General features: G+C 48.5%; 1 protein-coding gene across 1 annotated transcript; it reads left to right on the forward strand.

The window, feature by feature from the left end:
* Nucleotides 1–4,040: 4,040 nt before the first annotated feature.
* HKDC1 (hexokinase domain containing 1) lies at nt 4,041–43,274 on the forward strand. The gene is made up of 18 exons (XM_036336944.1): nt 4,041–5,477; nt 10,873–11,035; nt 14,522–14,670; nt 14,777–14,896; nt 19,103–19,198; nt 20,179–20,278; nt 22,866–23,049; nt 25,000–25,155; nt 26,477–26,710; nt 27,525–27,829; nt 29,647–29,792; nt 29,886–30,005; nt 32,287–32,382; nt 32,569–32,668; nt 34,173–34,356; nt 36,625–36,780; nt 38,789–39,022; nt 42,402–43,274. Exons 1-18 carry the CDS (start codon nt 5,415–5,417, stop codon nt 42,547–42,549), a joined length of 2,754 nt encoding a protein of 917 aa, XP_036192837.1. The 5' UTR covers nt 4,041–5,414; the 3' UTR covers nt 42,550–43,274.
* Nucleotides 43,275–59,892: the final 16,618 nt, after the last annotated feature.

Genomic DNA, 59,892 nt, shown 5'->3' on the forward strand with positions numbered 1-59,892 from the left:
AGCATCCTGTCAGTCACCGGTGACTGACTATACTTTCCTTCTGGAAGACAAAATAGGCTGGGCGCTTAATGTCTTAACCAAAGATCTTATATGCTTACTAGAGGCCTGGTGCATGGATTCGTGCACCAGTGGGGTCCCTCGGCCTGGCCTGCGGAGATCGGGCTGAATCCATGAACTGGGCCTCTGACATCCCCCGAGGGGTCCTGGATTGTGAAGGGGCACAGGCCAGACCAAGGGACCCCATTGGTGAACGAATCCGTGCACTGGGCCTCTAGTTTATATATAGTACATGTATATAAAAAACATATACATCTCTATATTAAGCTCAACATGAGTGTTTACTGATGTTCTCAACTCTAATCCAGTAATACAGATCATTGTAGCCTTTCGCCTTGCTTGTATATAACTTCCCACTCCAACAGTGAGGAACCGACCTCTCACCATCCACCCTCTGTTTCATCGTTCAGTTCCAGTGTGCGTGTATGGTGCTTGCAGATTCGTAAAGCCATGCCCCTGGGGAAACGGCTTTTCCAAGCAGGGTACAGCGCTACGTGTAGCTCCTTCTGCCTTTAGTCTTGTGCGCTCCCTCCTCTCCAAGATTGTGAGGTCGGCATCTTCCCATCCTCTTCAACGAGGCTTTTCACACATTTACAGTACAGTTCGGTTCTTCTGTCCGTCTGTATTACATCTCCGATCTAAATAACTTTTCTAAAAGTTCACATACATAAAAGTTCATTTTTTTTCTGTAAAGTTCTATGGATTTTTAGACAGGTATTTTTATTGATTTATTGTTTTGACAAAGTATTGTGTCATGTATTCACGGTTACAGCACCATACAGAATAGTTTCACTGCCCTAAAACTTCCCTTTGCTTCGCTTATTCAGCCTCCCTCTCCTCCCAACCCCCTGGCCACCACTGATCTGTTTACCACCTCTGTAATTTTGCCTTTTCCATATCTGAGGCCATTTTGTTTTACAGAGGAAAATGGGTCCCCTAACTCCTCCCAGTGGGTGATGTACACAGATGTCTGCTGGTGGAAACCAGACAGAACAAAGTGGTTTGGGGTCTCATTGTTCAGTTTGAAGGTTTCACTTTGTGGCCCTATTTGCAGTCTTGTGCCTCACTCCACTTCCCACTGTCCCAATGGTCCCAAGTCCAGAGGCTGTTGGGTTCAACCTCCCCAGAGAATAAACACAGCCTCCTGTAGGGGTGGGAGTGGTGGTCACTCGTTGGTCTAGGTTGAGGGGCACGCTTGGGGCCCACCTGCTTTTTTATAGAGACTTTTGGCCAATCTCCTGTTTTCGCTCTGTGTTGCCTCTCGCTTTTCAGCGGTCGCTGGGCCTCCGGCTCCTGAGCCGTTCTAGAGTTACAGATACCGCTGCTCACTCCTCAGCAGGTCACCGTCTGCAGGCACGCGGGCGTCCGTGCTCCTCTGCTGAGCCACTCCTTTCCTGCTGGCTTTCTGTCTTCCAAGATTACGTTCAGATCTCTTAACCCGTTTCATTTCTCTTTGTCTCAGTGGGGTTATGCCATGTTTAACCAGAAGTTTCATTTGCTTTTAGAAATTTGCTATTTTGTGCAATTGTAATTACTCTGAAAAAGGTTAAAAAGCCACATTTCCTGGTATGATTTGTCTTTCCTTGATATGTATTTTGGCAATACAGCTCTTGAGGTACAACAGAGTTGAGATTTTTTAAAAAGTGTGCAATTGATTTCCCCATGAGTAGTCCCTGTCTTTTCATGGGCCAGGAATAAACCTATAAAAAAAATGATCAGGTCCTGACTGGTTTGGCTCAGTGGATAGAGCGTTGGCTTGCGAACTGAAGTGTCCCAGGTTCGATTGCGGTCAAGGGCATGTACCTTGGTTGCGGGCACATCCCCAGTGGGGGGTGTGCAGGAGGCAGCTGATCAATGTTTCTCTCTCATAGATGTTTCTAGCTCTCTATCCCTCTCCCTTCCTCTCTGTAAAAAAATCAATAAAATATATTTTTAAAAAAAATGATAAGTACCATTCTTTTTTTTTTTTTTAAATTAAATCTTTATTGTTCAGATTAGTACCATTCTTTTGAAACTTGCCGAGGTTAACATTTTTGCTTCATACGTGGTTGCTCTTATGGAGACATAACAGTGACTGTCACTGTTGGCAGGATTTGCAAGTTTCTACATTGACATTTATGGAAGTTTGCTTTCTGACAATGTGTTTCTCATTTAAAAAAAAATACTTTTATTGATTTCAGAGAGGAAGAGAGAGGGAGAGAGAGAAATATCAGTGATGAAAAAGAATCATTGATCAGCTGCCTCCTGCACGCCCCCTCCTGGGGACCGAGCCCATAACCTGGGCATGTGCCCTGACGGGGAACTGAACCATGACCTCCTGGTTCATAGGTCAACACTCAACCACTGAGCCACGCCGGCCAGGTTGTGTTTCTCATTCTTTTGCAGCAAGTGGAATACCAGCAGGTCAGACTGACTGCTGGACAACTTAACTTTGGACTTATCCTTAAAAAGAATATGGGGCAGAACCCAAGCTCTATTTTCTTTAGTAAAGGAAAATAATATTGATAAAATTCCTAACTGTTCCTATAATTCCAGTAAATGGAACTGATACCTCTAATGGTTTATGGTTATGTTTTACTGAATGCACTAAACGGCTGCATGCCTTTTCTTATCCTAAAGGACCAAATGGGATGAGAGGAAGGAGCAATTTTAATAAGGGTTCCCTAGCCCACCATGGACCATATGCCTTCCCTTATGTGGTCTCATTTACTCTCATTCTCCCACTGAGGTTGCTGTGCACCCTGTACAGGTATGAACTTGGGCCTTCTACTTCAAGGATGGCAGAGCCAAAGTGGGAGCCCACTGCCTGTGCACTTGCCACTGTGCTGCCAGCTTTGGGCTGGGTGGCCAGCTTAGGTCCCATGGTTCCCTGGCTTTGCATCCAGGTCAGTGAGCGTCAGCAGCATGGTGATTAAGCCAGGACTCTGGAGCCAGACCACCCACATTTAAGTATCTATTCCACCATGTTGGGCTCTGTGCCTTAGTTCCTCCATTTGTGAAATGGAGAGAATGATAGTTGCTGTGGGAATTAATATTAGAAACCACCTAGTAAACACTATCCAAGTGTTTGCTAAATAGGTAAATTCTATTGGACTTTTAGTCCTCTCACCTGCTCAGTGTTTAAAGGAAAGCAAATATTTTCTTTAGGCCTTGCCAAAGGCGGGGCTGCGCGGACACAATCCTGTGTAGAGGTGAGAGCATTTCCGTTCTTACATGGAAGATTTGGGGCAGATGGGTAACACACTTTAACTGAAATGTCACAGTGCCACCCATCTGAATCCAAGATATGCTTACACCCAGATATCCTTGAACAGCTACATAGAGCTTTAATAAGGGTGAGGATAACCAGACAAGAAATGGTAAAATAATTGAATTATTTTTGTCTTTATTCTACAGTGAGGGGGCAGAGCTGGATGACTCCAAATGCATGTGATCATTATAATCACTAAGCGTCCTGATTTAGTAGGCTAACTCGGACCTATATAATGTAGATGCCGAAGATGCCAATCTGCTTAGAAAAAAAGCGGAATGAGGTAACAGATAAAAATCAGCTGTATTGTTTGCCACTAAAATTCCAAAGGCTACCCAAAGGCGCACACAAGCCACCAGGAGATGGCAGATACCTTTGGTTATGGCTCTGTTTCCTTTTGTCCACTGGCCATTGTAACCTGTTGTCCCTGTATTGAATAAATCAATGGCAGTTGGTGCCATACTTTAAAAAAAAAGTATTTATTGATTTTAGAGAGAGAGAGAGAGAAAGAGAGAGAAACATCGATGTGAGAGAGTAACTGATCAGTTGCCTCCTGCATGCACCCCAACTGGGGACCCAACCTGCAACCTGGGCCTGTTTCTTCCCTTCTTTTTTTTTCTTGTAGTTTTTTTTCTTTATTGATTAAGGTATTACATATGTGTCCTTATCCCCCCCATTGCCCCCTCCACCCCCCCCATTCATGCCCTCACCCCCCTGGTGTCTGTATTCATTGGTTAGGCTTCTATGCATGCATACAAGTCCTTTGGTTGATCTTCCCTTCTATTGAGGAGGAGAGGTGAGGTAGGATTGAGGTGGAGGTGCCCAGCTGATCTTCATTAATATCTGGTCAGTTGCTAATTTTAGGAAGTGGTTCATTAGTATTTGGGAAGTATGGTCAAGAATTTCTTCATTCGCCTTTTCCCCCACTGGAAAGACCCTGTTGAAATGACATGCCTGTACTTAGTTTCCCAAGTAGTCAGAATTCTGCTGCTACTAATAGTTATTAGTGGAGCATTTATTGCCAGGAGAAAGAACAGAGGCAATATTACGTATTAGTTAAGAGTTGAGCCCTGGTATCGAACTCCTGGGTTTAAGTCCTCACTGTATCATTTACAAGCTTTGCGAATTTGAGTAAGTCACTTAACCTTTAGGGGCCTCAGTGTTTTCATCTAAAAAATGTGCATAGTGAGTGCTCCATCCATGTTAGCTGCTGTTAACACCATTGTTATTGTTAATGATTTTGTTAGCTGACCAATGACTGGGACCAGTGCAAGGCCCCTTTCTGGGTCTTTCTCAAGTATGATGAGTGAGATGACCAAATAGCTTCATGCTATGAGACGCTTCCCATCTCTAACTTCAGTTTTTCTCTCTGGCAGCAGCTTCCCAGTGAGTACTGATGACTTCAGTTCATTTTTTCTCTTGCATATTTTTTTCTGGGTCACTACCTGTGAAATCAAGGTTTTCTGGCTTAACATTGAGAATAGATAAACCTTAATCGATTATTTTCCATTACCATGGACCATTAGCTAAGAGATCTGATCTATCACAAATGGAAGAATTTGTTCCAACATTCTTGAAATCTCCCTGCCAGGACAATGTTTAATATAAATATTTTATTGTTGGTGAAGACAGTGCTGCAAAGGAGCAGAGAGTCACAGAGTTATACTGCGAGATTGAGGAGAAAAGGGCTGAAGAGGAAAGCCTGAGGTGGGCATTTGCAGAGCAGCTCAGCTGTTGAAAGTTGGTATTAACACCCAACTTCTCAGAAGCTTTTCCTCAGCCGAGGGGGCTTGGTGGGGCACTGGCTTGAGAGTGTTGCTTAGCAATGAGATGTCAGAGTCAAGCAACCCATCCCCTGCTTCGCCTCCACCAGCCCTCAGCTGCCACCCTGAGGCTCCTATTAGACAATCAAGTGTGCTGGGAGGGAGGGACCAGAGAGAGGGGGCAAAGTTTAGTCATTGAACAAAGCAGCCTGGAAGTATTTAATCTGTAGACCCAGTTCCCCAGCGCCTCCAGCCCGAACTGGAAGCGGGCAGCACTCTGGAGACCAGCGAGTCAACTGCACAGAAGTCTCTGACCACCTCAGGAGAAACCACACTTGGGGAAAATGTTTGCGGTGCACTTGATGGCGTTTTACTTCAGCAAGCTGAAGGAGGATCAGATCAAAAAGGTAAGGACTCAGGAGGCTGAGAGCGGTCTCATTCTGCACCGACAACACGGGTCCCTGCCTACACCTGCGGGGATTGAGAGCTTATTAGAAAACGGGGAGCACAGGACCAGTAAAACACTCATGGAAGGGGAAGAGGACATTGCCTTTGCCCGGAGCCTGGATCTCACTCAGAGCTTCCTGGCGGATATCCGATGGGAAGGGGATGAGGAGAGAGTCTTCAGTCCCCGTCTAAGTGGTTTGGGGTAAGGGGTGTATGAGAGGCGAGGGTAAAAGGAAAGGAGAGTCATTCTTAAAGAAACGTTGAGAACTTGTAATTTATGTTACTTTTCATGTGCTTGAAAGAATAGAAGGAAGTCACCAGAGGGATGTGAGGTTTAATGTACAGTCATTGAAATACTTATTTGCATGTGCTGTTTGCCAGTGGTAGGCTACTAACGGCGTGCATTGTTTTGCCACTTTGTCCAAGAAACCTGCCTACAAAATTCATTCCAAGGTGACTGGTTAAAAGTTGCCAAGGCTCACCTGGGGGCCATCAGCATTTTCCCAGCTGGCACGAACTCAGCCTGTCACTCTGGCCACGCCAGCCACCAGCTCAGGGAAGTCCTCCCCGCAGGTGGACTTAGCCAAGGTCACCCAGGTATTTAAGGTGGTGCTGGGGACGAAGCCGAAGGGCTGGCTCCTCCTCCTGCATCCCTTCCCTGGTGCCCCGATGCCTCTGGGCTTTTCCAACAGACTCTCACTACATCCTGCTCATTAGAGAGTTGGGTTCGAGGTTATAGCAAATGTTAGAATATGATAAACTCACCAGGTTTAACCTGTCCTAGTTTTCACTCGTTGCTTAGATTCATGAAGCCCTTTATGGCTTCTGAAGGAGGTGGGATGTGCTAGGCAGCCCTGCTCAGGACTTCACTTTCTGCTCTTACCTGCTCAGTAATGATGAAACGGGCCCCAAGGGGAGTCTTTGGACCTTGAACCTGTGGTTCTGCAAATGAGTTTCCTTTCCTTGGGCCTCTGCGGTGGTTCATCTTTCGTTACAGCCTCAAATCAGGCGGGTCTGATTGTCCACAGCCTCGTGCAGGCTCAGGAGGCCCCTCTGAGTGGAAACGCAGCCTCCACTGGGTGGTTTTTCTGGCTGGAGGGTCAGCCTCTGTCAAGGCCCGGAGCTGACCTTCCCCGCCCTGTGGGAGGCAAGAAAGCTTGCGAGAGTGACTGAGAAGGGACAGCCGGGAACACTCTCTAGCCACCTTAAGCCTGTGACTCCCCAGGTGTCAGGAGTCTATGGGAGGCTGGTTTATGGGTTGCCAGGATGAGTCACAGCTCTGAGAACACAGCTCCATGTGCTGGAAACACACCTGGTCAAAAGGCACAGGCTCTCCCACTCCCGGCAGGTAGCCTGTCCCCTCTTTCATTCCCGTGCTTCCTGCCTCTGGAGCTGCCAAGATCCTGAGCCCCACTTGCTGCTAGGGTTTCTATTCAGACCCTGGAACAATTTTTTAAAAACTCCCTATACCAACATTAAAACAGAAACAAAATACAACCTAATGGATGGAAGAGAAGGAATGAGGGAAGAGAAGGAAGGAGGGAAGGAAGGAAGGAAGGAAGGGGAAGGGAAGGGAAGGAAGGAAGGCTACTCTGATAGCTTCAATATATTGACTTTTTTTTTAGAAATTTTTTTTTTTAAATATATTTTTTATTGACTTCAGAGAGGAAGGGAGAGAGAGGGAGAGATAGAAACATCAATGATGAGAGAGAATCATTGGTTGGCTGCCTCCTGCACGCCCCCTACTGGGAATGGAGCCTGCAACCCAGGCATGTGCCCTTGACTGGAATCGAACCCGGGACCTTCAGTCCGCAGGTTGACACTCTATCCATTGAGCCAAACCAGCTAGGGCTATATTGACATTATTTGACCTACAGATAACATTGGGCTGGGCCTGGTCACTGACCCGTAAATTGCCCACTCAAAGAAAAGGACTGGTTAGATTTTCAAAGTGTTCTTTTTACAGTTTAGAAAGTCAACATTACGAAAAGTGGAAATGTCACCTTTAATCCCACCCCCCTCACAGCTGTATTTGTGTGTGGAAGCCCGAGTAGTCTTTTCTCACAGCAGATGTTCTTACATTTATATTGTACATACAATTCTGGTCGTGTGTCCTTCGCTTACTGTTAGATTGTAACCACTTATGTACATTTCTCCATTTCTTTATGATTATTTTAATATCTAATATTTAATCAAGTTGGCTATGCCATAACTTTCCCCTTTTGTTGGACAGGCTATTTTCAAAAATATATTTTTTTAACAATTAAAAAATGACTGGCTCAGTGACTAATGTCAACCTATGAACCAGGAGGTCATGGTTCAATTCCCAGTCAGGGCACTTGTCCGGGTTGCAGGCTTGATTCCCATAGTGGGTGTGCAGGAGGCAGCCCATCAATGATTCTCTCATCACTGAGATTTCTCTCTCCCTCTCCCTTCCTCTCTGAAATCAATAAAAAATATTTTTAAAAATTGCTATAATAAACATCCGTTTGTATTTAATATTCTCCACCTTTGGGATTATTTCCTAAGGATGGATTCCCAGAAGTGAAATCACTGAGTCAAAGAGTTGAACCTTTTTATGACTTTTTTATTATTGTTAATATATTGTTAATATATTTTTATTGATTTCAGAAAGGAAAGGAGAGGGGGAGAGAGATAGAAATATCAATGATGAGAGAGAATCCTTGATTGGCTGCCTCCTACACGCCCCCTACTGGGGATTGAGCCCGCAACCCTGGCATGTGTCCTTGACTGGAATCGAACATGGGACCCTTCAGTCCGCAGGCTGACGCTCTATCCACTGAGCCAAACCAGCTAGAGCTTTTTATGACTCTTGATTCTTAATGTGGGACCTTTGGACTATGTGGTCACTAAAGTTCCCTGCAGCTCCCCCATCTGTCATTCCCTAAGCTCTGAGCTTACATTTTAAGTTTGCTCTTCCTCCGTGCTGCTTGCTGGCTCTTTCGTTTAGAAGATATCCCACGTCTAGTTTGTGAGTCATTCCAAAGTGGGCCTAGTTACGCCACCTAAGCGCCTCCCTCAGTGCCTGAAACATGTATGCCTGGTCACACAGGCCCAAAGTCTCCTATCTGAGTCTAAAATACAAGGTCTCCCCCCCCCCCCCCCGCCCCATGTACGTTTCATTCTTTCCTTCTGAATAAATTAGAAACTGTTCTTAGTTGACACTCTTTCTGTCCTAACTTTAACTTATAGGAGCAGCAGGAGCAGTAAGTAGCCCAGAGCCCTCGGTGATGATTAAACTGTAGCTTGCAAATGGCCAAACAGCCTCAGAACCATTGCTTACACGGAGGGATGGCCTGGGGTGCCCAGAGAAGTTCTCTGAGGTTGAGCAAAAATGAGCAATAGGCTTAGGGGCACTGTCTGAGGGGCCCTGGGCGATAAAGGGGGCAATGTGGTTCTTGTGCACGTCGCACCCTTCCCAAGCCCCAATTACTCGGGTCACGTCCCTTTTGTTGGTTTCCCATGTGCGTGGCAGTGCCAACCAATTAGTCATGAACAGACTCCGGGCGAACGGAAGTCCTTAATGAAGCGTGACCTGGTTCTGTCCTGTCTTCTCAACACGCTGAAAGCCCGATTGTCCTGTTGTGGTAACGGCCCCTGAGGGTTTTCTGGCCTCTCTTTGGCCCCAAGTCTCTGGAGCCGTGGTTTGTTTCACTGGCTTGGTGTCCGTATTGGCTCCGACTGAGCTGGGATGCCGGCCTCAAGGCCTATCTGATGGTTGGGCACCTGTCCTGCGATGAAGGTTCATGTGGCCCTTGTTTTCTTGATATAATTAGTCTGTTGGGCTTGTGGTCCTGCACGAAGTTGTGAAGCAAAACCAGGCCATGTGGTGAGGACGTGGGGACTGCACTGTAGTCCCAGGGCTGCCACGGACCTGCAGCTGCTCAGGGGCTCTGAGCCTGCGAGGCCTCCTCTCAATAGGGGCTAGGATTCCTGCCTCACCTGGCGCTCAAGGAATGCCATGGAGAGCAGGTGAGGGACATACGTGAAAGCACTTCCTCAAGGGACGCCATGGAGAGCAGGTGAGGGACACACGTGAAGTACTCTGTAGGCTGCAAGCACGTACTTAGCCTTAGATGAAAGTGTGGGAGGGCAATTCGTCCAGAAACCTGCTGGGATCAAGTCTTGTGACCGGGACGGAGAGAGGGGCCGCTCAGTATGCAAAGTAGGGGTGCAAGTGCAGGCGCCTATGCCACTGCCCCTCTTCCTGCCCCGGTCAGTAATCCACCCCAGGGAGCTTGGGGACCCAGGTTGCCCCACCACATGATGCACAGGAGGGAGGAGGCTGTTTTGCCATTCTTGTTTCTTTATAAATATGTTTTTATTGATTTTAGAGAGAGATGAAGAGAGAAGGATAGATAAAAACATCATTGATGGGCTGCCTCCTGCACATCCCCTACTGGGGATCAAGCCTGCCACCCGGGCATGTGTCCTACCTGGGAATCAAACCAGTGACCTCTTGGTTCATGGATTGATGCTCAACCACCGAGCCACACCAGCTGCGCTGTTCTGCCATTCTTGATGGGACACTGTTACCTTCAAGTGGACGGAGCAGAACCAGTGATTTTTATAACTTCCCTCCATTGGGGGATCCTGGTTACCTGAGTGGTATCATGAACAGACTCAGGGCAATTTGAGCTGGCTTTAGAAATTAAACATCTTAATTAGAATAACCTCAGTTAAAAACAATGGGGAGGGGACTGTTCCCACGCCCCCAACATGGGAGTCCGTTTTGTGGGACTCTTCCCCCTCCCTGCGTGGGAGCCTGTACTTGTTCTCCAATAAATTTCCACCTTTGCGATACCAAAAAACACCCCCCAACCCCCTCCCCGCCCAAAAAAAAAAACAACAACCAACAACAATGGAGATGTGAAGGACTAGATTTTAGAGAGTGCATCTGGAAACTGAATTTAGCTCTGAGTTTCCTGGCAGCCGTAAACAAAGGGAAACATGTTTGGATATATAGTGTCATCATTGGCTGAAAGCAAGCTCCCGCGTGTAGGAGTCCCAGGTTCTAGCTATAGCTAGTCTTTTCCAGAGGAGAGACAATGGGACAGTGGTGAGGGCTCGGAACTGGGAATTAGAAACCCTGAATCTTCTTAGTTTTTGTGCCTCCACTGTCCCAATCAGAAAAATGGGGGAATCGGTTCTTCCTCAAAGCTTGCCCTTTGGAGGAATAAATCCCACCTCCCCAGCCTTCCATTCCATTCTGTTCTCCCAGCTCCCTTCCTTGTCTCCAGCTTGAGGATCCGCATCACTAAGCGATCCCCTTGTGACATGGTCATGGGCGTGGGAATGTGCAGCAGCCACCCCTGGCCACCCCTGTCCTTCCAGGTGGACAGGTTCCTGTATCACATGCGGCTCTCCGACGAGACCCTTCTGGACATCATGGCGCGGTTCCAGGCTGAGATGCAGAGGGGCCTGGGGAAGGACACCAACCCCACAGCCTCCGTGAAGATGCTGCCCACCTTTGTCAGGGCCATTCCGGACAGATCAGGTGAGGGGCTGGGGCTGCCAGGGACCTGATCCCCCTGGGTCCTTCCTGGCCGATGGACCTGAAGTTTGCTCCTGTGCCTTGACTTACCTCTTCAGCCCTCTCCACATCATCCCCACCTCCGACGCTCTATGCTTAGTCACACTCAATACCAAAAGATTTGAACCAAGGTTCAAATGTGCCTCCCTTTCTCTCTGCCCCTTAGCTCCACACACTCTGCTCCCTCTCCTGCCGGGACATCTCAGCATTCTTCCCCTGGGGCACCCCAGCTCAGCTTTTCTCTCTCAGTGGGGAGTTCCCTGCCTGCATCTGGGAAGCACCCCCATGCTGGGCTCGGTGCCTGCCACCTGCTGCGTGTGCGAGTCTCCCCAGTGTCCTAGTCCTCGCACAGTGCCTGGTGCATACTGGGCCCCGAAATGTTTGTTGACTGCATATAAATGGCATTTCCTTCCTCGGTATTATTTCACTCCAAAGCATCGAGAGTCTAGGCCAGCCATGGGCAAACTACAGCCCGCGGGCCGGATCTGGCCCGTTTGAAATGAATAAAACTATTGAAAAAAAAGACCGTACCCTTTTATGTAATGGTGTTTACTTTGAATTTATATTAGTTCACACAAACACTCCATCCATGCTTTTGTTCCGGCCCTCCAGCCCAGTTTAAGAACCCATTGTGGCCCTCGAGTCAAAAAGTTTGCCCACCCCTGGTCTAGGCTAATAGTAAATATTAGAAGATGCCATGACGTAGTAGAAAGAATATTAAATGATGATATTCAAGAAACCCGGGTTCTAGGCCCAGCTCTGCCGTTCCTCAGTGACCGTTCACAAAAGGTCTAGTCTCAGTTCTCTGTCTGTAAAATGAGGGAGGTGGCCTCTGTATACATTTTCTGTTGCTGCTGTAATAAGTTACCACACATTTAACAGCTTGAAACAACACAAATTTATTCTCTTTCATCTGTGGAGGTCAGAGGGGGAGTGGGTCGCCAGGGCCATCATCAAGGTGTGGGAAGGGTTGAGTGCCCTCCGGGGCTCAGCGGGGGGGGGGGGGGGGGGGGGGGGGGGGAGCCTGTCCCTTGCCTTCTCAGCTGCAGGAGGCTCCTGCGTTCCCCGCTCCAGCCTCTCTCCACCTCCCAGCCAGCAGCGTAGCACCTTCCAATATGTCTCTGACTCGCCCTTGCGCCTCTTCCCCACGTAAAGACCCTGTGATTTACCTGATGCCCCTCAGATCATCCATGATCTCCCAACCTCGAGCTCAACCGATGAGCAACTCTGATTCTGTCTGCAACCTCAATCCCCTCTTGCCATGCTAATGTATCCACAGGATCCGGGGATTAGGATGTGGGCCTCTCTTTGCTTACCACAGTCTAGAGACCTCTAGAAGGAATTTTGAGGTTCCATACACTCCTCTATTCTCAGCCTCTGGGAAGCCATAGGAGGAAGGAACTGGTGTCTGCCAGGCACCTCCTGTGGTCCTCACTGTCTCACACAGTCCCCACAAGAACCCCGTGGTCAGATGAGATACCGAGGACCAAAGGGGTTCCCCAGTGTCAGGGTCCCAGTGCTCCAACCAAGCTCCAGCGGGGGCTTTGGGCTCTTGAAGAAGCCGGGATTAAAGTTTGGGGGCCTTCAGGGCCTGTGATTGGACTAGCCAGGTTCTGGGCCCCTTTGGGACAATGCCTGGGTCAAAGTCGTTAGGCTCTGCGGGTTGAGGGGCCCTGGGAGCTGTGATGAGAGAGACCTGTTCCCTGGCAGGTGGGTGGGTGCGTAGGGTGGGCAGTGTACCGCCTGGAGGAGCATAAGCTTTGGAGAGAGACTGTTCTGCTTTGAAATCTTGCCCGGTTCCTGGTACTTTTGCTCTGAGAGTGCCGAGGGGACTGTGGTCCTTGACGGGTCACCCAGCTGCTCGGAGAAGCACCTGAGTCATGGGGTGTGTGGGGGGAGGCACCAGGGCAAAGTCCTCCTGGCTTCCTGTGCTGGGCTCCTCCTGCAGAGGTGTGTCCCCAGAGGCATCAGAAAGTGGCCTTGGATGGTCTGGAGCCTGCGGCCGGATGTGCCTTCCAGAAGGTTTGAAAGTGAAACTGACCAAGTTTCAGACACCCCCTCCTCCTCAGGCCAGGAGACACACCTATGCTCTTCCCTGTCTCCTCAATAGCCCTTACCGTGACCCTGCTCCAGGAGGTCCCTGCACCCAGAGGCCTGGGCACGTCCACTGCACTCCTGTCCTCACCAACTTCAGGGTCATTAGGAGCAGATGAGGCAGGGGTGTTTCAAAGTCTCCAGAATGTTGTTCCAGTAACTCTGTGAGCTGGTGGTGGCATTTCATGATTCCTCACCAACAAGCAGAACTCTGCTGATCCCTCAGGCCTGCATTTCAGCAATGTATACAGTTTCCGGAGAAATCCCTCTGAGTTCTCCCACTGCGGGGCCCGCGCCTTTCATCCGAACCCACCCGAGACGGGTGGCCTGTGTGAGCTTTAGTCCCAGTGTATCAGCCAGGGAGCCGCAATGGGCTGTTCTTACAAAAGTGCCTTAAAAGTGGTGTTATTGCAACACGTCAGTTGACTAGCAATTTCCCTCTGTGTCTATTTCACAAGGAGTGAATCTGAATGGCCAGCTGGGGCCAGGGCTACAGTCAGGAGTCAGGTTTTCCCAGGCCGGGGGTCACATGGCACAAACAAGGCCACTTGGGGGCCTGGGTTTCTGGGCATGGCGTTTCACTTACGTGTGCCTTCGGCATACATCATGACACATGCCGGGCACATGCAGCCACTTCTCAGGCGATTTTATAGAGAGGCTTGCTGGTTCAAAGGTTTGCACACCAGAGTTCTCATCCCACACCTGCGGCTGACGCTGAAGACACTGGCAGGGTCCTGGGCAGGACTTCTGTCTGGATCCCAAGGTGAAGTCGCTAAGAGGGGCTGTCATTTCCCCTTTTATTAATTGCATCTGCCTTGCGCTGGGCTGGGTGGTGTTATTTTCTCATTTTGAAGCAACTCTGGCCCCAAATATTGAGCATCCTTGGCCCTTAAGGGCCATCATTTGGCTCCCGTCTCCCTTCCCTCCTGGAGCATTTTGCTTCTGCCCTTGAGACAGAGGCTTGTATGGGGCTGTTTCTCTTCCCTGCACTCCCCCTCCCTTCCCTCCATGCCTTATCTAGAATAGGCCCCGCTCTCAAGGCCCACCTCTCCTACCACCTGCCTGAAGAGTGGGCAGGCCATGAGAGACTTGGGTCACCCCTCCCCCTCCTCCCTCTTCTCCCCCTCCTTCCCCTCTTTGCCTCCTCCCCCTCCTCCCCGCTTTCTGCCCCTTACTGGGAGGGCTCAGGTCAGTGGCTGCACTTCTGCAGCCCCAGTGAGTGTGCAGTGACACCCAGCTCACACCTGGGGTGGTTGTAAGACTCAGTGACATTTCTTACCTGTCCAACTTCTCATGCACATCTTGCCATGTAGCAGACCCTCCATATCTGAAACTTTTTTGTTTGTTTTTTAATAGAAAATGGGGAGTTTCTTTCCCTGGATCTTGGAGGATCTAAGTTTCGAGTGTTGAAGGTGCAAGTCTCTGAAGAGGGGAAACAAAAGGTCCAGATGGAGAGTCAGTTCTACCCAACACCCAATGAAATTATCCGCGGGAACGGCGCGGAGGTGCGGCGCAGGGCTCTGCGGAGTGCGGGGTGGGGGTGGGGGGGGGGGCCTTGTCTGTGAGCGGCTGCGCCGTAGCCCAGGGTCCTGTGCTTTCTCTCCTCTGCAGCTGTTTGAATACGTGGCTGACTGTCTGGCAGATTTCATGAAGACCAAAGGGCTGATGCATAAGAAATTGCCCTTGGGCATGACCTTCTCTTTTCCCTGCTGGCAGACTAAATTGGAAGAGGTAAGGCCTGGCTGGGGAGGGGAGCAGCTGTGCAGGGTTTGGAGTTTGGGGCTGGAGAATGTGTAGGAGTCAGGCTGGGAACAGGGGGCATCAGCAGGAATTCTCTTGCTTGTTATTTTCTTTTTATTCCTGTAAACGATGAAGTGAAAATGTGAGACAGAGCACTGGTTAACGTGCTGCCTTGATTTTACATCCACGTGGGCACAGCACAGGAATGAAGCGGTTTTCACCCGTAGCTCAGTGGTTCTCAGACCTCGGCTGTGTCAGAATCTGCTGGAGGGCTTGTTAAACTCGGGTTCTGGGCCCCAGCGGGGCTTCTTAATCAGTGGGGGCATTTCCAACAGGTTCCCATGTGATCAGGATGCTGCAGGTCTGAGATAAGAGGGGGAAGGCTCAGGGAATCTCTCACCTCTGCACCCTTAGGAGGAGGGTCGAGGTAGGGTCGCCGGGGTGACAATGTTGTGAGCAGACACCTCACCTGAGATGTGGTCTCAGCTGCGCCACTAGCCTGCTGAGGGCTCAGGCAATTCATCTACATGTGCCTCCAATTTTCAATTTAATAGGGAGATGTCAAACCCAATTTTATGTTCATCTGTGAAAATAAGTAAGGTCCATGTAAAAGGAGAATAAACTTTCTGTGGCCAGGGGTCACAGTCAAGAGTCAGGTCTTCCCGGGCCACACCTGTCTGGGGTGGGGGCCCATGATCCCCTGCGGCACGTCCCACAGACCTGGCTTTGAATCATTGTTTGGAAAGTTGTGTTGCCTGGGCCATTCCGTGGCTTATTGAGCCCTTGGTGTTCTCATCTGTAAAACACGGTTCATGGTATTTACCTGCTGGGCCAGGTAAAGCCCAGATAAAACACCTGCAACGCCCAGCACTGTGCCTGGTGCCCAGTGGTTGCTGCAGGTGAGGACGGCTGTCCCTGTGGGACTTTCTCTCCCCGCGTTGTACCTTGTCCCCGTTTCTGCGATGCTTCTGGAGGGCGGCGCTGTTTTGTGTTGTTCTTCCTCTCCGCCCCAGGCTCTGGCTCCGTCCTGGTTTTCACGGCGCCTGATCACTATCTGACAATTGAAAGGTGTCATCAGTCATTTACTTGATTCCATTAAATGAGAAATTGCCATCATCTATCTATACCGGGCGTGGACTGAAGTTTACTTTTTTGTTATTTTATAAAGGAAGGGTGGGGGGAAATAGTATGAAGAAGGGTGCAGGGGATGTTAGAAGAGGCCAGTGGAGCTTTGCTCTGTTTCATCCCTGTCTGGCTAGAAGAGCAGAGGTGCTGGGGTCAGTAGAGGAAGTGGAAGGAGGAGCCAGGAGTCAGGACTGGAGACTGGATTCACCAAACAGTGCAAAACCTCTGATCCAAGCTCAGGAACAGAGACCCCGGGAAGAAGGAAGAGAATTCTCAAGCTCTGTGGGAGGTCATTTGACTTTGAGAACCAAACTTGAATATTTTCTTTTTTAAATTTTCTTTTTATTTTTTTATTTTTAGAGAGGAAGGGAGAGGGAGAGAGAGAGAAACATCAATGTGGAAGTGGAACATCAATCAGCTGCCTCCTGACCAAGCCCACAACCCAGGCATGTGCCCTGACTGGGAATCGAACCAGCAACCTTTTGGTACATGGGATGACACCCAACCAGAGCTTGCCTATTTTCTTGGTAATTAAGGGTGAATGTATGGTTTGTTCATACAGGAACTTTCTTTCTTTTTTAAAATTTTGTTTTATTGCTTAAAGTATTACAAAGAGTAGTACATATGTCTCCTTTCCCCCCCCCTTGACCTTTCCCCCTGCCTCCCCTACCCCCCAGTGTCTTGTGTCCATTGGTTATGCTTATATGCATGCATACAAGTCCTTTGGTTGATCTCTAGGAACTTTCAATAATAATGATAAAAATAATAATAATAATAAACACTGTTCCTCAGATTTTAACACTATATCTTGTACTATGTGAACTCTTTATGTGTATTATTTCATTAAAATAAAAGGCAATCATCTGAGGTAGATATAATTATTTTCACTTTATATTTGAGAAAAACTGCAGCTCAGAGAGGTTAAGAGACTTGTCCAAGGCCACACAGCCAAAGGGGACTCAGCCCAAGCTCAAAACCTTCTTGATCAAATTGCCTTTCCAGAAAGACACAGCTCTAGAGCTTGGTTTGAAATGCCAGGAAAGCATTTCGACACATTTGTGTCATATTCCAATAAGGATTTTTCAAGTGACATTTAAACTAGGGAAGGGTGCTTGATTATATCAAGGAAGTGAGGACTGCTTTTTCTCATTAGAGTTAAGTTGAATTACTTGTATTTTATAAAATGTCCTCCCAACTGCCTCTCAGTGAAGTCGAAGGTCAGGGAGAAAAGCTTTACCCAGGAGATGAATGAACAGTAATAACTGAGCGGGCACAGCTTTGAGCCATGATTCTGCCGCAGCTGTCGGCTTTGTGACACTAAGACACAGGCTCTTGGGGAAGGTGGTCTGAGTGGCCATGTACGTGCAGAGGAGGTGGGCGGGGAAGCCTTCAAGAGGAGGTCTGGCTGAGGGGGCTTCTTCGTGAAACGAGAAAATGATTAAAGACGCTAGGGCCTGGGAATTAAAAGAGGAGGTCACTCTGTTCATTTTTTTAAAAAAATGAGGGAACAGAAAAGTCTTAGCTGAAGAGAAGTTTCTGTGTGTTTCTAATAATAAAAGACAATAGAAGTCACCTGTCATCCCAATCTTCAGAGATACCCACTACTAGATTGTGGGTTTTCCCTCCAGTCACGTCTATATTAAATATTGATGTTATGCTGTATATGTAGTTTTTAAAAATATAGTTCTATGAACTGCTTTTCCCCACCAACTGTCCATCACAAGCATTTATTCCTCACTCCTCCATGTACCCTCCCCCGAGCAGGTCCCACGCTGTCCCAGCACCTTTTTGGTGGGGACGCTGCCCCTCAATGTCTTGGGTGAGGCAGGGATGTTACCCTAGCACAGTGATGGCGAACCTATGACACGCGTGTCAGAGGTGACACGTGAACTCATTTTTTTGGTTGATTTTTCTTTGTTAAGTGGCATTTAAATATATAAAATAAATATCAAAAATATGTCTTTGTTTTACTATGGTTGCAAATATCAAAAAATTTCTATATGTGACACGGCACCAGAGTTAAGTTAGGCTTTTTCAAAATGCTGACACAACGAGCTCAAAAGGTTCGCCATCACTGCCCTAGCATGTGAAGGCAGAAGTTAGGGAGAGTGGCCGCTGGGCGGCGCTGTGGTGCAGGGGGAAAGCCAGGTTGCCAGTTGGGAGTCCCGTCCGAGCTCTATCCTTCACTCCTTGAGACCTAGAGTGATTTCCCTCCTCTAAGTCTCAGCTTCTTTATCCACAAACTGAGGGGTGGGAAGATGTGGTCAGGGTGTTTGTGAATTTGGGCTCAGCTATGCTCAACTGTGTGGCCTTCATCTCCACGATCTCGTCCAGCCGGAAAAATTCTATGATTTTTTTGCTAGCTTAGACATGAAACTCATGGGAAACCCAATTTTAAGCAAATCATTGATAATGCAAAATGAGAACCATTGTTCTAAGTTGCAATTAAGTTCCTGAGGGAGTTCTGCAAGGCAACACCATGTTAGTCCTGTTTTGTGGAGCTGGCAAACCTTACATTCTGCACACATATGTATCAGCCACACAGCAGGCATTTCCATCAGAGCATTCCTGTGACAGGCAGGGAAGTGACCTTTCCATTTTACAGGTGAGTAAACTGAGGGTCAGAGAGTTAAGGGCCTTGTCCGATGTCCCTGAGCCCAAGTGTCCTGACTCTTTAGCATCATTCTTTCTGCCACTGCATGTAATGTTCCAAACTGCTCAGATGGGAATGATAAAGATCCATAATAATAAAAGCATAATATGCTAATTAGACTGGACGTCCTTCTGGACAAAGCCGGGGCTGCAAGGGAAGCCTGGGTCCCGGGTGCCAGAGCGGGGAAGCCGGTGCCAGCAGCTGGGGGGAAGGAAGGCCTACTCTTGCAGGAATTTTGTGCATTTGGCCTCTAGTGTTTAAATATTAGCAAAGGCCTCTGAAGAAATACTGAAATAATTGGGTGATGCAGCTTAAAGAAGAGAAGACAGGGGGTTACACTTTAAGCATACAATCCCTGCAGCTCATGTTCAGAACTGAACACCTTCTTTGTTTTGACTGGATCTGAATTCTTCCCCCAGGGTGTCCTGCTTTCATGGACCAAGAAGTTTAAGGCCCGGGGAGTTCAGGACACAGATGTAGTGAGCCGTCTAACCAAGGCCATGAAAAACCACAAGGTAGGAATTTGCTCAGCTCCCAGTCCTAGCCGTCTCCTGAGGGCGGGTCACACGGTGCCTGCCCCTGAAGGAGGACAGGGAGAGGAACTGACCTCAGGGGAGGTCTCACAGCAATGCAGGCGCCGCACTTCGGATAAACCCACGGGGGAGCCTTGGTCTGTGGACCTTGTTTTAGTTACTGTTGAAAGTGGGCCCCACTGCCCAGGGACCTCCCCATTTGCACAGCCCCTTCAGGGGTCCTGGTTAGACCCCCTGCTGTGTGTGATGCTCCAACTCCTGCCTCTCGCTGAGGCTTAAAATATACTTTCTTTCCAGTCTGACTCTCTAGGCCACTTTCCACGCTCCCTTAGTCGGACTATTTGTTGAATAAATGTTATAACCGCAAAAGCAAGGCATGCTTCTTGCCAGTGGAAAAGCACACAAGTGAACCCAGATGATTTGTCACCCCGACAGCAAGAGGACTGTTTTGATGGGAACCCGTCCGTCTTTTATTCTCTTTAAAGCTGTGATCGTATTCTCTTGAAGTCTGTTTTTCTCTTATTGTTTTCATTTTACTTTAAAACACTCCCTCGAACCTTGGGGAATGTGGTGCAGTAACCCAGGATGACTTGGCGGAATGAGAAACCCGGTGGGGACTTGCCCACAGCTGAGGACTCGAGTATCTCCTCCTGAGAACACCATTGCTTCCAGGACAGACATGTTCTGCTCAGGGCCCCTCAGGCGAGGGCTGGAGTCCAGGTGGCCTGTCCCTCCTCTTCCTCGGCACAGGGGCCATCAGCCATAAGCAGCAGCATGGGTTCCCCCACGAGCTCCCACCGAGACCCCTGACCTTGACAAAGGCCTTGCTCCTTCCAGGCAGGCCCCATAGGCAGGATCTAGGGACTTTCCCAACAGTCCCCTTCACTGCTTTTGCTTTCTCCGTGGGGACAGACAGAGGGATGACACTCCCTTCCCACCCACTAATGCTTGTGTTCCAACAGGACATCGATGTGGATATCCTGGCCTTGGTCAATGACACCGTGGGAACCATGATGACCTGTGCCTATGATGACCCCTCCTGTGAAGTTGGAGTCATCATTGGTAACTCAATCTGACTTGCTTTTTGGGGATGCGGGTACGGGGCTGGGGTGGAGCTTAGTTTCAGCAAACTGAGCAAATTCTGTGGGAAGGGGACTGGTGCTTTCTGCTTAGGAGAAACAACAGAGGACGATGAAAAATTCATTCATTCACTCAACAAGTGCTTGCTGGGTGCCTACTGTGTGTCAGGCCCAACTCTGCATTGGGTTCTCAGGGTGAGTTAATACTCAGGGTCCCTGTGCTCATGGGGCTTTCAGTGGGGAGGTGGGGGGCAGATCACATCAAAGGGCCAAAGAGGCCTAAAGGAGTAAGATCATGTCAGGTGATGCTGACTGTGAGGAAGAAAATGCAGCAGGGGGGTGACCAAGAGTGAGTGTGAGGTGGTCAGGGCAGGACGCTCTGAGGGATACATTTGAGCAGGGACCTCAGAAATGAGGAGGAGGGAGCCAAGTAAGATCCAGAGGCGAGTCCTTGGCAAAGGAAAGAGGACACCTCTGGCCTCTGAATGGGACTGGGTCTGGGTGCTCGGGGAAGCACCCTGAAAGGCGGAATGGCGGCTGCATCTGGTGAATGGAGGCTGGGAGTAGTAGGGTATTCAGGTTGGAGAGAGTGGACGGGACCGGGCATTGGTCACAGACACAGTCATGGAGGGTCTTTGGCTTTTGCCCCAAAAGAGACAGGAAGGCACTGGAGGATGCTGGGGGGATGGATAAGTGGGGTGCGCATTTTTCAAAAGCTCATTTTGGCTGCTGTGTGAAAAGTTGACTATTGGGGGCAACAGTGGAAGCAAGGTGACCGGCCAGGAGACCATTGCACTGTGTAGGTGAGACGCGGTGGAGGCCTGGGCCAGGGGGTGGTGGACAGTGAGGTGTCCAGGGGGTGGGTCCCCGAGCTGGGAGGGTCTCTCCTAGAGGGTCCGGGAGAAGTCCGTCTGGGGGACAATTGAAGCCAAATGGATGGGATTTATAGGCTGTTCTTGGATATGCCCTTCCACCTCCCCATCCCTTTACTGCTGTTGGAAAAAGTTTTCTGCATGGTTTTTTCTTACTTTCTAACTACATTCTCCTGAGCCTGACTTTCCCAAAGGGCAGGAGCTTTACCCCTGAGGGGCTTGATCCACCTCCCCCCCTCCCCCTGTCTCTGGAGCCCGCACCTTAGCATGGGCCGGCATGTCCCTCAGCCACTGTCACTGGGCTGTCCTAGTGGCTGGGTCAGGTAACCCGGCACAGTGACGGAGTGCAGGGTGCGGGCATGCCTAACAGAGTCCGTGCTTTCCTGAGAAAGTGTGCCCAGATGCTGCATTACATTTTGCTTTTCTGCCTTCTTGTTTCTCGTGCTGGCTTTTATATCCTCACACCACAGGGTCGGCCAGGAAGATGCTTACTTTTTTTTTTTAAGTAGCTTTATTGAGGCATAAAACTTTTCTCATTTCAGTACAATTCAATACATTTTAGTAAGTTTACAATTTTGTAACCATCACTCGTATTTCATTTTAGAACATTTCCATCACCCCAATAAGTCCCACACAGACGGTGCCCACCTGTAGTCACTCCCCCAATCCTCGAGTGTGCGTTGGAATAATGAAATTTTGCTTTCTTATGTGATAGCTAATCACTGTCAACGACAAGGATGTAGAGTAGGCGGGGAACAATGCGTGGCAGGTCGTGAATAAAGAATATTTTTACTACCAAATAGAGAAGAGGTTAGGTAGCTGAGGGAAGGGGTTAAAAATTACTGTGGGTTGGTAATTCAAAATATATCAGGTTAGGTGAACTCATCCTCCTCTTTGCAAATGTGCTTTGTCAGCTCATACATATTCGTTAGGGACTGACTTCTTCAGGACCGACTTCATTCACAACAGCAAACCATGAGCACACCGAGAAGGATAGGCTTGGCATGTCAGCTGGTTTCCTCATGAACTCTGGCTCTCCAGCTGCTGCCTCGTCGGGAACCAGCCCCCGATCAAAAGCGCTGTGCGGTGGATTCCTAGAGCTCTCAGGTCTAAGGGCTGTGCGGTGGATCCGAGAGCTCTCAGGTCTAAGGGCTGTGCAGTGGGTCCGAGAGCTCTCAGGTCTAAGGGCTGTGTGGTGGATCCGAGAGCTCTCAGGTCTAAGGGCTGTGCGGTGGATCCCAGAGCTCTCAGGTCTAAGGGCTGTGCGGTGGATCCGAGAGCTCTCAGGTCTAAGGGCTGTGCGGTGGATCCCAGAGCTCTCAGGTCTAAGGGCTGTGCGGTGGATCCCAGAGCTCTCAGGTCTAAGGGCTGTGCGGTGGATCCCAGAGCTCTCAGGTCTAAGGGCTGTGCAGTGGGTCCGAGAGCTCTCAGGTCTAAGGGCTGTGCGGTGGATCCCAGAGCTCTCAGGTCTAAGGGCTGTGCGGTGGGTCCGAGAGCTCTCAGGTCTAAGGGCTGTGCGGTGGATTCCTAGAGCTCTCAGGTCTAAGGCCTGTGCGGTGGGTCCGAGAGCTCTCAGGTCTAAGGCCTGTGCGGTGGGTCCGAGAGCTCTCAGGTCTAAAGCTCGGGCAGGTCAGAGCTCTCTGCCTGCCCAACGGGGAGCCTGCCATCTGTGCATCTTCCCTCTGACCCCTTGTTCAGGCACCGGCACCAACGCATGCTACATGGAGGACATGAGCAACATCGACCTGGTGGAAGGCGACGAGGGGAGGATGTGCATCAACACCGAGTGGGGGGCCTTTGGGGACGACGGGGCCCTGGAAGACATCCGCACGGAGTTCGACCGGGATCTGGACCTCGGCTCTCTCAACCCGGGGAAGCAGCTGTGAGTGCCCCGCCCACCGCCCCCACCCCCCGCCCCGTGCTGGAGTCTGGGCGTCGGCACCAGGAAACACCCAGTCCCTCGGGGACACTTGATGCCTGGGAGGCTTTCAGTTGTGACTAGTTACCCGTCCCAGTGAGTGTGTGAGGCCAGGTCTGTATTTCAGTTTCGCGGGGCAGATGAGGGAAGTGACGCCAAGGATGTGCAGTGGTTTGCCTCTGCCTCATTCGGTCCGTGTGCGTGGAGCATGTGTGTGCGAGGCAGGGGTGACCCAGATGGCTCCGGTCTTGACCTCTGGGTGCGTTTGGGGAGTGGCCACCAACGGGCCAGTGCAGCCGAGGAAGCAGGATCAGCCAAGTGCCTCACTGTGTTTCCAGGGCTCCCGACACACTGCTGCTTCGGGGCCTGGCCCACAGCACCTGGTGACTCCTCCCAGCCTCGGGCTCCCGGCCCTTTCTCAGCCGCACCCCACACCTCCTGCCGTGGAGGTCCTGGGGCTGCCTCAGCCTGTCTACACGCCTCTCCCTGAAGGCAGGCTGCACACGCAGCTTCTCTTTCCTGCCTGCACGTACACATTATTGCAACTCATTAAGTGTTGAATGAAAAAAAACTAAACTTAAAAAAAATAATTCCAGACTTACAGAAAAGTTGTGACTATCATATGAAACTCCCCTTCATTCGGATTTCCTAAGTAGTCCCATTCTCTGTATGTTTGTGTGTGTATGTCTCTATACATATAAAATACACACGTCTGTGTAAAATTATTTTTCTGAACCTTTGAGACTAAGTTGCATACATAACATCCCTTCACTCCTCAGGACGTCAGAGTGTATTGCCTGAAAACAAGTACCTTCTCTTACATAAACTAAGTATAATGATCAAAATTAGGGCGTCAACACGTAATAAGTTCAATATCTAATTTACAGACCGATTCAGAATTCACCAGCTGGCTCACTAATGTCCTTCATCAAAAGAAACAAGTGGTCCTGGCCCAGGCTCCCGCCCAGGATCGCACACTGCATTTTCTGGCGGGTCTCGCGAGCCTCCTTCCATCTGGACCACTTCTGTGGGATCTGTGTTTCACGATCTTGATGCACACAAAGCCATTTATCTTACAGAATGTCCCTCAGCTTGGGTTTGTCTGATGTTTCCTTGTGATTGGGTTCTGGTGATGGGTTTTTGGCAGGAACTTCCCACCGGACACGTGTCCTCTCCGGTGCTGTGTATCTGGAGGCGCGTGTTTGCTCAGTTACCGGTGATGCTACCTGAACCCCCTGGTGAAGGGGAAGTGCAACAGCTTCTCCACCATATGTTTACCATGATTCCCTCTGGAATGCGTGTCTGGTGAAGGGATGTTTGGGATTATGGAAGCATCCTGTTTCTCATGAAACCTTCGTTTTCTAGCCTCAGCATCCATGGATGAATTCCAATGCATCATTTCCTCTGTTCATTCATTGTTATTTCACTGTGAGAAAGAGCTTTCTTATCCCCTCCATTGACCTAGTCAGACCAATATGGACACGTAGAATTGTTTTATTTCATAGGTTATAATTTCTTCCTATCATTATTTATTTTGATGTTCAAATTTTTCACACTTGGCCAGTGGAATCCCCTACAAGCTGGTCCCCACATCCTTTGACATGTTCCCATCACCTTTTTTCTCCTGGCCCAGAAGAAGATGGTGTCTTCCCAGCCCCGGCCCTGGGATCAAACCATTTTTCTAAGAAGCCCGGTGAAAAGTACCTCCTAGAAAATATTTAAACACAGAACTGCACACCTGGAAAGTAAATTCCTGCTTTGGATGCACCTGCTCCCCAGCACACACCCCTTTCCCTGGAGATGCGGAGCAGTCCTGGCCCAAGGAGTTGACCATCCTCGCCCTCTCCCTTTCACTTAAAATAATTTCCATTCCCTCAAAGCCAACCTGGCACTGACCTGCTCACCAAATTGTAGGTTTGAGAAGATGATCAGCGGCCTGTACCTCGGCGAACTCGTCAGGCTCATCTTGGTGAAGATGACCAAGGCAGGCCTCCTGTTTGGCGGCAAGAAGTCCTCCAGTCTCCACACTAAGGGCAAGATTGAAACACGGCACGTGGCTGCCATGGAGAAGTAAGCTCTGGAGGGTCCCTCCCGTCTGGATGCGGAGGCTTCGTGCAGGGTGGGCGGCCAGGGCGGTCTTCTCATGAGAGGGGTACAGCGGAAGGGAAGGGACCAGGTCTTCTTCCTCATCTGGGTGATTTATTTATATTTTTTAAAATATATTTTTATTGATTTCAGAGAGGAAGGGAGAGGGAGAGAGAGTTAGAAACACTGATGATGAGATGGAATCATTGATTGGCTGCCTCCTGCACGCCCCCTACTGGGGATCGAGCCTGCAACCCAGGCATGTGTCCTTGACTGAAGTCGAACCTGGGATCCTTCAGTCTGCAGGCTGACGCTCTATCCATTGAGCCAAACCAGCTGGGGCCTCACCAGGACGATTTTAGACCTGATTACAGCTGAGGAGGGTTAGCAGTGCCTGTCGTGACTCAGCTGTGGCTTCTGGTGGGTTTCATCAGCCTGGGATTCGGCCGACGGAGGTCTACCCTCCTCCTGTTTTGTTACCTTCCGCTTCCCCTAACACTGTGATTTATAAAATGTTTAGGGTCACAGACCCCTTTGAGGATCAGATTCAAGTTCTGGACCCTTTCTTCCCAAAAGGCACATTTGCACACAACTTTATTTATAATATCAGGGCATCCTTAGACCCATGAAAGCCCACGCATGGAATCCAAGTTATGAACTCCTGCCATAGCAAGAGCCTTCTCTACCTGGTCCTGCTGGGGGCTGGCTTTGGGGCTCTGAGGCCTCACACACAGGTCCCTGTAGTGGGGCGTGGCCCCAGCCAACTTATGGTCTGGTTCCTCCGGCTGAGAAACCCTGGCATTGCCCCGAGCTTTGTAATCAGTTTAGATTCTGAGCTCAGCAAAATCGCGTGTGACTCCCAGTGTCTGTATTTGTGCAGAGCTTGGCAGGGACTGAGTTTCGGTGAAAGGCAGTATAGTACACGGTATAGTACAAGGTGGGTAAAAGGGTAGACTCTAATTTAACTGCCTGAGTTCAAATCCCGAGCCTTGCACTTACTAGCTGTGTGACTGTGGACAAGTTACTAGCCCTCTCTGTGCCTCAGGTCCCTTCTTCTGAGCAATCGGGTAATGACAGAATTCCCCCAGGAGTGTTGTGAGCGTTGAGTTAATACCTGTCAAATCCTTAGACAAGTGCTGGCGCACAGTGAGTGCTCAACAAGTGGTGGCTCCTATGATCCCTTCTGATGTTGTTATTAGATTACTGTGTGCCAGCCTCTTTCTTTTCACGGTCCTGAGAGGTGAGAAAGCTGGTTCTCTCCATGGAGGGAAAAGGGCGGCCCTCTCACATTCCTGTCCTCGGCCAGGTATAAAGAAGGCCTTGCCAACACACGAGAGATCCTCACGAACCTGGGCCTGGAGCCTTCGGAGGCCGACTGCATTGCGGTCCAGCACGTCTGCACCATCGTCTCCTTCCGCTCGGCCAATCTCTGTGCGGCGGCCCTGGCGGCCATCCTGACTCGCCTCCGGGAGAATAAGAAGCTGGCGCGGCTCCGGACCACAGTGGGCGTCGACGGCACCGTCTACAAGATACACCCTCAGTGAGTGCTGCTGCGCCACACCCCGCGCATGAGTCTCCCCTGGAGCAGGGTCCCAGTGTGCTCGAACTGTGCTGCTTCTCTGGAACCAACTGTCTCCCATTGGTTCTGAGAATTCAGGGGAAAGGCTGAATTCAGAGGCTGCATTCGGCTAGATGGCTGGGTTGCTTGGGTAGGGGGAGAGGGGGGTCACTCTTAAAGAAATACGCTGCTAAAGCCAATTGCCTGACTAGCAAGGCCAGCCATTTCTGTGTTTAGCCATCTGGCTACCCTTCTATCTATCTATTCATCTATCTGTCCATTACTATTGAATACCTACTGTGTGGGAAGACTGGAAAAATACACCCAGTTATACATGGGGGAAATCAGATGCCAGAGGTTGCCAAGTTCATGTGAAGGATTCTGGTAGGAAACACGTGGACACGAGAATTTCCTAGAAGGAGGGAGTGCACACGCCTCTCTGGCTAACAGAGGTGGTACTGGGAGTCAGGTGGGTACCCCCGGAAGGAGGTAGGGAAGCACTTCCCCTTTGGGCAGCGATGATGTTTGGCCAACATGTTATGCATGGACATGGCCTACCAGTTGAAATATTGGTGGTAAAATAGCTACTTCCTCGAGCCTCCCAAGTGTCCTGTCCACTGCCCCAGCTGCCCGGTCCCCCCCATCACTCCCTGCCCCATACCACCTGCGACGAAAGGGGTGAGCCCTGGCCGAGCAGGGCTCCCAGGACCCAGCGCATGCTGCCCTGCGCCTGTTCCCATTGGCCGGGCCGGGCCTGTGTGACTGCTCTGTATTTTGCCATCACCCCTGCCTTCAGATACCCCAAACGCCTGCACAAGGTGGTGAGGAGACTGGTCCCGAACTGTGACGTCCGCTTCTTCCTGTCGGAGAGTGGCAGCACCAAGGGGGCAGCCATGGTGACGGCGGTGGCTGCCCGCGTGCAGGCCCAGCGGAAGCAGGTGGACCAGGTGCTGGCTCTGTTCCGACTGACCCGGGAGCAGCTCGTGGGCGTGCGGGACAAGATGCGGGCTGAGCTCGAGTATGGGCTGAAGAGGGACACCCACCTGCTGGCCACCGTCAAGATGCTGCCCAGCTACGTCTGCGGGATGCCGGATGGCACAGGTGGGCCGTGCACAAGCTCTCTTTCCCGAAGGGCCACCCAGACCTCCCACGAGCTCCTTCAATCCGGTTAGGTGTTTTATTTGAAGAGCTTTGGGTTCATGTCTGTAACGGCGGGCGGGGGCCAGGGTTGAAGGTCAGTACTCCTTCTGCATCTATTTGCCGGGTTGACCAACGGCCTTGCTCTGTGCACGCTGGTGGAGAGATCGCCTCCCGCAGAGGGCGTGTGCGTCTGTGTAGCTGAGAACATGGTGTGTACCCCATGTTGTTGGCAAACAGAAGACCCAGATGCTGTTCCTGGGAGCTGCCATCTGGACACTTGGAGTCGGCTGGCTGGCCTTCCCGCGGTTCTCTGCCTCTCTTCCCTCCCGAGGCGTGGCTCTCTTGCTCTCCCCTCAGCACTCTCTGCCCCTGACTTTTCCAAGCCCTGATCCTCCTCCTGGTGCTTGGTGCTCAGCTGAGAGGAGCCACTCCACAGCGGAGTCAGTCCTTTAGAGAAGTTACTTCACCTCTTCGAACCTCATGAACTGCACCCAGAAATAATGACCTTGGTCGGATGCTTTCTAGCTTGTAGTTTGCTTTTGAACATTTCATTTCATCCTCACAACCAGTTTGTGTGTTACATAAATAGAGAGTGATTCCCATCTTATGGATGCCAAAACAGACTCAGAGAGGTTAGATGACATACTCACGGCCACACAGCTGTACTTTGGAACTCTCAACAGCAAAGATCTTTTCCAGAGCCAAAGTTCTTGGAGTCTACATGGGGAAAAAACTGAGAGCAGTAGGAATACTGTTCAATTATTCATTCCTTCATCCCGTTCATCCTCCTGCCTTCATCCCTCGAAGTTTTATTAAGCACCTACTATGTCAGGCTCAGTTCTAGTCTTGGTGATAGAGCAGTGAAGAAAAACACAGTCCCTACCCTGGTGGAGCTTATGTTCTGGTGGATTGGCAGACAATAAACAAACGCCATATATGCCATGTAATGACAGGTGCTGTGAAGACAAATAGAGCAGGGTGAGGGGTAAGAGCTTGCTAGGAGTGGTGTCTTTGGCAAATTCAAGGAACAGCAAAATGGCCAGTGTGGCTGCAGTACGGTGAGACAGAGAGCAAGGCAAAAGGCTTTCCAGAACAGTCTGTGATTCTCTGCGATGCTGGAGAAGTGAGAGGCAGTGGGTGGTATTGAAGGTTGAACTTGATTTCTTTTGTTGTTAATTCCCACCCGATGATATTTTTCCATTGATTTTTAGAGAGAGTGGAAGGGAGGGGGAGAGACAGAGAGAGCGAGAGAAACATCGATGTGAGAGAGACACATCTATTGGTTGCTTCCTGCATGTGCCCTGACCCGGCCAGGGACCCTGGCCTGCAACCGAGGTACATGCCTTGACTGGAATCAAACCCGGGACCCTTCAGTCCACAGGCCGATGCTCTATCCACTGAGCCAAACCAGCCAGGTGGGGGTGAGGGAACCCAGAGAAGGGGAGAGCAGGGGTGGGAAGAATCTTTCTATCACGTGATGAGCAGTTCCTCCAGGCCACACAGACAGATGGAGCCACCTTCCGGAGGCCATTGCACTCAGGGAAGCCTGGCCTGACTCACCCTCAGAGGCTCTTTGAGCATAAGTACCGTTGTGGCCTTTACCAGGTGCAGGAAAAGCAGGCTGGCCTCCGACAGCTCCGGGCCTGCGGGTGCTCTGGATCTGTGCCCAGGGCAGGCTCTAAGGCTGCTCCTTTTCCTCATCTCCGTCCCCCCATGCCTCCCCCGAGTCCCTGCTCTGTGCATGCTGGTGGAGCGGAGCCCCACTTTCTCCCCCACAGAGAGAGGAAATTTCCTTGCCCTGGATCTGGGGGGAACCAACTTCCGCGTCCTCCTGGTGAAGATCAGAAGCGGCCGGAGGTCAGTGCGAATGTACAACAAGATCTTCGCCATCCCTCTGGAGATCATGCAGGGCACCGGCGAGGAGGTAAGCATCAGGCCGTGGGTCTGTGCGCTGAGGTGCCAGCCTCCCCGCCCCCGGTCACTGCCCGCCTGGGTGACTGCCACTCTCTACCTGCAGCTGTTTGACCACATCGTGCAGTGCATCTCTGACTTCTTGGACTACATGGGCCTCAAGGGAGTCCCGCTGCCTTTGGGCTTCACATTCTCATTTCCCTGCAGGCAGACAGGCATCGATAAGGTAAGTGGCCCCACCAGACTCCCAGCCAGCCCCGTGGGGTGGGCTGCCCTCCTCCACGAGGGGAATCCCAAGGTACCTCTGAGTCACTGTTCATTTTATTTAGGGGCCTTAGGACAGGGCAGCTGGGGGAGGGGCCGCGGGCGGTTGGGGCCGCAGTGTGTGTCAAAGCAACCGGTCGTTCAGGCATTGCGGTCGCTTGGCTTTTATATATATACTAGAGGCCTGGTGCACAAAAATTTGTGCACTCGGGGGGGGTGGGGGCTCAACCCGGCCTGTGCCCTCTCGCAGTCTGGGACCCCTCGGGAGATAACGACCTGCTGGCTTAGGCCTGCTCCTGGGTGGCAGAGGGCAGGCCCAATCCCTAGGTGCAGCCCCTGGTTGGGCTCAGAGCAGGGCCGATTGGGGAGTTAGGGCACCACCCCCTGTCATGCACATTGCAGGGCGGATTGGGAGGTTGCGATGCCACCCTGTCACGCTCAGGATAGGGCCGATTGGGGGTTTGGGGCACCGCTCCCTGTCACACTCAAGGCAGGGTTGATGGGGAGGTTGCAGCGCCACCCCTTGTCACGCACAGAGCAGGGCCAATCGGGGTTGGGGCTCCGTACCCTGTCACACACAGAGCAGGGCCCATCAGGGGGTTGGGGAGCTCCCCCCTGTCACTCACAGAGTAGGGCCGATAGGGGAGTTGGGGCACTGCCCCCGTCACACACAGAGCAGGGCGGATCAGGGGGTTGGGGCGCCGCCCTCTATCACCCACAGAGCAGGGCCAATCAGGGGGTTGGGGCGCCGCCACTCTCACACTCAGGGCAGGGCTGATGGGGAGGTTATGGCTCTACCCTGTCACACACAGAGCAGGGCCCTTAGGGGGGGCGGGGTTGGGGTGCCGCACCCTGTCACACACAGAGCTGCAGGGCGATCAGGGGGTTGGGGAGCTCCCCTGTATCAGGCATAGAGCAGGGCTGATCAGGGGGTTGGGGCGCCTTCCCCTGTCATGAACAGAGCAGGGCAGATAGGGAGGTTGTGGCCCCGCCCCCTGTCACACACAGAGCCACAGGGCAATCAGGGGGTTTGGGCGCTGCCCCCTGTCATGCTGATCCTGGTGCTGGGAGGCCTCGCGGCTCCGCTGATCCCGGTGCTGGGTGGCATATTACCCTTTTACTATATAGGATAGAGGTCTGGTGCATGGGTGGGGGCTGGCTGGTTTGCCCTGAAGGGTGTCCTGGATCAGGGTGGGGGTCCCCACTGGGATGCCTGGCCAGCCTGGGTGAGGGGATGATGGCTGTTTGCAGCTGGTCACACACCCTTCAGGGTGGGGGTCCCCACTGGGGTGCCTGGCCAGTCTGGGTGAGGGGCTGAGGGCTGTTTTCAGGCTGGCGGGTGACTGAAGCTCCCAACTGCTCCTTTTTTTCTTTTTTTTTTTTTATTCTGGGCCAGTTTTAGCTCTGGCTCCAGCTCTGAGGCCTCTGCTGCTGAAAGCAGGTATCTGGTTTGTTTGGGTTCTATAATCGAAACACTGTATCAACTCCAGCTCTGAGATCCTGGCTGGCTGAAAGCAGGTTTCTGGGGTTTTGTTTAGCTTCTATATTTGTAACAATGTTTCAAACTGCAAGCTCAGAGGCCAGCAAGGCAGGCGGGGAACGTTGGTTTCCTCCGTCACTGAAGCAAGCAAGCCTCATGTTAGCTTCAAGCTGCCTGGCTGCCGGCCGCCATCTTGGCTGGCATATCACCCTGATTAGCCAATGGGAAGGTTAGCGGATGTATGGCTAATTACCATGTTTCTCTTTTATTAGATAGGATAGATGACATTTCCTGTATTGATGTACAAGGTGATAGATCCATTTTTTGGAATGATAGGATGCCTCTAGTGTTTTACTGTGGAACAATGCTTTCATAAACAGTTGTGGCCTTATCATTAATCACATCTTAATCTGTCCTTGGCTAGATTAGAAGTGATCCAGGCCTAAGGGGGGGATGAGGACACATTTGTAATACCTTAACTAAGAATAAAAAAAAAAAAAAAAAAAAAAAAAAAGTGATCCAGGCCTTTGCTCTGTACAGTCATGGCCTGGGAACATGAGCTGGTCACTGATGAATATGAATTACTGCAATTACTCCACTCAGAAGTAGACCCTGTCTGCACATCATGCTTTGTAATGCCTCTGGGCCCAGTGTTAGGGCTGCATAGATGGAAGCAATCAAAAGCACACACACCAGACTACCTATTAGATGTTGAGGTCCCAGAAAACTACTGCTCAAGTGAATTTCTCCTCCTTTCTTTCAGGGGATACTCATTGAGTGGACCAAAGGCTTTAAGGCGACTGACTGTGAAGGGGAAGACATGGTGGATATGCTCAGGGAAGCCATCAAGAGGAGAAACGTATGATACGGTGTTGAGGCTCATGCCTGACTTAGCCCCTTCCCCCAAACCCCTTTGGCCTACCATCCTACGTCCAGCCCTGTGACTCTGACCTCCCTCACACACACCCCACTCCTACTCTGGGTCAATATGCCCCTCCTAGTCCAGTTGCACATTCCACCTACAGTAGAGCTGCTTCCTTTGCAGGAGTTTGACCTGGACATAGTTGCAGTTGTGAATGACACAGTGGGGACCATGATGACCTGTGGCTATGAAGATCCTAATTGTGAGATTGGCCTGATTGCGGGTAAGTGGTCAGGCATGTCCCATTGGCCTACTCCCATCTGATTCTTTGGAGGATCCTTTTTAACATAGTGAGGCGGGGGAGATTGCTCCATTATACAGAGCCTCTGGAGCTGGCTTTGTCCAAGGCAGAGATGAAGTTAAGGCTGGGATTCTAGAATTCCTAAGTGTTTACCTAATATCTTTCTTCATTAAGGGTAGTAAGTCAAAGTTGTCCTTTCTGTTGAAGAAGAATGATATAAAAAAGGGGGACTTTCAGATTAGGGCCTTGGAGCAGACTACCCTGGGAGGAAGGAGACCTCAGTTGAATCTTGTTGGCCCAAAGCTGGCTCCAATGTTCTCTGACCTTTTCTGGCTGTCTGGGTTCACAGGATGGGGAAGATTTGGAAAGAAACCTAGGGGAGGAGAAGTCTGATGGTGATTAAGGACTAGGGTGGGATGGCTCCAGCAGGGTGAGGAAAAAGGTGGGAGTTGAACAGGTAGAGATGGGGATGAAGGGCATTCCAACTGAGAGGCACAGATTAAGTAATGACAATCTGCGAAAGTTGTTCCAGTTGGTTGTCTGGAGTTCCTGGAGGTGAGGAGTAGGTGGAACAAGCAGATGGGGATACAGTGAGATGTCTTCAATGCCAGATAAGGGGTTTGATCTCACCCCAACTCTCACCTGCTTTGTGACCTTGGGCAGGTTACTATTCTGTCTGAACTTGCATTTCCTCATCTATGGGAGGGGCTGGGCTCTATTTAGGCGAGCAAAGAGGTGAGATTTGCTTAATTCCATATAATAGTTGCCTGGACTGTTGTGTTGAGAATAGTTCTTAGGTCATGTCATGGGCCTAGGAGAAGAGGGTGGCGTATAGATGCTAAACATTTGCTTGTCCAAGACTAGACGATTCCTCATGGTCCTTTCCAGCTCCGACTGCTAACTCTATGACTACTTGGAGGCTCACTTTGTGTGCCTATAGCTTAACAAGGATGATGATGGAGGTGATGCTGCTGCTGCTATCACCATTGATTGAATACTTACTATGTGGAGGAAACTTATAAACATCTCATTTTTAAAAAAAAATATTTTTTATTGATTTCAGAGAGGCAGGGAGGAGAGAGAGATAGAAACATCAATGATGAGAATCATTGATTGGCTGCCTCCTGCACACCCCCTACTAGGGCATGTGCCCTGACTTGGAATCAAACTGTGACCTCCTAGCTCATAAGTCGATGCTCAACCATTGAGCCACACCAGCCGAAGCTCATCTCATTTTTTTTTTTTTTTAAATAACAAATCTATGAGGCAGGCATTGTTTCCTTTTCACAGATGAAGAAATTGGGTCTCTGAAAGATGAGATACTTGTCCAAGGTCACTCAGCAATGGTATAAAGCTGCAATTCAGCTTTTGACTCCAATCCAGTTGTCTGACTCTAAGCCTAAAGTCCTGTCTACTGCGCTCCACTGCCTCTTTAAGATCTGGTGGTGTCTGTTGAAGACTAAAGTCTCTTCCTGATTCCTTCTAGGAACGGGCAGCAATATGTGCTACATGGAGGAGATGAGGAACATAGAGGTGGTGGAAGGGGACGAAGGGAAGATGTGCATTAACACAGAGTGGGGAGGATTTGGAGATAATGGCTGCATAGATGACATCCGGACCCAATATGACAAGGAGGTGGATGAGGGGTCCCTGAATCCCGGCAAACAAAGGTGAGAAGGCAGATGTGTACATGTGTGCGGGTTGTGCATATACCACTTTACCAGATCTTGGCGGGGGGGGGGGGGGGAGGGTGTGTGTGCCATTTTCTTATTATATTACAACTACTATTACATGTTAGTGTGTTATTTGAACAAAAGCAAAATATTATGACAAATTTCCAATAAGTAGAACAAAGGGTTGCCTTTTTCTAACTACCATAGGACATCATAAAGGGCGTGGCTAGTGGAGGCAGAGGCTGTCTGTGGGCCAGGTGTCACAGAGCAGGGGCCTGGTGACTCTGGGTGCCCTCTCAGGATGGGCCTCTGAGAGGTCCAATTCAGCATTTTAAGAGCTGGCTGCCAGGTTGCTGGCTTCTGTTGTTCTGGGCGAGGAAGTGGCCACAGGAAGGATGGGAGTTCCGGTTCTCAACATGATGTCATGTCCCAACGTGGGTCACAGTCACCTGTGAGGTGTATTCCAACTACTGACCCTACTGAAAACAGTGGATGGTTCTTTAAAAAAAAGTAGAGTACATTTTTGCTTGCATCCTCATATACCAGCGGTTCTCAACCTGTGGGTCGCGACCCCTTTGGCGGTCAAACGACCCTTTCACAGGGGTCGCCTAAGACCATCCTTCATATCAGATATTTACATTACGATTCATAACAGTAGCAGCATTACAGTTATGAAGCAGCAACGAAATAATTTTATGGTTGGGGGTCCCCACAACATGAGGAACTGTATTTAAAGGGCCAAAAGGTTGAGAACCACTGTCATATACCTTCTTGAGAAGAAGAGAAAGGGGTAGCTAGGGATAGAGCTATCATGCTAGGAATTGATCGTTAACCTGGGCTTGTCCATTAGAACAGGAGCTGGCAAACTTTCTATGATGTACCAGAGAGTAAATGTTTTACTGTCAGGTCACAACTAAACTCAGTGTCTTAGTATATAAAGTAAGCGGGAAATGCAGATTTGTTGTGATGGGTGACAGCCACGTGAAGAAGCTGAGCACATAGGTTGTGTAATGGGATGACTGGGCCACATGTTGAACTGAGAGCACGACATAGGAGAGGCCCCGTGGTCCCTCATCTTCCTTGGCACTTGCTCCAAAAAATAAAAATCTGATCAATGTATTTATCTCTGAACCCCACACTGGGGCATCCGGCTATCATGGCTCTTCTTAAGGGGCGAGGCCTTCTGACTTAGTTCTGTGTCTGAATCCACTGGAGGCTTACATTTTTGGAATGAGGACTTAAGGGGGCAGCACTTTTGAATTTGCTGCCATCATCTGTCTGTTTCATCTTGGGCGCACGTTAGGGCAGTGATGGCGAACCTATGACACGTGTGTCAGAGGTGACACGTGAACTCATTTTTTTTGGTTGATTTTTCTTTGTTAAATGGCATTTAAATATATAAAATAAATATCAAAAGTATACATCTTTGTTTTACTATGGTTGCAAATATCAAAAAATTTCTATATGTGACACGGCACCAGAGTTAAGTTAGGGTTTTTCAAATGCTGACATGCCGAGCTCAAAAGGTTCGCCGTCACTGCGTTAGGGCCTGATCAGCGAGGAGAACACACAAGTCTCGGCCACTCTCCGCTTCCCATTCAGCCCTGCAGGCAGGGGCAGCCCAGCCTGTGTCACGGTGGCTGGTGACGGTCACACACACCCGTGCAGACACCTGTGCGGTGCCTGCTGGTCACAAGGCACGTCTCCTCTTGCTCCTTCCCAAATGCTGCTCACAGCCTGGCAGAAAGGGGACAGGGTGGTGACAGCTTTTGAGGACCCTGGTGTGTGCGGACAGTGTAAATGTATTACCTGGTGGAGCAGAGTCTCTAGTGGGACAGATTCCTTCAACTAGAAAGGAGCATCTCCAGTAGAACAGATGTGTCATGCAAACGAGGGGCGTTGGCTTTGGGAACAGGAGAGGGACCAGCTCTGCTCAGCACCTGCTGTACACTGAGGCTTGCCTCCCGACAGCCTGTGCGGTCAGTGTTTTGGTCCCTGTTTTATAGATGATGGCTCAGTGCTTGCTCAGGTGCCCCTGGTATGTGGCAGAGCTGGGACCTGGCTCCCGCTCCCCGTGACTCCAAAGCCTGGCTCTCCCACATCACTGCATTTCCGTTGGCCACTGCTCACTCCGAAACACTCCAAACCAGGCAGCTGGCGGCGGCCAGTGGTCTGTCTTCCACACCCGACCCATGTCCTTTCGGGAACCATTCATCAGCGCTGGTTTTCCTGCTCTCACCCACCTTATCCCTCTTTCCCAAACAGATACGAGAAAATGACCAGCGGGATGTACCTGGGGGAGATTGTGCGGCAGATCCTGATTGACCTGACCAAGCAGGGCCTCCTCTTCCGGGGGCAGATTTCAGAGCGTCTCCGCACCAGGGGCATCTTTGAAACCAAATTCCTGTCCCAGATTGAAAGGTGACGTGCGGTCAAGTTCACTGCTCAGTGTGAGAGCCCTGACTTGGATGTGCTGCTGTCATGCTGGGGGTAGGCGGGTTTGAGATTTAAGAATAGAAACAGCAAGGCCAGATGAGGAGGGGTTGCCCCGTCTCTCCAGCTGCTTCAGGACCACAGCCCAGGGCGTGCTCACAGCTGAGGGGCCAGCAGCCTGCCTGGGCTCTGGGTTCCTAAACTGTTACCCAGGAGTTAGCTGAGGCCAGGAAATGATCCTCCTTTGTTCCTAAAAAGAAAATATATCCCTAATATGAAAGCAAAGTCATTTTAAAAAATCACCCACATGCTCACCACTAAATACAGCGGTTTTTATTTTTGCATATTATATTCCCTTTCAAGTTCTTGAATGTTTGCAAGCATATTTTCTTTTTTTTAATGGATTTTTAGAGAGAGAGGAAGGGAGAAGGATAGAGAGATAGAAACATCGATGAGAAACATCATTGGTCCACTGCCTCCTGCTTGCCGCCCACTGGGGATCGAGCCCACAACCCAGGCATGTGCCCTGACCAGAAATCGAACCAGTGACCTCTTGGTTCTTGGGTTGATGCTCAACTGCTGAGCCACGCTAGCTGGGCTGGACACACTTTTTTAAAAGGTAATTCCAGTTCCCACTGCCACCAGCTATGCACACATGGCAGTTTCACTGTTTCTCCTACCAGCCCTGGATGTGATCAGAGGCTTTGTGTTTGGAATTTCTCTCAATTTGACTTCCTTCATTTAATTCTCCTGGTCTTTATGGCCAGGTGCCAGCAAGCCACAAATCATCCTGGGGGGAAAAGCAAACTCTTTATAAATGAAAGCAGTGCATTTAATGAGGGAAATGCGATGGGCTGATGCAGAGTAGTTCTCTTTAAGGAGAGGGTGGTAGAATCTGCAGCACCAGCAGCAATTTTGTGTTTTTGAAGTGATGATTAGCAAACATTCAGCTGTCTTTTTTGGGGGGCGGAGGGGTCTGGTCTTTAACTCATCCAATCCGAAAGTGCAAGTTGAAAGTCGCTGCCTTTGGTGACCAGAGGCTCCTCTTTCGTGGGGGAAACAGTTGCTCCCTTGTGTGCAGGAGATAAACAGATTGACTGATCTTTGCCTCGCTTTTTTGAACACAAGGAAAGTTGTTCCGGACAAAGCAAGTTGTCAGGACCTATATGCCTCCAGAAGTATTTGCTTCTGCCACACAAAACGTGTCTGCTTTGGATGCTTTCACTTCTGCAGGCATTTTAAAAAGCACCTTTATGGGTTAAAATGAAATCATACCATCGAGTACCAGTGGGAATCTAGCAGTTGCTGTCCTGACGGTGGACCCTGTCGACACGTGTTGAATGGGTGGGACAGTGACCTGAGGGGAAGCATCCTGGGTTTACAGCCTCAGAGCCTGAGCTTCTGCTTCCTCTCCCACTTCTTTGTGCTGGGTGACCTGCAGCAGGCAGCTCCTCTCTGGACCCAATTTCCTTCTTTATAAGATAAATAATTGCTCTGCTGCTTAACCCCAAGGACGGCTCTGAGGATAGAGTAAGGGAACATACAGGAAAGAACTAGGTAAACTGTGAAGGGCTAGATCATGGAAGGAATTTTATACATAGTAATGGAACCCCACTTTTTTCCTTCCTATATAAATATTGCTTATTCATAAGCAAAAGGAAGAAAATAAGAATTACTGGCAATCCTTCCAGCATCTGAATAGATTTCCTTCTGCTCTATGTGTGTGTGTGTGTGTGTGTGTGTGTAAGGACAAACATCATTTAAAAACAAAAACAAATCAAGATCATATGGCAGCTAGTATTTTATAATTTATGTTTTCACTTAATACATCATAAACATTTTTCATAGCATTAGATATTCTCATGCGAACTCAATTTTAAGGTCTACAAAGGCTTCTACTGTCTGGCTACACCCCCCCTTACCTGTCGAAGCTGCTCTGTGGTCATAGAGGTTGTTTCTAAGTTGTTCTCTCTTGATAACACTCTTCTTCCTGCAGTGATCGGCTGGCCCTCCTCCAGGTGAGGAGGATCCTGCAGCAGCTTGGCTTGGACAGCACGTGCGAGGACAGCATCGTGGTGAAGGAGGTGTGTGGAGCTGTGTCCCGTCGGGCGGCCCAGCTCTGTGGTGCAGGCATGGCTGCCATCGTGGAGAAGAGGAGGGAAGACCAGGGGCTGGAGCACCTGAAGATCACTGTGGGCGTGGACGGCACCCTGTACAAGCTGCACCCTCAGTGAGTGCCTGAGAAGGATGGGGTGGGAGGGCGCTGAGGTCAAGAGTAGACCTGGTTGAATCTGGCAGGCAAGGTTGAGCCCTGTGGTATGGTGTGGGAGGATTTGCCATCCCCTCTGAACCCCAGCTTCCTCATCTGTAAAAGGCGGGCAGTGATAATCTCCACCTCCTAGAACTACATGAAGATTACATGGGTTATACAGGTAAAGTGCTCAGTAAATACTGGCCTCACAGGGGAGTCATTGAACTGAGCATTTTATATAACATAGAGCACTGTCTAGTATGAGCTGGTTATAATTTTCTTAGCTCAGAATAAGTGGGCAGAAGGATTAAGAGCCCTGTCAGGCAATATGAGTTTGAATCCAGTTTCTTACTCCCTGTAAAATGAGGACAAAAATCAGACCTGCCTCATGGATTGCTGTGAGGATTAAGTTAAGCGGTGGCTGTAGCAGGAATGGCTCATCACAAAACTTCCAGTGATGAAAGTTATAATTTCCATTTCATGTCGTGTTTTACATTTTGTTTTGGTGAAGAGGAAAAGTATTAACAAGCTTTCACAGATTTTCAGTCATGCTGAGGTGTATACATGAACTTATTATTGTAGTCCTTGACCCTTAGCCCTTTCTATGATGCTAATTATTCAGAATAACTGACTGGTATTGTCTCTTGGTTTTCCCTTTGGGTCACATATTTTTGTTGAGGTTCCTCCAAGCCTCTCCCTTGAACCAAGACTTGACCAAGGAACAAACCACATGATCATTTCAGTAGGTACAGACAAAGCATTTGGTAAAATTTAACACTTTTCAGGATAAAATTACTCATTAAAGTAGGAAGAAGGGAGCTTCCTCAACCTGGTATAAAAGCATCTGGGAAAGTCCACCGCTGGCATCATACTTACTGGTGAGAGGAAGAGTGGATGCTCTTCCCTTAAGATCAGCAACAAGACAAGGATGCACTCTTGCCACTGCCCTTCAGCACTGTACCTTCTCATCCTGCCTCAGGTGGCTGTGTGATTTCTGTCTCTCAGTCGAATCTTGATTCAAGGAGAGGTTTGTAAGAGTCAGTTCCAAAACATGTGGCCTCAAGGGGAAAACCAGGGGTAAGTTTAGCCAGGGCAGTAAGGCAAGAAAAAGCAGTAAAAGGGATCTGACCTCACACCATGTACAAAAATTAACTCAAAATGGATCAAAGACCTGAATTAAGATCTGAAACTATAAAACTCCTAAAAGAAAACATAGGTGTAAATCTTTGTGACCTTGGATTAGGCAATGTTTTTAAATATGACATCAAAAGAATAGGCAACAAAAGAAAGTGTAGGTAAATTGGACTCCATAAAATTAAAATATTTTATATGCCATAGGAAGTGAAAACAAAGAATGGAAGAAAATATTTGCAAATCATGTATCTGATGAGGGACTCATCTCTGGGATATATAAAGAACACTTTTTTAAAAAATATATATTTTATTGATTTTTTACAGAGAGGAAGGGAGAGGGATAGAGAGTTAGAAACATTGATGAGTGAGAAACATCGATCAGCTGCCTCCTGCACACCCCCCACTGGGGATGTGCTGCAACCAAGGTATGTGCCCTTGACCGGAATCGAACCTGGGACCCTTGAGTTCGCAGGCCGATGCTTCATCCACTGAGCCAAACCAGCTAGGGCTAAAGAACACTTAATACAACTCAACAATAAAGATAAGTAACAAGCGAACAAAGGATTTAAATAGACATCTCTCCAAGAAGATTTACAATGGCCGATAAGCACTCAGAAAGATGCCGAATACCGTTAGTCACTAGGAAAATGCAAGTCAAAACCATGAACTACCATTTCACATGCACTCAGGATGGCCATAATTAAAAAGAGTGGCAGTAACAAGTGTTGATCAGGATGTGACAAAATTGGAGCCCTAATGCCTGGCTGGTGGGGAACAGTTTGGCAATTCCTAAAAAGGATCAACATGGAGTTATACCACGTCACCCAGCAATTTCATTGCTAGGTGTACTCAAGAGAATTGAAAACGTGTTCACACACAAACTTGTTAGTGATGTTTATAGCATTATTATGCATACTAGCCAAAAGGGGAAAACAGCCCAAGTGTCCATCAGCTTCTGGGTGGGTAAACAAAATGTAGGATAGCCATACAATGAACTAATACTCATAAAAAGGAATGAAGTACTGACACGTGCTACAACTTTGACGAATCTTGAAAAAGCATCATGTTAAATGAAAGAAGCCAGACACAAAAGGCCACATATAACAGATTCCATTATATTAATGTTCATAATAGGCAGATATATAAAGATAGAAAGATTAGTGATTGCTGGGGTTAGTGTGAATCAAGAGCAACTGTTGTTGGGTATGGGTTTCCTTTTTAGGATGACAGAAATGTTCTGGGATTAGACAGTGGTGATGGTTGCGCAACTTTGGGAATACACTAAAAACCACTGAATAATTGTATATTTAAAAAAAGAAAAAGAAAGAAAGACTTGATTAAGCAGTGATTGCCAAGCCATTTTCTCCTATCTCCTGGGAAGTTTGGGACTGATTACCCTGACTGTGCCTCTGATAAAATTCCCTTCTCCTCCCACTGAACCAGCAGAGCCCCAAGGAGCTGCAGTGGTTGGCCAGAGTCACCCACTGGCTATGTGGTAGAGTTGGGCTCAGAGCCTTCTCTGGCATGCTGGCCCTCAGAGATAACTGCCACCTGTACCATTACAGTAACCCTCATCCCAGGCTTTTGGTAGACACACTTTGATTCCACAGACTGGCCTGCTAACTGACTCCCAGGATGTAAATTCTAATGGATTTAATATCTCAAATGATAGAGAGGCCAAGTATTGTGATTAAGACTGTGAGCTTTGGGGGAAAATTAATGGGAAGAGAGATGGGTGAATGGATGGATCAAACAGGGCAAGATTTTAACTTTGTTGAGACGAGGCAGAAGGTATAGAGGTACTCACTGAACTATGCTTTCAACATTTGAAAAATTTGAAAATAAAAATTGGGGGAAATTTTGAACCAAAAAAGGTGGGATTTGGAAAAAGACTGGCCTGGTCCAAATCTTAATAAATGGACTAGTTTGTACAAATTTGGACAAGTTTCTTATTTATGTAGTGACGATAGTAATAATTATTTTCGAACTACTATTGGTTACACTTTGATGTTCTGTCTGTGAAACACCTTCCTAGACTATTCTCTGGCATTAGCAGTTGCTCAGTTAAAGGTAATATTAAAGCAGCTATCTAAAAAACTGTGTAAGCTGTTCTGGATCCTTGAGAAGCAAGCTAAAAGCAACAAACTAGATGGAAATAATTTATAAATACGATGATTCCCTATGTAAGTGCTGATGATGTTCCTTTTCTTTCTCTTTTTCATAGCTTTTCTTGGATATTGCAGGAAACGGTGAAAGAACTAGCCCCTAAATGTGATGTGACGTTCATGCTGTCAGAAGATGGGAGTGGGAAGGGAGCAGCTCTGATCACTGCTGTGGCCAAGAGGCTGCAGCAGGCACAGAAGGAGAACTAGGACGGCCTCGCGGCGGGGCCCAATGTGCCTTAGATGCTGACAAGCCTTTCCTCTGGCCGATGACTTGATCAGGGACCAACAGGCAAGCTTCTGGCTGTCTTCGCCTTCGGGATGGCTGAAAGAGAACCCCAGTTTCTCGGGCATTCTTAGCATTTTGTTACTGGTTTTCAAGGGGAGTACATGAAAGCTCTATTTGGCATATTTGGGTCCAAGATGGGCCAACTTGTAAACTCAAAGCACGTGGCTGGAGAGATCCCCTTTCAGCAAAATTTTCAGTTGAGGCCTGGCCTGTCAGTTCTCTATGGCTTTGGGTCTTGTGGCTGCTGGATTTAACAGCGTATACATGATCTGCCATGTGACCTGGCTGGCTGAGCTCCCACTGGCATGCTTCGGCCATCGCTGTAGTAGACTGAGCCCTCTACTTGATCTCATCTAACTTGTCCTTAACTTGTCATGTTGACTCCAAAGACTTTAGAGTTCAGGCCCAGGATGAAGGAGGGTTGATTGCCAGGGAGCCTGTAGGAACCTTTTTTATGCTCACCAGGAGTGATGTCAGCACCGTGTAGGATTTTCTCAATACCCATGTATCCCTGGGAAGGGTGTCATTGGCGGGACCTGTTTTTCATTTTACATGTGGTTTGTGTTGCTATTGTTAATACTTGTTTTAAGAACTATTGGGTATATGAAATCCAGTAAATTAATAAAAGATATTTATTTCCCAAGAATCTTTGCACAAGGTGTTAATATTTCGCCTGGGAGGCCTACTTGGTAACTTCATGCTCTGCTGGTGGAATAAGGGGCACAGAGTCACAAGTTGCTGAAAGCATCTCTCTAGTCTAAACTTCTTACCAACAGGGGGAAATATATGGAAGATCTGCTGCAATATCTCTAACAGATTATCCAAATTTCATTTGAAGGAATACTCCCAGCGACTTTATCTCAGGATCCCACAGTCGAATGAGAGAGAGGCCCCTTGGGGAGAGAGAGGCCCGCTGGGGCTGCAACACATGAGGGAGATGAGATTCTCTGGGAAGTTTTTTTTTCATACATTCAGTCAACATTTATGGCGATACTGCTGTGGGTGGGTGCTAAATTAATCAAAATGGACTTTGTTGTATTTTAAGATTATATCTCTCTGGAGACAGTCTGTATGGATTTAATAAATTTATCTTTTTGTATTTTAAGGTTAGATCTCTCTGGGGAAATGTGTTACCTGATCATATTTTGTCTTAGTGAACCCCAAGCCTGTTGTCCTTGGTATCTTTTTGTTATCTTCCTCCAGCTCTCCCATTCCATGGGAAGACGCGCCCAGCTCCCAGTTCTGCTGGGGGTCTCTCCTTTGCCATCTGCTTAGACCGATGACCTGGCCCAGAGTCAGGTAGCTGCACCACCATGTCTCTCGCAGCCTGGTCTCTCAGCACATGTTTGGCAAAATGAGGAGGTCGCCCAGCCTTGGTCTCTTACAAGAAAAAGAAACCCCGAGGTATCCAGGCAACCTTGCGCATTCTGACTAATTGATGGCATCACAGAATCCTTGAACCGTAACGGAACCGGAACCACAGTGAGGGCAGACATCGGCTTGCTGCCTTTGGACAGGCAGCCCCTGAAACACCTGGGGCCATGGAGGACTAACTTCTCAAAGTTTGCTAGGCAAGACCACAACCACACAAGGTAAATGATCCCCAGGGGAACCCCAGACTTTTCCTCTTGGGAAGAGCATGTTTCTAGTCCGGTGGTTACTTTCTCCCTGGAATCGTTGGCTAGAAAGAGCAGATGAACATAGATTTAAGAACGACACTTTCCCAATGACTCTGCAGAAAGAGTGACCTCATTCCCATTTCTCTGTCTTCAGAAATCTTGTGTTCTCTTCTTCCCATTAGCTGAATGGGTGCTCCATGAGAATGAAGACTTGGGTCTCATTTTTTTCTGTTGTCCCCAGGGCCAACCACAGTGGCTGGTATTGAGTAGCTATTGGACAGTTCTCTAAATGAATACATGATTGATTGAATGAATGAATTATTGCTCACCTTTGAATTCTCCATTCTTTTGCCTCACCCAATGGGACTTGAGCCTTACACACAGTAGATACTCTATAAATGATGGTTCAGTGAGTGCCAATTCCTGTTGTAGGTACTAAGGACTCAAAGAAATATAAGACACCATTCCTGCTTTGTAAGAACTCAAAGCTAACAAGGGAGGAAAGACATAAATATCTACAATACAATATGGTAAAAGGAACAAGATGAATTCCTACCCATGTCCTGAGTCCTTTAGATCAGGAGCTCTCAACCTGTGCGCGCGTGCACACACACACACACACACACACACGCACCATAAACCCCTTTGACAATCGTGCAACCTATGGATCTTTTCACAGAATGTTTTTAAATGTGTAAAATACATAGGATTACAAAGGAAGCCAATGGTCATGAATTCCAGTCATTAGAATATTAAAGTAGTGATATAGCAACATATGTGCTGATTTATTAATGCATTCTATAACAAGATTTAGCAGGAAACTAATCCTATATAATAAAACCCTAATATGCAAATCAACCAAACGGTGGAATGACTGGTCACTATGAACTGACCATCAGGGGGCAGACGCTCAACATAGGAGCTGCCCCCTGGTGATCAGTGCACTCCCACAGGGGGAGCACCACTCAGCCAGAAACCGGACTTACGGCTGGCAAGTGCAGTGGTGGTGGCGGGAGCCTTTGCGGCAGCACTAAGGAGCAGCGAGCTGAGCTGTAGGGAGCAGCCAGCAGGCAGGTGGTAAGGAGCGAGGGGTCTTGGACTGCGAGAGGGCACAGGCCAGGCTGAGCCCCCCCACCCCCACCCCCAGTGCATGAATTTCGTGCACCGAGCCTCTAGTAGTAACCATAATTTTGACGTCCTGATGAGATTAAACCATTTCTGGAGATATTTTCACGGACATGAAATGTCTCTGATTTCTTCTGGGGCAAAGTCACAGCTGCTGCTGACACTATTGTTGACTACATTTATAATGAAAGGAAATACTAAATTTTAGTTAGAGGTGATTGAAAATAAAGTAACTTTTTCCCCCCAAAAGTTTAATGACTCCCCTTTGGGGAGGTTCCCCCTCCACCCCCCTGCACTTGGGGCCCAGGTTAATGATCCCTGATTGACATGTCCTAGTAGACCTGCATTTGTTTAGGGATAGCGTCTTCAGAGACTGTGCGGCATGTCCTCAGGAGAACTAAACGTGCTTCCTGAGCTTCAATGTCCTCACGTGAGAGGGGGTAAACATAGCAGCCTGGCACGGATATGTGCACTACATAAGCTGCATAGCTAGACCTGGGGATGAGCTATACGCCACTGCACATGTGTGAGGCTGTTGTGTTAGGGTTGTTGTTGTTGTTGTTGTTAGGGGTCCATCTTATCACTGGTATGAGCCACTTGAACATCAGCAGTAAGGACCTCCCAAGCCTATTGCCCAGGTATGTGGAGGGTTAATAATGGCAATTGGGGGAAATGAATTTCTCACCCCCACTTCCCTCCACCCCCACTGTCCTGATAATTCCTCTCTTGCCATTTCACAGTTGAAACTCCTGGTAAATCACAATTTGTTAGAGGAAGGAGGGGCCTTGGAAGAAGCTGGATAATCATAGAGGGATCTGGTAGCTCATATTAGAGGTGAACTAGGAGGGGCAATTAGGGGAGAAGAGATGAATTCATTTCTCGTTCAGCCATGAAAAGAATGAAGCTTGGGAGAAAGTGAAGATACTTTTAAAATCTTCATTTAAAACACACACATGTTTTTATTTATTTATTTATTTATTTATTTATTTTAATATATTTTATTGATTTTTTACAGAGAGGAAGGGAGAGAGATAGAGAGTTAGAAACATCGATGAGAGAGAAACATCGATCAGCCGCCTCCTGCACATCTCCCACTGGAGATGTGCCCGCAACCCAGGTACATGCCCTTGACCGGAATCGAACCTAGGACCCTTCAGTCCGCAGGCCGACGCTCTATCCACTGAGCCAAACCAGTTTCGGCATACACGTTTTTATTGATTTTTAGAGAGAGAGGTAGGGAAAGGGAGAGACAGAGAGAAACATCGATTGGATGCCTCCTGCATGCCCTCTGTTGGGGGTCGAGACCACAATCCAGGCATGTGCCTTGACTGGGAATCGAACTAGTGACCTTTGGGTTCATGGGACTATTCTCAACCAACTGAGCCACACCAGCTAGGGCAATTTTTATTTTTATTTTTTAATATGAGAAGGAAAGAGAGATAAGGAGAAAGGTAAGTCATTGATAACAGTTTGGGGGATTGGCCTAAAGAGCAGGGACGCACTAACAGTACAAGGGACACTTCCAGGGGGTGTCATTCACATCATAGTCTCTATGTGGCCCTGCTCCCATTGAGTCAGCTCTCTGGTAGCTAGCAGGGTCTAGGGTGGCCCTTCCCAAAGTATGTGCTAAGATTAACTGGATGTTCCCAAGTCGGCCAGTCTCTGGAGTAACTCTTCCCTTTAATTCTCAAATGAAATGGCTCCTTTCTCCATCCCACATTCTGCAGAAAGGCCCAATAGTCCAACAAATGCAGCACTCTTTCATGTACTTTGGTCTCTCCTAGGCCTTGGGCTGGGTGAGTCAGACCTTACCTGCGTTCCCAGCACTTTACCCAAGCAGGGCTTCTGCCCTGATGCTAATCCATGGGCCCTGGCCCTGAGGCCTGAGATATTCCTGCCCCTAGTGAAGGAGCAGGAAGGAAGGACTCCGGTTGTGTGCGGGGAGAGGCAGGGGCAGATCTTCAACGCTCTTCTCTAAGCAACAACATTTTTCACCTGCAAAAGCAGTCATCTCATATATTACAATTGACACACACGGACATAGCTGTTTTTACTTGAGGGAGCGGTAGTAAAAATGGAATCCTCTACACATGTTTCTGTATCTAGCTTTTTTGGCTTAACAATACATCGTGGATAAACATCATGATTTATGTCATCTTTTGTTTCTTTTTGTAGCTCCTTATAAGCTAAATAAAATCCTATTCACAAGGTATCCCAATGCTGATAAAAGGTTTGTTTTATAGTGAATTGTGAGGGACCAGGGACAGGACTGGGCACAAAAATAAATACGACAGTGGGATTAGGGCTGAGGGGGTGGAGGAAAGGAGATTGACATTTCCCAGGGGAACTGACAGGTTAGCCAGTGTGCCAGGCCACAGCCATCATCTTAGAACCACTGCACATTGGCTCTGATGCCTAAAGCACCTACTTCAGAGCACTCATTGCTCACACTCTGGCTGCCTGGATCATTTATCTTGGGTACATGTGTCTAATCTGTGTGTTTGTCTATCAGCTCTGCCCCCCACCCTCCTCCCACCACTCACCCACAGCCTTTCCCTCCTGTGCCTGGAACGCAGCAGGCAGCACTCGCTGGAGCACATGGGAAATCCCTCTCTCCTCTCAAACAGAACTAGAGCTAATGCAGCTGGTCTCAGGGGCGCAGATGCTAGTGTGTCCAGATTTCTGAGTCTGCTTGTGAGATCACGGGTACTTCTGGGGCAAAAACGGGGCTTGAAGCTTGGATCTGAACTGAGGGACAGTGTCTGGAGTTCTGCACCGAAGGGAATTGACTTGTAGATCAGCTGGGAGGTTATTGCGATAGCCCTGGTGCCCTGCGCCTCCAGGGGGCCGGAGTCCTGTGGGAGTGCATAGCTGGCATTTTTGGCTTGAGATGAGGAAGTCTCTTGCTTCCTCTGTGAAAAGGCTTGAATTCAACGGCCTGTTGTGGTAGGATGGAGTCAGTCTCTCTCTCTCTCTCTTGGTAAAAGTGAAACAGAAATTTGGCTCCAGTTGTTACAAGGTGGTGGGCAGATGAGCTCTCTGTTGGAGGAAAGCCTGTTTAGGAGCCCGTGATCACATTTTTGTCCGACATCATCAAGAGCACAGAGAAGCTGTGTTTCCCCTCAGAGGAGTGAGCTTTCCTCTCGGAGTGACGCTCCAAAGACCATCTTTACAGCAAGAGGTGGCACAGCCCCATTTCATAGTAAGTTTCTCTTGACCTTGTGCTATGGTGGATAAATTCCCTGTTCTTATTCAAGGGACGATGCCATCTCCAGACACTGGTGCCTCCCCCTTCCCCGGCCTGGGGGCCACTGATTGGTGGTGAGATGACCAGGCAGAGGGGCAGGTGCCAGTCTGGGCTTTAGTCTGGCTGTCTCCGAAATGGGCTCATTATCCCTCTGCCCTCTTCCTCCGGTGCAAAGGATGCTGGGAGAGCATGAGAACGTAAGTTCGAAAGGGAATTTACGCTGCTCTTTCATTCTCTGCCACATTTTGTTTTCTCTGAGTTGGGTCTTTGGTCAGTTGGGTCTTTTGTTCTTTGGAGTAGAAGTGTCTAGGGTTGACTTTGGTTTCTTGGCTGAAGAAGAAACTGGGTAGTGTGCAAATGCAGGTGGGCTGGGATCAGCTGTGCAGAGTGGTGAAATGAGTGCGTGCACGACCACACGGTTGGATGTGACGAGGAACTCAGAATGGCACGGATGTGTTCTGAGGGCCATTTCCTCCAGAAACTAAGTCGCTCCTGGGCTGTGAAGGAGTTGAGGTCCATGAAAATCATTGATAGTTTAAATATATAATCCAAAAATCTTCTTCCTCACCAGCCAAATCCTGAAGGCAGGATTCAATACCAACCTCAGGGGAGAGGCGTCAGTGAGCGAGGGAGGCCTGGGTCAGAGTTGGGCTCAGGTCCTGTGACCTTGCTTTAACTTCCTCCAGAACATGGACCAATCTGCACAGCCACCCTCATGTCAGCCGGCCCAGCTGAAGGGCACCCGTACTTGAAGTTTCTGTCATGTCCACCTTGCTTTAATAAAAGCATTTGTAAGTCTGCGGTCCTCTCATACTTGGGCTGGTCAGTGATTGTCTCTTCACTAAGAGCCATAGATGAGCGTGGCTGTCATCCTTGGGAGCTGGGGGGAAGGAGAGGGGTTTCTCTGTAAGAATTCAGAGAAGGAAAGCCAATGGAAGGAAGTTGGAGGGAGGCAGCTTTGGTCTCAGACATAAGCAGCCAAGAATGGAAAAGGCTGCTTTGCCCTAGCTGGTTTGGCTCAGTGGATAGAGTATTGGCCCATGGACTGAAAGGTCCCGGGTTCAATTCTGGACCAATCAATGTGTCTCTCTTGCCCACCCTCTCCTCCCCCCCGCTTTTTGGCTGTTTTGAAGAGTGAGGTACCACCTACTGGGTCTTGTCTTAGATGGGAGTGGGACTGGGATAGGATCTGCTAAGCCCTTTCCAGTTCTCAGAGGATATGCCTTAGCTCCTGGGGTCTCATCCCCTCATCCCCTGGACAATTAATCTCTGAATTGCTAAAAAGCCTTGTATTTTATCCCCCACTCCACCAAATAGCTTGTCCATTTCTCTCTGCAGCTGCAGACTCCTATCAAGAATTTTCCTCCATGTGGAGAACAGGAGAGAGAGGGAGAGAAACAGGGCTTTTTATTAAAATAATTTTTTAATCCTCACTCAAGGATATGTTTTTATTGATTTGAGAGAGAGAGAGAGAGAGAGAGAGAGAGAGAGAGAGAGAGAGATTAATTGGCCCCAACTGGGAATCAAACCTGCAACCTTGGCATGTGCCCTGACTGGGAATTGAACCTGTGATCCTCCCATTCACGGGATGATGCTCCAACCAAATGACTCGCACTGGCCAGGTCAGAACCAGGACTATTATACTTAAAAAAAATATTTTTTTATTTCAGAGAGGAAGGAAAAGGGAGAGATAGAAACATCAATGATGAGAGAGAATCATTGATTGGCTGCCTCCTGTATACCCCACATTGGGGATCGAGCCTACAACCCAGGCATGTGCCCTTGACTGGAATCGAACCTGGGACCCTTCAGTCCGCAGGCTGGAGCTCTGTCCACTGAGCCAAACCAGCTAGGGCAGGACTATTATACTTTTAATGAATGAATCTACTGACCGTAGGCATCTAGAACATTAAGCAGGTCACAAAATGCCAGAAGGGCTGTTAAACACAAAATGTTGGCTCTGTCCCAGAATTTTCAGTTTGGTGAGCCTGAGAATGGGCATTTGTAACACATTTCCAAGGAGGGCTGCTGCCCCTGGTCCAGGGACCACACTTGGAGAACCGCTGCCCTAGAGGAGGGCGACCCAGCCAGCCCACTCAGTGAGGCCAAATCTGGAAGGGGCAGATTAATAAGCATTAGAGAACATCGCCCTCCTTCTCCACTGCTTCCTCTTTCTCTTAAATTAAGGTCCATTGTCTCTGCTGAGGGGCCTCCAAAGAAAACTCTGAGCCAGACCACTGTGCCTCAGGCCCAAGTCACTTCCTCCAGGAAGCCTCCGTGAGCCCCCAGGATTAGATGTCATTCATGATCGTTACCACACACAGTTCACAGTTCGTTATCGTTAATTCATATGTTTTCTTAATTCACATCTTTCTCCCCCCGAGATGGTAAACTCCACAAGGGCAGGATTTAAGAAAGGTAGGAGAGAGGTGAGGAGGTTGGGTGGGGAATGGTGATGGGGCACCCCAGGATTGTGGGGGAACAGGGGTTTCTGCCAAAGAGAAGCACCTCGTGCCAGGAAAGGAAGGAAAGAAGGAAGGAGGGAGGTGGCCTGGGACTTTTGGCTCAAGCCTACCCCAGCTCTGTGTAGTACCAACCAGAAGTTTGCCTCCTCTATTTTATTTTTATTATTATTTTTTACCAACTTGGGCATTTCATTCCTCCACAGATTTTAAAACCTGAGTTGGTATTACTATCTCTGAGCTACTTGCTTGCTCCAAGCCTTAGCTACCACATCCATAAAATAAAGAGCTAAAGCCACAGGATGGGACAGAACCGAATTTAAAACCCAGCTCTGTTCCAGCTGCATTTCTGTGAGCACGTGGCTTAGCCTCTCTCAGCTTCGGTCCCTGGGCATAAGGGAGTAGGTTCCACTTCCTGAAGTTGGAGAGCTCTGGAGTACATCCTGGGAAGTCTTTAGCTGGGTGCCTGGCAGACATGCGGGCTCAGTGAACCTGAGCTACCATTGTCACCATCGTCTTTATTATACTCTCCACCATTGTCACCAGTCCTGTGCACCCTCCCACTCAAGGTTCTGTGAGGTCCAGCGGGACACAGAACTACATAACCATAAAGCACCATCTCAATGTCAAGGGCATCCAAGGCTCCACCCCCACCAACAAGGCTGCGTAAATACTCTGCACTGGAAACCTGAGGCCTCTGCCCGCCTTTTACAGGGTGCCGGTGCGGCTCTCCCCGTTTCAGTCCTTTGGTGGCTCTGGATATTATGACAAATGTGTCTTTTGTGTTTTTTTTCTGTTCTCAGGGCTCCAACTAACCAATAATAAAGAACTATTACTAAGAGCATTGTTCCCAAGGAAGAAAAGACCCCAAACGCCCACCCACACCTGCCTTGTGCCAAGAATCTGCAGTTGGGCTGCGAGGACAGCATATGTTGGCTTTTTGGAAAAATGAGTTTGACACCAAGTGACGAGACAGCAGAGGCGTCTCACGTCATCCCAAGGCAAGTGAGTGGGTGCGAACCACAGGGGCCTCACTCCTCCCCTGGCCAGGCCCTCCCTGGCCTTTGGCATTAGGCAGCATCCTGTCCCTCTCTGTGAAGTAAGATGAACGAAGACATAACCAAGTCTCATGATCTCGAAAGGTAGATCCTGGCGTTCAAACCCACTGACTTCTCTGATGCAGCCCAGAGAGGGACAAAGACTTTCTCAGGGTCACACAGTGGTTTGTAACGGGCCCCAAACTCACTCCAGTTAGGCTTTTTGTTTGAAGTAACTGGGATAATGTATAGTGGCTTATTTGTTTGTTTTTTAAGGCAAATGCTGTGCTGGTATCTACCACAGCCAGGTAAGTGGTAAAAGGCTCTGTCCCCTGAGTACTCAGTTGCCCATCTCTGTTAACCTGGGTGTCTGAGTCGATGCTGTGCTGGGAGGGAGAGAGTGGTACTGTGGTGGAGAGTGCAGGAGCTGGAGCCAACCTGATTTCACACTTCAGCTCTGCTACTGACCGGCTCTATGGCTGTATGACCTTGGAAAGTTACTTACCCTCTTTGAGCATCAGTTTCCTTACCTGTAAAATGGGATGCATTACGTATGAGGGATTCTTGTGAATTAACGCCTTGAGTTATTTGTAGCAGTGCCTGACAAATAATAAGCACTCAATAAATGTTAGTTATAATGACCTCCAGGCGAGTTGCTTAAGGGAAAGATGGGCAGTCAATTGCTTAGGGAGTGCACGCTCTCTGAAAAAGATGCTACACCGATACAAAGAAAGCATAGCTGGAAATGAACAAGGATTCCAGCCATTAGAGATGCAGATGAGCTGTGGGCACTTCTATTGAAACGCTGGGCTAGCAGGATCCCTACATTTAGGTAAATTACACAAGAAATGAAGCATCTATTTTGAAATTGTGTTATGGTGGTGCCTGTGCCAGCTTTTCGGGGAAGGAGAACTTGGTTTACATAGATGCTTTAGACTCTGAGGAGGGAGCTCTAGAGAGATCTGTGTGAGTCCCAGAGAGAGGGCCCAGGGTAACAGAGAGGTGGGGGATTGCCAGCTCCCAGCATGAGGTGGGGTGGGCATGCAGAGGGGAACCGAGGTGGGCCAGTGGAAATGCCACCAATTTCTATATGAACTCTAGACCAAGCAGTCTTTTTATAAAAACATTTTTAATTGATTTTTAGAGAGAGAGGAAGGGAGAGGGAGAGAGAGAAACATTAATCAGCTGCCTCATGCAGTCTCCTATTGGGGATCAAGCCTGCAACCCAGGCATGTGCTTTGACTGGAATCAAACCGGCAACCTTTCGGTGCATGGGACAATGCCCAACCAATGGAGCCACACTGGCCAGGGCAGCTATGCAGTTTTTTGACAGAAAGCAAAGTTGCTTTGAATGACCTTCGAACAGTGTTCCGAGCCAGACCCGAGGGCTCCTTATCCCCTTCACTGCTGTATCTTGGGTAACAGTAGATGGTGGGCTATGGAAGAAGGGGATGACAGCATAACTGTCTCTGTTATACACCAGATCAGCGGGACTTTAAGGAATAAATGCCGCCGAAACCGGTTTGGCTCAGTGGATAGAGCGTCGGCCTGCGGACTGAAGGGTCCCGGGTTCGATTCCGGTCGGGGGCATGTGCCTGGGTTGCGGGCACTTCCCCAGTGGGGATGTGCAGGAGGCAGCTGATCGATGTTTCTCTCTCATCGATGTTTCTGACTTTCTATCTCTCTCCCTTCCTCTCTGTAAAAAATCAATAAAATATATTAAAAAAAAAAAAAAGGAATAAATGCCAGTGGGAGAGATGTAACATTTTTTCTGTGTAAGGTGACTTTGGTGACCCAGAGCGGTTTGAACTAGACTTGGGAAGCCGCTCGGTATCAGGAAGGAAGGCAAGAACGCACGTGGACTTCGTTGATGAACGGCTTCCATACTAGTGGCCGCTGGGCTTCTGCGGGCTCTCCTTGCCAAGGGCCTGGAGTTGGGGGGCACACGGTTCACCCCACTCCAGCATTTGGGAGGCTGAGGCTGGAGGAGTGCATGACATGACACAGACTCTGGAGGAGAGGCAGCCTGTGCAGTAGAAAGAGAGCAGACTCTGGAGCCCATAACACCTGAGCCCAGGCTGTCTCCCGTGTCCTGCTGCGTGGCCTTCGGCAAGTTCCAGTGCCCCTCTCTCGGCACGTCAGCAGCCTCATCTGTAAAACAGGATCATGTTATCCCCTTTCTCATGGTTGACGAGGATCAAATGAGAAAATGTGTAAGAAACGTGATACACAGTTAGTGCTCCGGGAACGTAACTCTCTCGCCTTGTGGCATTATTAATGACTAGAGGCCTGATGCACGAAATTCATGCGAGAGTTGACCTTCCTTCCCCTGGCTGCTGGCACCGGCTTTCTTCTGGCACCCAGGACCCGGGCTTCCCTCGCAGCCCCGGCTTCATCTGGAAGGTCGTCTGGAAGGACGTCCGGTCGAATTAGCATATTATACTTTTATTATCATAGGTTATTGGGCAACAAGGTTTCTTTACTGCCCCTTCCATTCAGACCATGCTCACAGCTCCCTTGGAGGGATCCTATTAACTGTGTGTGTGTGATTCTTACAATGACCCTGTGAGGTAGACAGCGAAGTGATTGTTATCAGGTGACGCTGAGACTTAGAGGGGTTTGCATCTTCCCCCTGACCGAGTAGGTGACAGGTGGTGGACCCAGGAACTAGAGCCAGCTCTCTGACCCCTAGTTCAGGGCTTTTCTCTTTCCACAGCCTGCTATTGGAGAGCAGGGACCGACCCCCTGAAGCCCAGTTACCTGTACCAAGTACGTACTATATTGGGCTCAGCCGGGTGATTGTAAACAAGAAATACTCCACCAGGTGTCTCCTTCTCACGACTCTGAACCCGTCTGCTCACCAAATGTGTGGGGTTTCTTTTCCACACCAAGCAGTTCTGGGTGTCCTATAACTTAAGTCAATTCGGACACTGTCTCTCTGGAGATAACATCAGACCCCACAGGTTAAGGGCTCAGTCCTGCAAGACTGCCCCCCTCCCACCTCAGATGCCAATCACAAGTCCAGGTTGTCACCTGTGTTTCTGACCCACTGGCTATAGACTGGAGGTTCCTACAACTCCCTCCTTACATTTGATTAATTTGCTAGAGTGGTTCACAGACCACAGGAAAATAGTGTACTTAGTAAATTACCAGTTAATTACAAAAGCATTTAACTCAGGAACAGTCATATGGAAGAGACATGTAGGGTAAGGTATAAAAGAAAGGGTGTGGAGCTCCCATACCCTCTTCAGGTGCCCTCACCACCACCTTCACGGAGTCTGTCTGAACCTCATCCCTTTGAGTTTTTGCGAAAGCTTCATTCCATAGGCATGGTGATTAAACCATTTGCCATAGGCGATTAATTCAACCATATATTTAGCCATTAATACTACTCAGCCTTAAAAAAGCAGGAAATCTTGCTTTTTGTGACAACATGGATGAACCTTGAGTGTATTATGCTAAGTGAAGTAAGTCAGACAGGGAAAGAGAAATACCATATGATTTCACTCATACGTGGAATCTAAAAAACAATGAAAATAAAACAGAAACAAACTCATAGATACAGAGAACATATTGGTGGTTACCAGAGGGAGAGGGGAATGGGGGACCAAATGGGTGAAGGGGGTCAATTGTATGGTAATGGACGGTAATTAGACTTTTGGTGGTAATCACTTTGTAGTGCATACAATGTTGGACTATAATGTTGTACACCTGAAACTGATATAATGTTTTATATCAAATGTACCTAAAAGGAAGAAAGAAGGAATAGCAATACACTCCTTTCACCTTTATCACTCCAGAACTGGAGTTATTTGAGGACCAAATAATAATAATAATACTATAATGCATATAAATATATAACAATGATAATATAATAATATTTATCATGACAAAAGATTCTCCCATTGCTCTGATCACTTAGGAAATCACAAGGATCTGAGGAGCTGTGGTCCAGGAGATACAGTTCAAAATACAGTTCTCCACTCTTCTCCACCCACAATGCACTATACTTGTTCTTTAAGTATTACACGCTCTGCAAGGGCAGAAATCATGTCCACCTTCTCCACCATGGTGGTCCTAACATCCAGTACGGAGACTGGCATGTGGTTGGGGGCAAAAAAATACTTGTTGAATGGACATTTATATAATTTCTCCTTTGAGAATTACAGAGGTGTTTTTTCATGTTTTATAAAGGGGCCTGATATCATCTCACTTGGGCTTCTCAGGGTTAAAATCATTTCTTGCCCAATCAATTGATAAGTATAGATAAAACAAAACAAAGCAGCTGTCTTAATAATCATTATAATAGTCATTTATTTAGTATTTACTGTTGCCACTTTTTAAGAACTTGCTGTGTGCCAGCTCTTAATCTGTGGCACCCATCAGAAGTGTTCTCAGACTCTACTCAACCTTCAGGTTCAAAGACGGCCACAGGCCACACTTGGCTCCAGTCTGCAAGGCTCTAAGACAGGAACCACAGTTTGGTACTGGGTCATGTCAAGTGCTCTTTATCTGCGCAACAGTCCATACACAGAGCAGCTCAGCTGGACGGAGACCAGACCTCACGGGGCAGGTGCAGGATTCCTCTTGGCTTAAAAGCCTTCTGCCCCACAAGGGCCAAATGCTCTCGTAACAGTTCCATAGGGACATCTTTAAGGGTCTTTGCAGGAGATAAGAAGAGAGCCACCTCACACAGGGAAACCCAAAGCTATGGCCTCCCACCTAGTGTTTATAGTTCTTTCTACACACAAGCAATCTACCAACCATAGATTATTTTTATCATAAGAAATACTGCTCAGTAATATATTTGACATGCCACCATTATCAACTAACTAGGGGAAAAGAACTAGAGAGTTAACCCAAGGCCAAATTTAATGCAAAAGGGGAAATGATAATTACTTCTTACCTATCATGACCCCCATTTTGCATATAATAAAACATAGGCTCAGAGAAATTCATCAGGTGTCAGAATGAGGATTAGAACTCAGGGCCCAGGCTGCATGGCTATTTTAATTGTTAGCTTATCCAGCATAACTAGGAGAACATCTTTTCATAAAAACAAAGTTCATTCATAAATTACAAAGCACAATTGTAGTATTATGTTTAGATCACATTCTGCTTTGGACTCTGCCAGCTGTTGGCATTTCATTAGCACAGGTTGATGGAGCCTGTCACCTTCACCAGTGCCTGTAGAGCAAGCTAATAGAGGAGATGGAACAAAACTGGGAAGGCTTTACATGCTCAGTCAGGTCCCCCGCCCCCCAAACCTTTTGGTCATGCATACTATCAGTATAATATTTTTGCAAACACACTCCTCATTACTATTTTGAGATTATATATATACATTTATGATGTGTGTTTATTGCCACTTTGTTATTCATATTTTTTATTCTTTTAAAGAAGACTCTTTAACATTTCTTGTAACACTGGTTTGGTAGTGATGAACTCCTTTAGCTTTTTCTTGTCTAGGAAGCTCTATCTGTCCTTTGATTCTAAATGATAGCTTTGCTGGTTGGAGTAATCTTAGTTGCAGGTTCTTTCTTTTCATCACTTTGAATATTTCATGCCAATCTCTTCTGGCCTGCAAAGTTGCTATTGAGAAATCAGCTGACAGTCTTATGAAAGCTCCCTTGTGGTAACTAGCCACTTTTCTATTATGGCTTTTAAAATTCTCTCTTTGTCTTTAACTTTTGGCATTTATATTATGTAGTTTGGTGTGGGTCTCTTTGGATTAATTTTGTTTGAGATTCTCTGTGCTTCCTGGACTTGTATGTCCATTTCCTTCACCAGGTCAATTCCTTGCTCTCTCTCTTCTCCTTTCGGCACCCCCATGATTCGAATGTTGCTTGAAGTTGTCCCAGAGGCTCCTTATACTATCCTCAAGTTTTTGTGTTTTTTTAAAAAAATATATATCTTTTGTATTTATTTCAGAGAATAAGAGAGAGGAAGATAGAGAGAGAGAGCTAGAAACATCAATGATGGCCTGGCTGGCATAGCTCAGTAGTTGAGTGTTGACCTATGAACCAGGAGGTCATGGTTTGATTCCTGATTGGGGCACATGCCTGGGTTGTGGGCTCAATCCCCAGTGTAGGACATATAGGAGGCAGCTGATCAATAATTCTCTCTCATCATTGATGTTTCTATCTCTCTCCCTCTCCCTTCCTTTCTGAAATCAACAAAAATATATTTTTTTAAAAAAAGAAAGAAACATCAATGACCAGAGAGAATCATTGATCAGCGTTTGCAACCTGGGCACGTGCCCTGACCAGGAATCGACTATGACCTCCTGGTTCACAACCACTGATCCACACTGGCAAGGCTATCCTCATTTTTTTGGATTCTTTTTTCTTCTTACTGTTCTGATTGGGTGTTTTCTTCTTCCAAATTGCTGATTCCCTAAAATGTATTCTTCATTTCAGTTATTATATTCCTCACTTCTGACTGGTTCTTTTTATTTATGTTTTCTATATCTATTTTTATGTTTCCTATCTCTTTATTGACGTTCTCACTAAGTTAATCTAATCTTCCCCAAAGTTCATTGTGTATCCTTATAATTGGTATTTTGAACTCTGCATCTGATTGATTGCTTGTCTCCATTATGTTTAGTTCTTTTTCTGGAGTTTTGTTCTGTTCTTTCATTTGGGACGTGTTTCTTTGTCTCATCACTTTGGCTGCTTCCCTATGTTTGTTTCTATGTATTAGAGAGAGCTTCTACATCTCCTGGGCTTGGTAGAGTGGCCTTATGTAGTAGGTGTCCTGTAAGTCCAGTAGTTCAGCCTCCCTGTCACCTGATCGGGGCACTCCTGGTGCACCTCGTATTATGGGCTGTGCGCACCCTCATGTGGCAGTTGAGCCTGGATTGCTGTTGGCACTTCAGTAGGAGGGATTTACCCCCAGGCCAATCAGTGAGGACTGGCCCTGGCCACCATGGAAGATCTACTGTGCAGGGCCGACCCCAGAGAGCAGGACTCACTTTAGTGAGGCTCTGGTGCCTGCCGAGTTCACCCTTTGAGTATGTCACTTGTGGAGGTGGTTGGGTGGTGCTCTGGGGTGGTCTGAAGCTGTCCACTGGGTGCACTGGCTCTGGGGCCTCCTGAGTGGAGCAGGCTAAGGTCATCTGCCATGCCTGGGGCCATCCAGCATGAGCTACCAAGCAATCTGCAGATGGTTGCTATTTGTACTTGTATTTGGCCCAGGAGAGGCCTGTGCACCAAGGCTGGCTACCACTAGTGCTGGGACTAGGCCACTTAGCAAGAGGTACAGGGCACCCTGAGGCTAGATATTGCTTGTTTGAGAGATTTTGGGAAAATCTGCTACATGAGCCAAGATAGTCCGTTTTTATGGAAAAGCCACTAGAAATAGCTTGAGTGGGGCAGGGTCTCAGGGAATCACAAGGGCAGTGTGAACAGTGTGAGTCAGGCTGATGGAGATTCAGATATGGTGCCTACCTGCCAGTTCAGGCACAGGTGTGGGTGTGTGTGGTGGGGGTTTGGGGGCAGAAAAGGAACAATGGCCTCGTCAGCATTCTGTTTGGAAGAAAGCTGCCTCTCCAGTCTTCACCCTGATGCCAGACAATTCATTTCCTCCCCAAATGTCCCTGGTGCCTTTAGAGTTGTTGCCCCAGCTCTAGAGCTCAGAGTCCTAGTAAGTTCATGTGTGGGCCCTTTAAGAGAAACTTCCTGGGATTCCAGCAGCCTCCATCTCACTCAACCACAATTCCTGCTGGTTTTTATAGCCAGAGGTATGGGGACTTGTCTTCCTGGCACTGGAACCC

The sequence above is a fragment of the Myotis myotis genome, unplaced genomic scaffold, assembly GCF_014108235.1.
Source record: "Myotis myotis isolate mMyoMyo1 unplaced genomic scaffold, mMyoMyo1.p scaffold_m19_p_15, whole genome shotgun sequence".
Lineage (NCBI taxonomy): Eukaryota > Metazoa > Chordata > Mammalia > Chiroptera > Vespertilionidae > Myotis > Myotis myotis.

What these genes read in the sequence shown, in the direction of transcription:
- HKDC1 (XM_036336944.1), top strand. Translation starts at nt 5,415, where the DNA reads ATGTTTGCGGTGCACTTGATGGCGTTTTACTTCAGCAAGCTGAAGGAG. An exon ending in GGCCATTCCGGACAGATCAG is followed by an intron (nt 11,036 to 14,521) that starts GTGAGGGGCTGG and finishes GTTTTTTAATAG; the next exon opens with AAAATGGGGAGTTTCTTTCC. An exon ending in CTCAACCCGGGGAAGCAGCT is followed by an intron (nt 23,050 to 24,999) that starts GTGAGTGCCCCG and finishes ACCAAATTGTAG; the next exon opens with GTTTGAGAAGATGATCAGCG.